The sequence below is a fragment of the Coregonus lavaretus genome (assembly GCF_964263955.1).
Source record: "Coregonus lavaretus genome assembly, chromosome: 23".
Classification (NCBI taxonomy): Eukaryota; Metazoa; Chordata; class Actinopteri; order Salmoniformes; family Salmonidae; genus Coregonus; species Coregonus lavaretus.
In genome coordinates this window covers 38,449,301-38,505,949 of record NC_140010.1, presented here as the reverse complement: position 1 = coordinate 38,505,949, position 56,649 = coordinate 38,449,301, and the positions used below count along the sequence as shown (strand labels likewise).

Sequence of the window (56,649 nt, the reverse complement as noted above, 5' to 3'; positions counted from 1 at the left end):
AACTGTGGTGTTTCTAAGAATATCATAATGCGCATGTAGCTACATACTAAGTGTATAACCTATGTCTGCAAAATTATTTAAATACAAAAATATTGATATGCCTGTTCTGTCTTCAAAGTGTGATTTAAGATTAAGCATTTTCTGTAATACTATCTATAACTACTGTACAATAAATAGGTCGTTTTAGGTACACTACAGCAAGTGAAGTTGGGAAGTATGTAGCCTAGGCTTATTTGTTGGCTGTCTGGCTCCATCCAAAGCAGTTCTTCCCGCCAAATTGGCCGACATCATGTTGCTTGACAACAGCTTTGAAACATTACATCACCTTGCTCCCTTGTTCCCTTGTAAAGAATGTGTTCAAGTGTGTGTGTAGCTCCAATGCAATATTTTATAATGGAAAGCATGCATTTTTTGTATGAAATATTGCCACATACTGTTGTCAAGTTGTGTAGCAACTGTTGCTGCGAAAACAATACCTCAAACTGCAGACAGCAGATCTAATAGTGAGTTTTTCTAAATTTGTTTACAGCCATGTTTTATGTATCCATCAGATCTTCAGATATTAGGTCATCCTACCTGTGTGTGCTTGTAAAAATGTTTTCACAGAAACAAGAGGCAAAGCCAGTGAGTGACAACCTGCGTGAATGGGAGGCTAAAGTGGAGGGACTGAAGGATACCTTGTGGGAAGGTGTGATATGGCCATGGAGTGTTCAGAGCATCCCCAAAAAGTATATTGTTGATGATGATGATGATGATTATATGGTGTCTACATTTAGGACTTGTTGTCTGAACTACCAAAATACATTTAGTTTTAGAATCTTTCTGTTCTATAAGGTGTTGTAATTTAGTGAGGCTTACAATTCTGTCCCCCCAACTGTTAAGTTCAACACCATCCCATTCCACACCAATGGTGAGTTGCCAGCAATATTTATTGCCATAATAGTGTCATAAAAAGGAAATGGTTTCCCTGTTTGTTTTGGTTGAAATGGACAAGGACACAGGTAGGCCATGTATCCCCTGCCTGGACAGCGAGTGGAACCCCGGCATCGCAATTAGCAGCATTCTACTCAGCATCCAGGTAATACAGTACTGCACATTTTTAAATACAATAAAGTCACCAGATAGCTAGGGTTGGAAATTTGCAGGATAATATTCATTTCCTTACAGTGTTTTTGTCTGCATATTTAATCAATAAAACTGCAGTTAGTTACATTTTGCTAGTGCAATTCCACTAGTGTTTCTCTTGCAAATCACTTCTGGTGCCTTGAGAAAAGTCAGCCTCCGCAGATTTGTCTGTCCCTAATAACATGTAGAAGTTTTTACTAACAGCAGTAAGTATATAAAAAGCACTTCTATTTACAGTGTTCATAGAACTATAGTATCCACTCTGATGTGGCGCAGTGGTCTAAAGCACTGCATCGCAGTGCTAGCTGTGCCACTAGAGATCCTGGTTCGAATCCAGGCTCTGTCGTAGCCGGCCGCGACCGGGAGACCCATGGGGCGGCGCACAATTGGTCCAGGGTAGGGGAGGGAATGGCCGGCAGGGATGTAGCTCAGTTGGTAGAGCATGGCGTTTGCAACGCCAGGGTTGTGGGTTTGATTCCCACGTGGGGCCAATTATTTAAAATAATGTATGCACTCACTAACTGTAAGTCGCTCTGGATAAGAGCGTATGCTAAATGACTAAAATGTAATGTAAATGATGTTGGTCTCCTCTCCTATGTCCCCTCCAAACCATGCTGTCCAACCCAGTCCTGGCTGGAGCGGTGAACCCAGAGGCTGCTGACATGCTCTGATCCAGCCCCTCTGCATAGTGCTGGACTGTCAGGGCCAGCTGGGAGCTGGAGAGTGAGTTAGCACCACAGTATCAGGATTACAAATGAAAAATATTGGGCTACGTTCCAGCGAAGCTAATGCTATCATTAGTATCATCTTTAATAATACCTTAAGACACAAACTGGCGGCAACATGTTTTATTTATTTTATAAATGCTTATTTATTGGTTAGAGAGAAACATTGGGGCTTAAACCCCAGAACTGCTCCCATCAGAAAGCTGACCCACTGGGCACAGACATCAATTCAACATCTATTCTACGTTGGTTCAATGTAATTTAATTGAAACATAGGGAAGAGCGGGAAGCCACTAAAAGTATTGTAGTTATAAGCAGGGGTTGGAAGCAAAATTATTTCCAATCGTTTCAGTCTGAACAGAACCATTACTTTTTTGGTTCCGTTCCACCGTTCCGACCAGAGTTTTCAAGAGCTAGACCAGAGCTAGCTAGCTAGCTAGCTAACAACCTTGTGTGTGCAGAGCGGCACAAAAATAAAAACACGTCTTACCTTTTTGTTGTTAATAAATCCAACGTGAAATGTGATAACTATAGTCTCCTTAACTAGCATTGAAAAAGTTAATCCATTCTTCTCTTATTAAAATTCTCTCTCCCTAATTTCTGAATCATGCTTGTCAGTAGCTACAGTAGACTATGCTCCGGAGGGAGGGGGAGGGCAGGTAGCCTACACACACATACTGGCAAAGGTTTTCTGCTGGCAAGCAGGCAGATATTGGAATAAGTATCTGAGTGACAAAGTGAGGGCTTTGCATAGGCACTTTGTTGCGTTTTTGCCATAACATAAAATAACGTTATTAACCCGTTCCCATGCTTTTAAAATAATTGTGGTACAGGCTTACTCCTACGCTTTGCAAATTGCGGTATTCCCAGGTAGTGAATCTGAAGTAGTAGACTCCTCACACTGGTGCTTCTAAGAGACCTGTAATTTGGTTGTAAGCTGTGCCAATGTTGGTGATGACTCTGTTGTAGTAGATCAGTTGGGTTTCAGTAATGAATGGTCCTACAATTCCTGAATCAATCAAACCAACAGAGAAGGCCACCTTTGGTCTGTCTGTTCTCCCTCTTCAGCTCCTCTACCTCCCTCTCACTGGCTGTCACTCTGGCCTCCATTGGCTGACAGTTCAGCTGCGTTCTCTGTCTTCAGCTCCTTCACTTCCTTCTTGGTGAATCGAAGCTCAAATCGTTGGTCCTCTGCCTGGTCCTCACTGTCCTTCAGTCTGGCCTCCATGTCCCTCAGCTTAGTCTTGGTGAAACTCAGCTCCATCTTCTGTTTCACTACCATGTCTCTCATCTCCTTCAGATCTCAGGGGTAGGGGGGATCTGGCCACACATCTGTTTGTGGGTCGTCTCTGCAGCTTCAGTCTCTTGGATCACGATCAAACTCTCTCTGACCCCTCCATGCTCTCCCTGAGCCCAATCCCCAGACAGACAGAGCAGCAACACCAACTCCAGCTCATTCTGAAATTAGGCCTCAGTCGCCTTTTCTTTATACACACTCACAATGTCGTGAGCCAATGCATGAGAATTTAACATATGTTTCTGATGTGTAACACTGGGTGTTTCATTTTGCACCATGGGGTAGGCTACTTGAGATTCCATTTGGGACAGAGTTTATTTGAATGCTCCCAAGTTGAGAATGCTATAGCAACAATTAGCTGAGGAGATATAAACAACACATTCTTTATTTGGGGGGTTATTGGGGTGAAAATTATGTTGGTTGCTTCACTGTCAGTCCTCAAAGAAGACATTTAAATATATTTCAAAGTATTTACCACTGGTAAGGGCACGGTGCCGCTGGTCTATTCTATTCTAAGATAACTAAGGCCATCTCATATCTATATATATCTATATGCCATCTCATACTGAATGGTGTCAATGCTCTGTTGCTGATGATAGTCTGAGATATGGCTTTTTCTTTGCAACTCTGCGTAGAAGGTCAGCATCCCGCAGTCGCCTCTTCACTGCTGATGTTGAGACTGTTGTTTTGCGGGTACTATTTAATGAAGCTGCCAGTTGAGGACCTGTGAGGCGCCTGTTTCTCAAACTAGACACTCTAATGTATTTGTCCTCTTGCTCAGTTGTGCACCGGGGCCTTCCACTCCTCTTTCTATTCTGGTTAGAGCCAGTTTGCGCTGTTCTGTGAAGGGAGTAGTACACAGCATTGTACAAGATCTTCAGTTTCTTGGCAATTTCTCGCATGGAATAGCCTTCATTTCTCAGAACAAGAATAGACTGACGAGTTTCAGAAAAAAGTTATTTGTTTCTGGCCATTTTGAGCCTGTAATCGAACCCACAATTGCTGGAAACAGCGCCGGAGAAGATGGCTGCCGTTTTACAGCCCTCTAACCAATTGTACCATTATGTGTGTTTTTACGCATTATTTGTAATTTATTTTGTACATAATGTTTCTGCCATCGTCTCTTATAACCAAAAAGAGCTTCTGGATATCAGGACAGCGATTACTCACCTCGTATTGGACGAAGATTTTTCTTCAATGAGGCGGCCGCGAAGGATATCCTACAGACACCCGACAAGGCCCAAATCCCAGTCATTCGCATGAGGAAGAGACGGAGATATCGTGGATGTAGGTCGGGGTGCCTTGTAAGGATCCGACGGCGAGCGAGTAAACTGCCTCTTCCATCAATCCTATTAGCCAATCTTCAATCATTGGAGAACAAATTGGATGACCTAAGATTATGGTTATCCTACCAACGGGACATTAAAAACGGTAATATATTATGTTTCACCGAGTCGTGGCTGAACGACGACATGGATAACATACAGCTAGCGGGCTATACGCTACATCGGCAGGATAGAACCGCTGACTCCGGTAAGACAAGGGGTGGCGGTCTGTGTATATTTGTAAACAACAGCTGGTGCACAAAATCAAATACTAAGGAAGTCTTGAGGTTTTGCTCGCCTGAGGTAGAGTATCTTATGATAAAATGTAGACCACACTATTTACCAAGAGAGTTTTCATCTATATTTTTCATAGCTGTCTATTTACCACCACAAACCAATGCTGGCATTAAGATTGCACTGAATGAGCTGTATAAGGCCATAAATCAACAGGAAAACGCTCATCCAGATGCAGCGCTCCTAGTGGCCGGGGACTTTAATGCAGGGAAACTTAAATCCGTTCTACCTAATTTCTACCAGCATGTTAAATGTGCAACCAGAGGAAAACAAACTCTAGACCACCTTTACTCCACACACAGAGACGCATACAAAGCTCTCCCTCGCCCTCCATTTGGCAAATCTGACCATAACTCTATCCTCCTGATTCCTGCTTATAAGCAAAAACTAAAGCAGGAAGCACCAGTGACTCGGTTAATAAAAAAGTGGTCAGATGACACAGATGCTAAACTACAGGACTGTTTTGCTAGCACAGACTGGAACATGTTCCGGGATTCTTCAGATAGCATTGAGGAGTACACCACATCAGTCACTGGCTTCATCAATAAGTGCATCGATGATGTCGTCCCCACAGTGACCGTACGTACATACCCCAACCAGAAGCCATGGATTACAGGAAACATCCGCACTGAGCTAAAGGGTAGAGCTGCCACTTTCAAGGAGCGGGACTCTAACCCGGACGCTTATAAGAAATCCCGCTATGCCCTCCGACGAACCATCAAACAGGCAAAGAGTCAATACAGGACTAAGATTGAATCGTACTACACTGGCTCTGACGCTCGTCGGATGTGGCAGGGCTTGAAAACTATTACAGACTACAAAGGGAAGCACAGCCGCAAGCTGCCCAGTGACACAAGACTTACAGACGAGCTAAACCACTTCTATACTCGCTTCGAGTTAAGCAACACTGAAGCATGCATGAGAGCACCAGCTGTTCCGGATGACTATGTGATCACGCTCTCCGTAGCCGATGTGAGTAAGACTTTTAAGCAGGTCAACATTCACAAGGCCGCAGGGCCAGACGGATTACCAGGACGTGTACTCCGAGCATGTGCTGACCAACTGGCAAGTGTCTTCACTGACATTTTCAACATGTCCCTGACTGAGTCTGTAATACCAACATGTTTCAAGCAGACCACCATAGTCCCCGTGCCCAAGGACTCTAAGATAACCTGCCTAAATGACTACCGACCCGTAGCACTGACGTCTGTAGCCATGAAGTGCTTTGAAAGGCTGGTCATGGCTCACATCAACAGCATTATCCCAGAAACCCTAGACCCACTCCAATTTGCATACCACCCCAACAGATCCACAGATTATGCAATCTCTATTGCACTCCACACTGCCCTTTCCCACCTGGACAAGAGGAACACCTACGTGAGAATGCTATTCATTGAATACAGCTCAGCATTCAACACCATAGTGCCCTCAAAGCTCATCACTAAGCTAAGGATCCTGGGACTAAACACCTCCCTCTGCAACTGGATCCTGGACTTCCTGACGGGCCGCCCCCAAGTGGTAAGGGTAGGTAACAACACATCTGCCACACTGATCCTCAACACGGGGGCCCCTCAGGGGTGCGTGCTCAGTCCCCTCCTGTACTCCCTGTTCACCCATGACTGCATGGCCAGGCACGACTCCAACACCATCATTAGGTTTGCCGACGACACAACAGTGGTAGGCCTGATCACCGACAACGATGAGACAGCCTATAGGTAGGAGGTCAGAGACCTGGCCGTGTGGTGCCAGGACAACAACCTCTCCCTCAACGTGACCAAGACAAAGGAGATGATTGTGGACAACAGGAAAAAAAATAGGACTGAGCACGCCCCCATTCTCATCGACGGGGCTGTAGTGGAACAGGTTGAGAGCTTCAAGTTCCTTGGTGTCCACATCACCAACGAACTATCATGGTCCAAACACACCAAGACAGTCGTGAAGAGGGCACGACAAAGCCTATTCCCCCTCAGGAGACTGAAAAGATTTGGCATGTGTCCTCAGATCCTCAAAAAATTATACAGCTGCACCATCGAGAGCATCCTGACTGGTTGCATCACCGCCTGGTATGGCAACTGCTTGGCCTCCGACCGCAAGGCACTACAGAGGGTAGTGCGTACGGCCCAGTACATCACTGGGGCCAAGCTTCCTGCCATCCAGGACCTCTATACCAGGCGGTGTCAGAGGAAAGCCCTCAAAATTGTCAAAGACTCCAGCCACCCTAGTCATAGACTGTTCTCTCTGCTACCGCACGGCAAGCGGTACCGGAGTGCCAAGTCTAGGTCCAAAAGACTTCTCAACAGCTTCTACCCCCAAGCCATGACTCCTGAACAGCTAATCATGGCTACCCGGACTATTTGCACTGCCCCCCCCACCCCATCCTTTTACGCTGCTGCTACTCTGTTAATTATTTATGCATAGTCACTTTAACTCTGCCCACATGTACATATTACTTCAACTACCTCAACTAGCCGGTGCCCCCGCACAATGACTCTGCACCGGTACCCCCCTGTATATATAGCCTCCCTACTGTTATTGTATTTTACTTCTGCTCTCTTTTTCTCAACACTTTTTTTGTTGTTGTTTTATTTTTACTTTTTTGTTAAAAATAAATGCACTGTTGGTTAAGGGCTGTAAGTAAGCATTTCACTGTAATGTCTGCACCTGTTGTATTCGGCGCATGTGGCCAATAAAATTTAATTTGATTTGATGTTCCAGATACTCAACTAGTCTCAAGAAGGCCAGTTTTATTGCTTCTTTAATCAGCACAACAGTTTTCAGCTGTGCTAACATAATTGCAAAAGGGTTTTCTAATGATCAATTAGCCTTTTAAAATGATAAACTTGGATTAGCAAACACAACGTGCCATTGGAACACAGGACGATGGTTGCTAATAATGGGCCTCTGTACGCCTATGTAGATATTCCATAAAAAATCTGCCGTTTCCAGCTACAATAGCCATTTACAACATTAACAATGTCTACACTGTATTTCTGATCAATTTGATGTTATTTTAATGGACAAATTTGTTTTTTTTTCTTTAGAAAACAAGGACATTTTTAAGTGACCCCAAACTTTTGAACGGTAGTGTATACGTATATATATATAAAGCAAATTGAGGTGAGAGCATTGGAAATGCTTTTGGTGGTTGACCTGCTTCTGTTTTGTGGGTGGCACTGTGTGGATTACTTTATCCTATCCCAGGTGTTCCTTAAAGAGGTGGGGTTTCAAATGTCTCCGGAAGGTGGTGAGTGACTCCGCTGTCCTGGCGTCGTGAGGGAGCTTGTTCCACCATTGGGGTGCCAGAGCAGCGAACAGTTTTGACTGGGCTGAGCGGGAACTGTGCTTCAGCAGAGGTAGGGGAGCCAGCAGGCCAGAGGTGGATGAACGCAATGCCCTCGTTTGGGTGTAGGGACTGATCAGAGCCTGAAGGTACGGAGGTGCCGTTCCCCTCACAGCTCCGTAGGCAAGCACCATGGTCTTGTAGCAGATGCGAGCTTCAACTGGAAGCCAGTGTAGTGTGCGGAGGAGTGGGGTGACGTGAGAGAACTTGGGAAGGTTGAACACCAGACGGGCTGCTGCATTCTGGATGAGTGGTAGGGGTTTAATGGCACAGGCAGGGAGCCCAGCCAACAGCGAGTTGCAGTAATCAAGACGGGAGATGACAAGTGCCTGGATTAGGACCTGTGCCGCTTCCTGTGTAAGGCAGGGTCGTACTCTCCGAATGTTGTAGAGCATGAACCTACAGGATCGGGTCACCGCCTTGATGTTAGCGGAGAACGACAGGGTGTTGTCCAGGGTCACGCCAAGGCTCTTCGCACTCTGGGAGGAGGACCCAACGGAGTTGTCAACCGTGATGGCGAGATCATGGAACGGGCAGTCCTTCCCCGGGAGGAAGAGCAGCTCCGTCTTGCCAAGGTTCAGCTTGAGGTGGTGATCCGTCATCCATACTGATATGTCTGCCAGACATGCAGAGATGCGATTCGCCACCTGGTTATCAGAAGGGGGAAAGGAGAAGATTAGTTGTGTGTCGTCTGTGTAGCAATGATAGGAGAGGCCATGTGAGGATATGACAGAGCCAAGTGACTTGGTGTATAGCGAGAATAGGAGAGGGCCTAGAACTGAGCCCTGGGGGACACCAGTGGTGAGAGCACGTGGTGCGGAGACAGCTTCTCGCCACGCCACTTGGTAGGAGCGACCGGTCAGGTAGGACGCAATCCAAGAGTGAGCCGCGCCGGAGATGCCCAGCTCGGAGAGGGTGGAGAGGAGGATCTGATGGTTCACAGTATCAAAGGCAGCAGACAGGTCTAGAAGGACAAGAGCAGAGGAGAGAGAGTTAGCTTTAGCAGTGCGGAGAGCCTCCGTGAACAGAGAAGAGCAGTCTCAGTTGAATGACCAGTCTTGAAACCTGACTGGTTTGGATCAAGAAGGTCATTCTGAGAGAGATAGCAAGAGAGTTGGCTAAAGACGGCACGCTCAATAGTTTTGGAGAGAAAAGAAAGAAGGGATACTGGTCTGTAGTTGTTGACATCAGAGGGATCGAGTGTTGGTTTTTTGAGAAGGGGTGCAACTCTCGCTCTCTTGAAGAAGGAAGGGACATAGCCAGCGGTCAAGGATGAGTTGATCAGCGAGGTGAGGTAAGGGAGAAGGTCACCGGAGATGGTCTGGAGAAGAGAGGAGGGGATAGGGTCAAGCGGGCAGGTTGTTGGGCGGCCGGCCGTCACAAGTCGCAAGATTTTTATCTGGAGAGAGAGGGGAGAAAGAAGTCAAAGCATAGGGTAGGGCAGTGTGAGTAGGTCCAGCAGTGTCATTTGACTTAACAAACGAGGATTGGATGTCGTCAACCTTCTTTTCAAAATGGTTGACGAAGTCATCCACAGAGAGGGAGAAGGGGGGGGGTGGGGGGGGGTATGAGGATTCAGCAGGGAGGAGAAGGTGGCAAAGAGCTTCCTAGGGTTAGAGGCAGATGCTTGGAATTTAGAGTGGTAGAAAGTGGCCTTAGCAGCAGAAACAGATGAAGAAAATGTAGAGAGGAGGGAGTGAAAAAATGCCAGGTCCGCAGGGAGTCTAGTTTTCCTCCATTTCCGCTCGGCTGCCCGGAGCCCTGTTCTGTGAGCTCGCAATGAGTCATCAAGCCACGGAGCTGGAGGGGAGGACCGAGCCGGCCGGGAGGATAGGGGACATAGAGAGTCAAAGGATGCAGAAAGGGAGGAGAGGAGGGTTGAGGAGGCGGAATCAGGAGATTGGAGGGAGAAGGATTGAGCAGAGGGAAGAGATGATAGGATGGAAGAGGAGAGAGTAGCGGGAGAGAGAGAGCGAAGGTTGCGACGGCGCATTACCATCTGAGTAGGGGCAGAGTGAGTAGTGTTGGAGGAGAGCGAGAGAGAAAAGGATACAAAGTAGTGGTCGGAGACATGGAGGGGAGTTGCAGTGAGATTAGTAGAAGAACAGCATCTAGTAAAGATGAGGTCAAGCGTATTGCCTGCCTTGTGAGTAGGGGGGGATGGTGAGAGGGTGAGGTCAAAAGAGGAGAGGAGTGGAAAGAAGGAGGCAGAGAGAAATGAGTCAAAGGTAGACGTAGGGAGGTTGAAGTCCCCCAGAACTGTGAGGGGTGAGCCATCCTCAGGAAAGGAACTTATCAAGGCGTCAATCTCATTGATGAACTCTCCAAGGGAACCTGGAGGGCGATAGATGACAAGGATATTAAGCTTAAATGGGCTAGTGACTGTGACAGCATGGAATTCAAATGAGGAGATAGACAGATGGGTCAGGGGAAAAATAGAGGTATGTCCATTTGGGAGAGATGAGGATTCCTGTGCCACCACCCCGCTGACCAGATGCTCTCGGGGTATGCGAGAACACATGGTCAGACGAGGAGAGAGCAGTAGGAGTAGCAGTGTTTTCAGTGGTAATCCATGTTTCCGTCTGCGCCAAGAAGTCGAGGGACTGGAGGGTAGCATAGGCTGAGATGAACTCTGCCTTGTTGGCAGCAGAACGGCAGTTCCAGAGGCTGCCTGAGACCTGAAACTCCACGTGGGTGGTGCGTGCAGGGACCACCAGGTTAGAGAGGCAGCAGCCACGCGGTGTGAGGCGTTTGTATAGCCTGTGCGGAGAGGAGAGAACAGGGATAGACAGAGGTATAGTTGACAGGCTGCAGAAAATGGCTACAATAATGCAAAGGAGATCGGAATGAAATGAACTAAACATCTGGGGAAGGAGAGAGCGGGGCCTCCCTCACCACAACACCCAAATATAACTCTCCCAACTTCCACCTCAGAAACTATAATTGTTGTAAACTACAGTGGTTCAATGTTTTCTAGGAATAGACTAACTTAGTTTATTCAGCTAGCTAACTAGGTACAGTATTCTTCCGTGAAAATCGTCCAGGGCACCTAGTCATAAGACGCCACAGCCAGCTAGCATGCCGGACTCCAACAACACGGTTTAGCACCAATACTCGGCCACAACAAACCACCAGTGTGTCAACACGCCAAGCAGATCGTTTGTGTCCGTGTCTAACGTTGTGGGTTAGTCCCGACAGCTTGAGCGAGTCCGTCGTCAACTTATTCAGCCAGTTAGTTAGCTAGAATAGTTAGCATACTAGCTAGCCATTGCTTTCAGACAAAGAAGAAACCCCTCCTTTCACGGCACGAACACACAGAGAGAGCCAAACTAACGTTAACTAGTCACCCATGTCCCGAATTCCTTGAACGACTCTAGCTACCAATATGTAAAAATAAAACACAAATGTAGGTTATGACTTACCCCTAGCAGCTACTGTTAGCTAGCCAAGTGCAAAGCTAGCCACTGAATTGACTCAGCCAGTTCGCGTCTGTTCGCTAGGTCGTTCCAGCTATTGTTTACTAGTTGCTATCCAGGTAGCAACAAGCTAGCTAAATTTCAAGCACAGTAGCCACTTACTACCTAACGTTAACGGTTCAGACAATGAGGTTAGAAAACAGCTGAATGGTAGGCAATTATTGTATGTAATTATTGTAGGCAGCCAGCTGGCGTAATTACAGGCACTCTCAGGCGTGAAACAACTATACCGTTGCTAATAGTTGCCAGTAGCTACCCGCTAGGTAGTGGGTTAGCCAGCTAGCTTCGTGCTTCACCGGGCTCAGCCGAATACAATACTAACCTACAATAATTACATACAACAACCCACGATAACTACCTACAATACCTAACTACAATCTAAATACATAGTTTAAGCCTTACTCGACAAAGCCCAAACTATGTATAAAGCCAAGCTTACCCGACGACCTCACCCGACAACCTCCTCCTTCCTCTCTTCCTTCCTTAGAAGGAATGGTACTTTTTATTGGTAAATTTACAAACATATATTATGATAAATAGATTTGAAACTTGTATCTCATTATGGTAAGTGGTGAAATAAGTATAGCCAGTTATAATTGTCTTGGCTTAGAGAGAAGGAATATCATATCTATTGTTTCCAGGAAACTCATTCAACAATTCTAGATGAAGTTGTGTGGAAACAAATGTGCACAACTCAGATCCGGCGCTATAGAGACGGGTACATTTACCAGCGTGCCTGAAGAGGAGAGAATTTGCCTACTGTGTGATCTTGGAGAAATCTAAAACGAAATCCATTTAGTGTTTTATTGCCCTCTGTATGACGATCTGAGACATGTTCTTTTTTGTAAAAAAATATTGTGATAACTATGAAGTATTCTGGTTTCGGAACGAGCAGAGGCTTGAATTTTGTTTCAGACAGGGCATTTGAGATTGCTCAATTTGTTCACAATGCCTGGAGGAGAAGGAGAAATGTACTGTTTGTGTAGTGTGGCTAGATGGTAGCTGTACTGGCCATGATTATTGTATTCGTATCATTTGTAAAATGTTATTTTGTTCTGGAGTGTCTTGTAAGCCCATGTGGGCTGGGCACCGGTAAGTGTATGACACTTAAATAAATAATATCAATCAATCAATAGTGACAGTTCCTCTAGTGAGTGCCGGCCCTCCTCCGCCTCTCCCAGAAAACCAAGCTGATGACTGCCAGAGACCCAGCGGTGCCCATGAGAGCAACCCCCATTCTTAGAACACTGGTAAGCCTACACAAAAAAATAGGGGTTCACCAAGGATTCTTCTAAGATCCTCAAAGTTCTTCGAAGACCATAGGGTTCTTGGCACTGAAAAGTGCCCACAAAAGGTTCTTCCAAGAACCCCATAGGAGGTGGGGTTCATCGAGGAACCTCCTTAGTTGGTGGGGGCTCTTGCAGGAACCTAACTGCTCAACTGAAACATTTGGATTTGGATCTGAAAGGACAGCAGGTGCAGGCACTTAACTGAAAAATGTAAAGATCTCCTCAATTTAAGGTAAGGTTTGTCCCTTGTATGATCTAAATTGATATTGTTTAATGATGATACCATCTGTCTTTTCATATTTGTGCAAATCTTTCTAAAACAGAAAATGGACAAAATTCTATGGATATCAATCAACAAAGAGGTAAGAATATGTTGAAGGCTAGCTGTATTGGGTGCAGTTGACTTAACTGCTCACTTTTGTGTCTGTGTCTGCAGGTATACAGACGAGGAGGCATACAAAGGTATGTCAATTGGTATTGGTATGTTATGCAGATCACATGTACCATCCTCCTCCCTTACCTCTTCAATTAAAATCCCATAGGTCTCTACATTATGGACAAGGTACAGTGAGGGAAAAAAGTATTTGATCCCCTGCTGATTTTGTACGTTTGCCCACTGACAAAGACATTATCAGTCTTTAATTTTAATGGTAGGTTTATTTGAACAGAGAGAGACAGAATAACAACAACAAAATCCAGAAAAACGCATGTCAAAAATGTTATAAATTGATTTGCATTTTAATGAGAGAAATAAGTATTTGACCCCTTTGCAAAACATGACTTAGTACTTGGTGGCAAAACCCTTGTTGGCAATCACAGAGGTCAGACGTTTCTTGTAGTTGGCCAACAGGTTTGCACACATCTCAGGAGGGATTTTGTTCCACTCCTCTTTGCAGATCTTCTCCAAGTCATTAAGATTTTGAGGCTGACGTTTGGCAACTCGAACCTTCAGCTCCCTCCACAGATTTTCCATGGTCTAGGCAACTCCAGGACCTTAATGTGCTTCTTCCTTTGTTGCCTTGGCCGTGTGTTTCGGGTCATTGTCATGCTGGAATACCCATCCACTACCCATTTTCAATGCCCTGGCTGAGGGAAGGAGGTTCTCACCCAAGATTTGACGGTACATGGCCCCGTCCAACGTCCCTTTGATGTGGTGAAGTTGTCCTGTCCCCTTAGCAGAAAAACACCCCAAAGCATAATGTTTCCACCTCCATGTTTGACGGTGGGGATGGGGTGTTCTTGGGGTCATAGGCAGCATTCCTCCTCCTCCAAACACGGCGAGTTTAGTTGACGCCAAAGAGCTCCATTTTGGTCTCATCTGACCACAACACTTTCACCCAGTTCTCCTCTGAATCATTCAGATGTTCATTGGCAAACTTCAGACAGGCATGTATACGTGCTTTCTTGAGCAGGGGGACCTTGCGGGCGCTGCAGGATTTCAGTCCTTCACGGCGTAGTGTGTTACCAATTGATTTCTTGGTGACTATGGTCCCAACTGCCTTGAGATCATTGACAAGATCCTCCCGTGTAGTTCTGGGCTGATTCCTCACCGTTCTCATGATCAATGCAACTCCACGAGGTGAGATCTTGCATGGAGCCCCAGGCCGAGGGAGATTGACAGTTATTTTGTGTTTCTTCCATTTGCGAATAATCATTGTCACCTTCTCACCAAGCTGCTTGGCGATGGTCTTGTAGCCCATTCCAGCCTTGTGTAGGTCTACAATCTTGTCCCTGACATCCTTGGAGAGCTCTTTGGTGGAGAGTTTGGAATCTGATTGATTGATTGCTTCTGTGGACAGGTGTCTTTTATACAGTTAACAAACTGAGATTAGGAGCACTCCCTTTAAGAGTGTGCTCCTAATCTCAGCTCGTTACCTGCATAAAATACACCTGGGAGCCAGAAATCTTTCTGATTGAGAGGGGATCAAATAATTATTTCCTTAATTCAAATGCAAATCAATTTATAACATTTTTGACATGCGTTTTTCTGGATTTTTTATTTTTTATTCTGTCTCTCACTGTTCAAATAAACCTACCATTAAAATTATAGACTGATCATTTCTTTGTCAGTGGGCAAATGTACAAAATCAGCAGGAGATCAAATACTTTTTTCCCTCACTGTATGTGTATGAAAACCATTATCAAAACAGTTTTTTTCAATCACATTTACCACAAAGACCAAGGTAGGAATACTGTTGTGTGCATGTTTTGTTAATCATCTGTATAATTACAATTTTTTTTATTCACAGACTTCACCCTCCCTACACCTCTGGAAACCTGTTCGATCACCATGCACTGCAAAATCATTCTGAATATGGAGACATCAACACATTAACATCAACACGCCAGAGGATATACCCAATGGACTTGGGGCTCTGCTGGGAGTTTACCTCATATTTTGATTTTTTAAAATTCTGCTTTACCACTAAAATCATAATAAACACTGACAACTAATGTATTGTGTTATTGTTGTTATTGTTATGCATATTATTATAAAAGGTTCCTCAAAAGGTTATTTGACGATCCAGTAAAACGGGTTCTTCGAAGAACTGTGATGGAAAATCGTATAATGTGATGAGACAGCCTTGAAAATATTAATCTTGTCTTTCGTGTCATAAATAATCATTGGTTCCTGCCTGTGCTTGGTAAATATATGGGGGGGGGGGGGGGGGGGGGGGGGCAGAACGCCCAGAATATGTTCTTTAAATTAAGATATGAGACGTGCCAGACACATTCAGAAACCAACCCTCTGTAACGTGTCTGTAAGCAGTATATAAGAGATCTATCGGGACTGCCCCGACGGAGCTCACTTCAGACCGGTACTTTATGTGTAGAATTTCTACAACAGAACTTATAGGGGTTCCCCCACAGTTTCAATTTGAAGAACCCCTAAAGGATACTCCAGGAACCTTTTATTTTTAGAGTGTATGAGTGATGAGAAGGATAGCCCCGACAGCGTGGAGTCCGAGTTCCAATGTGTAATATAAATAGGCTACCAGCTAAATACTGTACATAGCTACAGTGGGGGAAAAAAGTATTTAGTCAACCACCAATTGTGCAAGTTCTCCCACTTAAAAAGATGAGAGAGGCCTGTAATATTCATCATAGGTACACGGCAACTATGACAAACAAATTGAGAAAAAAAAATCCAGAAAATCACATTGTAGGATTTTTAATGAATTTATTTGCAAATTGTGGTGGAAAATAAGTATTTGTTCACCTACAAACAAGCAAGATTTCTGGCTCTCACAGACCTGTAACTTCTTCTTTAAGAGGCTCCTCTGTCCTCCACTCGTTACCTGTATTAATGGCACCTGTTTGAACTTGTTATCAGTATAAAAGACACCTGTCAACAACCTCTAACAGTCACACTCCAAACTCCACTATGGCCAAGACCAAAGAGCTGTCAAAGGACACCAGAAACAAAATTGTAGACCTGCACCAGGCTGGGAAGACTGAATCTGCAATAGGTAAGCAGCTTGGTTTGAAGAAATCAACTGTGGGAGCAATTATTAGGAAATGGAAGACATACAAGACCACTGATAATCTCCCTCGATCTGGGGCTCCACGCAAGATCTCACCCCGTGGGGTCAAAATGATCACAAGAACGGTGGGCAAAAATCCCAGAACCACACGGGGGGACCTAGTGAATGACCTGCAGAGAGCTGGGACCAAAGTAACAAAGCCTACCATCAGTAACACACTACGCCGCCAGGGACTCAAATCCTGCAGTGCCAGACGTGTCCCCCTGCTTAAGCCAGTACATGTCCAGGCCCGTCTGAAGTTTGCTAGAGTGCATTTGGATGATCCAGAAGAGGATTGGGAGAATGTCATATGGTCAGATGAAACCAAAATATAACTTTTTGGTAAAAACTCAACTCGTCGTGTTTGGAGGACAAAGAATGCTGAGTTGCATCCAAAGAACACCATACCTACTGTGAAGCATGGGGGTGGAAACATCATGCTTTGGGGCTGTTTTTCTGCAAAGGGACCAGGATGACTGATCCGTGTAAAGGAAAGAATGAATGGGGCCATGTATCGTGAGATTTTGAGTGAAAACCTCCTTCCATCAGCAAGGACATTGAAGATGAAACGTGGCTGGGTCTTTCAGCATGACAATGATCCCAAACACACCGCCCGGGCAACGAAGGAGTGGCTTCGTAAGAAGCATTTCAAGGTCCTGGAGTGGCCTAGCCAGTCTCCAGATCTCAACCCCATAGAAAATCTTTGGAGGGAGTTGAAAGTCCGTGTTGCCCAGCGACAGCCCCAAAACATCACTGCTCTAGAGGAGATCTGCATGGAGGAATGGGCCAAAATACCAGCAACAGTGTGTGAAATACTTGTGAAGACTAACAGAAAACATTTGACCTGTGTCATTGCCAACAAAGGGTATATAACAAAGTATTGAGAAACGTTTGTTATTGACCAAATACTTATTTTCCACCATAATTTGCAAATAAATTCATTAAAAATCCTACAATGTGATTTGCTGGATTTTTTCCCCTCATTTTGTCTGTCATAGTTGACGTGTACATATGATGAAAATTACAGGCCTCTCTCATCTTTTTAAGTGGGAGAACTTGCACAATTGGTGGCTGCCTGCTTGGCCTCTGACCGCAAGGCACTACAGAGGGTAGTGCGTACGGCCCAGTACATCACTGGGGCAAAGCTCCCTGCCATTCAGGACCTCTATACCAGGCGGTGTCAGAGGAAGGCCCTCAAAATTGTCAAAGACTCCAGCCACCCTAGTCATAGACTGTTCTCTCTGTTACCGCACGGCAAGCGGTACCGGAGTGCCAAGTCTAGGTCCAAAAGACTTCTCAACAGCTTCTACCCCCAAGCCATAAGACTCCTGAACAGCTAATCATGGCTACCCGGACTATTTGCACTGCCCCCCCCACCCCATCCTTTTTACGCTGCTGCTACTCTGTTAAGTATTTATGCATAGTCACTTTAACTCTACCCACATGTACATATTACCTCAACTACCTCAACTAGCCGGTGCCCCCGCACATTGACTCTGCAACGGTACCCCCCTGTATATATAGCCTCCCTACTGCACTTTATTTTACTGTATATATAGCCTCCCTACTGTCACTTTATTTTACTTCTGCTCTTTTTTTCTCAACACTTTTTTTGTTGTTGTTTTATTCTTACTTTGTTTGTTTAAAATAAATGCACTGTTGGTTAAGGGCTGTAAGTAAGCATTTCACTGTAATGTCTGCACCTGTTGTATTCGGCGCATGTGACCAATAAAATTTGATTTGATTTGGTTTGATTTGACTAAATACTTTTTTTCCCCCACTGTATAGATAGGCTAGTAGGCTAGACTGCACTGTCTGCATAATGAAACAATCCCTCGTAAGCTATTGTTTTGACTGTGGACTGATCTATTATTTTGCATTAATAGACAGGTTTTACAGCACAAACTATCTATCCAAGCTGCAAGAGAGCGCGAGGACGGCTAAGGTAGGCTATTGGCCTACAGGACAGTTGTATACTGTATTCCCCAAAAATATATCGGTTACTGATAAGTATGCTGTTGCATTGAAAATTCATTTTACAATCTGCAATGTTTGAATTTCACACATTAATTACTGAACAAGTAAATACATGATTGACACATGTAATGGGGAATTGATAAAAAATAAACAATCAAAAGGGCAAACAATTCATAGAATGAAACAATGAATGCGCAAGAATTGGCGGGAGAGAGCTGAGTGCATTCTGGAGAGCTGAGTGCATGCATTCTGGAGAGAGACAAGCCATATCTTCGCCACACACCCCTCCCCTTCTTCTTGTTGCAACATTTTAAATTATACTAAAGACACATTATCTTCACACATATTTTAGATGCTTTTCACTGACAGCCGCAACTCAATCAGCTAGACACATTGCAACATGCGCTGCCCAAATTGCGGGCTTCCCAAATAGGCATTGGCCTACACACTTGTGATTTGAAACCATCCACAGCCATTTTTTAAAAGAAGCTAATGATCCTCTGTGGCTAAGTCATGCTCTCTGGTGAAGTATTTTTAATGTTTTTATTTAGACATGAGTAATTATATAATTTGGGCAAAACATCAATTTACTTTAGGGGAAGCCAGCATCCTAACAGTGCACTGTGCACCCGCCAACTTTCATTTCCAATTCGCAAGAGATTTAAACCAGAGATCTGTATATATAATGACGAGATGCTCATGTTTCCGCCCTAATAAATGCGAGTCGTTGTCCCAAAGGTGGGAAGGCAGGCGACAAATTAGGTCTGCATATTATGCCAATAAAAATGCATTGGGCTTATTCTGGACAGATTTAGGTAAGAGTGAGCCTTCTCGCGAGTGAAACTCTCACCGGAGAAAGCATCCGAGTAAGCGAAACAGCGCCACCCTGCCTTACTACATGTAGCCCATGGATCTGATGCTGTCTGGACAGAAATTGTATGACATGCCATATTACTTTGGTCCAGACAGCATCATATACATGTTCTACACATACAGTATTGAGACAGATGGGCGCTGTTTCGCTTGCTCGGATGCTTTATCTGAGATTGATGCGTCTTTCTGTCGGCGTGCGTCTCGGTCAAATAAATTATCAATATTTCAATATTTTATTTGGTCGGGCATAACGCCAGCCCTACCTGGTTACATTGAACAACACAGTAGCTTTTCATCCTTTTCTGTATAACAAAAAATAAACAACGAAGTTGGCTCTTTTACAATGGGGGTCAATGGGAAAGAATGTTTGTTTTCCCCAATTTGTTGGTCGTGGTCGAGGGGAATTCCTTTGTATGACGTGAATATCGATTCAGAGTATTGGCAGGATGATGCAATAGTAACCGTGCCATTCCAAACATATAAACCTGGAAAATGAATACAAAACACAGTGGAATATAAAGTGGATAATCCCAATTTGGAGGATGACGCGCTTCTTTTGAGGCCAAAATGAAGACAATCGGCCCAAAATTGTAGGAGATATTCTCGCAGTTTAGAATCCTTAGTATATTATTAAATAATATTTAAAGTGAATGCCTTAAAGATTCATGCCAGGATTCTATCTAATCAACGGTAACCCGCGTTAGCCGACAAAATGCATTTCTTTTCATTGCTTTTGTTTAGAAGGTGTCGGAGGTATAACTACGTTAGAGCTGTCAAATCCACAAGTGCCTCCTGCGTTACCTATCGCCATTGGATGCACCTAGTCATGAGTAGAAATCCCATGCAATGTGTGATGTAATCTACACCTCAATTAGGCTCACAGATTTGACAGGTCTAACGCAGTAAATGTTACTACAAGCTTCACTCCGTTGATCTACGTACACCTTTGTTAACATGAAATCATCGACGGTCCCACTCCCATTCACAAGGAGGCGATAGTAAAGTTAATATTTTTGTATTTTCATTTTGTGAAGGCAAGGAAGAATCGCCTTCCCTTGCTAGTAGTAGCTAGCTGGCAGCATGGCTAGCTGGCTAAAAACATTTCAAGCTAGCTTGTCTTTTTAGCTTCCCACATCTCCAAGTGAAATAATCCGTTTTATAATGAAAAAATATGCCCTGGCAAATATGTGTATACTTACTGGTGTAACCTAAAACATGATCCCAGATTAATATGCTGCTTGTGTATTCATTCCCATATCAGCTAAAAATAGAACATCATGTTTTGGTAATGGAGAAAAAAGCACATGGTTAGCTAGTTGACTACAGTAGATTCTACCATTTCAAAATAGTCTGTAATCACTAGTTATTACTTCTAAATTAAATGCCTTTTTGGGTGGATTCTTGTTGTTTGGTTTACTGTTTGAACAGTCACTGAGATTATATTTTGACATCAATGCAAAATGGGCTACTTTGATGAATAGCCTCTATAGCCTACAGATTAGATCAAGGAACCAAGCGACAACACCACCACCACGGCTGTGGAAGGAATGATACAGTGTGTCTCAATTTTCAGGTAGTAAAAAGTATGTCAAATGATGGAGCGTTTTACAAGGCCACCCCTTCGGTGATGAAAAACACGACACTGCGTCTGCATTGAGCTTGTAGTAAACTTCACACCCAATAATGTATATATACACTAGATGACTGGCAGGGGGCGCTCCCACACCATTGTAAAAACATGTTTGGAAGCAATATAATGCCTTAATGTCTGCATTTGTTTTTGCCACGTTTATTCTATTACAGACAACTTAATGCATACTTTTAAAATATATTATGTGAGCTAAACATAACAAATGTAAAACTTTATGAAAACATTTTCCTTAAAGTATATATATAAAAAATTTGCTAATGTTAATGTCCCCACTACAACAACAAAAGTACTTCAATACATGTAATTTTGTCCTTGAAACATTTAATTGAAATACTGTAGGATTCCATTCATTCCTATGAAGGACTGCTCCTTCTGGGGAGTGCCAATATAGCTGACCGGTGGCTTCAAAGCCTCTCATTGGCAAATACATATCATCAGCAATCCAGGGTTTGTAAACATAATTGGTTATACCTCTAACACCGCCTAAACAAAAGTTATGAAAAGCTATCTGTCGGCTAACGCGCGTTACCGCCTCAATGTCTTTCATTCTTACACAATGAACTAACTCAGTTATCCAAAAGGGTACTATTACTTACAATGTGCATCAATAGAAACAAATACTGTACTATAGAAAATATAGAATATGACAGCAACATGCATTTGAAGGTCAGAATACGTTTGAGTTACTGTATATGTACAGTATGTGGAAAAGTATATCAATCAAGCCCACATCCGGGTGATTTGTTTCTGTATTGTAAAAAAAAGATATTGCTTGTTATCTCTGTCGACAAAAGTGAGCTTTTGTCCTTCTGTGCTTTCTGTATGTCTTTGTCTGTCTGTGATGGTTGACATCTGTCTGTCTGTCTGTCTGTGCTAGTTTACGTCTATTTCTATAGTTTACGTAGTAGTCGATGTCAGTCTGTCTGTCAGTCTGTCTGTGCAAACATACGTCTGTCTATTTCTGTTAACTGACATTTGTCTGTCCGTCTGTCTGTTTTTGCTGGCTGACATCACTCCATCCATCTGCTCATCTGTCTGCCTGCCTGTCAGTCTGCCAGTCTATCCATCCATTTGGATAAAAGCGTCTGCTAAATGGCATATACACTGAGTATACAAAACATTAAGAACACTTGCTCTTTCCATGACATAGACTGACCAGGTGAAAGCTATGATCCCTTATTGATGTCACTTGTTAAATCCACTTCAATCAGTGTAGATGAAGGGGAGGAGACAGGTTAAGCCTTGAGACATGGATTGAGTATGTGTGCCATTCAGAGGGTGAATGTGCAAGACAAAAAATGTACAGTGAGGGAAAAAAGTATTTGATCCCCTGCTGATTTTGTACGTTTGCCCACTGACAAAGAAATGATCAGTCTATAATTTTAATGGTAGGTTTATTTGAACAGTGAGAGACAGAATAACAAAAAAAAAATCCAGAAAAATAAATAAATGTATTTGCATTTTAATGAGGGAAATAAGTATTTGACCCCTCTGCAAAACATGACTTAGTACTTGGTGGCAAAACCCTTGTTGGCAATCAGAGGTCAGACGTTTCTTGTAGTTGGCCACCAGATTTGCACACATCTCAGGAGGGATTTTGTCCCACTCCTCTTTGCAGATCTTCTCCAAGTCAATAAGGTTTCGAGGCTGATGTTTGGCAACTCGAACCTTCAGCTCCCTCCACAGATTTTCTATGGGATTAAGGTCTGGAGACTGGCTAGGCCACTCCACCTTAATGTGCTTCTTCTTGAGCCACTCCTTTGTTGCCTTGTCCGTGTGTTTTGGGTCATCGTCATGCTGTAATACCCATCCACGACCCATTTTAAATGCCCTGGCTGAGGGAAGGAGGTTCTCACCCAAGATTTGACGATACATGGCCCCGTCCATCGTCCCTTTGATGCAGTGAAGTTGTCCTGTCCCCTTAGCAGAAAAACACCCCCAAAGCATAATGTTTCCACCTCCATGTTTGACGGTGGGGATGGTGTTCTTGGGGTCATAGGCAGCATTCCTCCTCCTCCAAACACGGCGAGTTGAGTTGATGCCAAAGAGCTCCAATTTGGTCTCATCTGACCACAAAACTTTCACCCAGTTCTCCTCTGAATCATTCAGATGTTCATTGGCAAACTTCAGACGGGCATGTATATGTGCTTTCTTGAGCAGGGGGACCTTGCGGGCGCTGCAGGATTTCAGTCCTTCACGGCGTAGTGTGTTACCAATTGTTTTCTTGGTGACTATGGTCCCAGCTGCCTTGAGATCATTGACAGTTATTTTGTGTTTCTTCCATTTGCGAATAATCGCACCAACTGTTGTCACCTTCTCACCAAGCTGCTTGGCGATGGTCTTGTAGCCCATTCCAGCCTTGTGTAGGTCTACAATCTTGTCCCTGACATCCTTGTAGAGCTCTTTGGTTTTGGCCATTGTGGAGAGTTTGGAATCTGATTGATTGATTGCTTCTGTGGACAAGTGTCTTTTATACAGGTAACAAACTGAGATTAGGAGCACTCCCTTTAAAAGTGTGCTCCTAATCTCAGCTCGTTACCTGTATAAAAGACACATGGGAGCCAGAAATCTTTCTGATTGAGAGGGGGTCAAATACTTATTTCCCTCATTAAAATGCAAATCAATTTATAACATTTTTGACATGCATTTTTCTGGATTTTTTTGTTGTTATTCTGTCTCTCAGTGGATTCTTTGTCAGTGGACAAACATACAAAATCAGCAGGGGATCAAATACTTTTTTCCCCTCACTGTAAGTGCCTTTGAACGGTGTATGGTAGTAGGTGCCAGGCGCACCGGTTTGTGTCAAGAACTGCAACGCTGCTGGGTTTTTCACGCTCAACAGTTTCCCGTGTGTATCAAGAATGATCCGCCACCCAAAGGACTTCCAGACAACTTGACAACTGTGGGAAGCATTGGAGTCAACATGGGCCAGCATCCCTGTGGAACGCTTTCGACACCTTGTAGGGTCCATGCCCCAACGAATTGAGGCTGTTCTAAGGGCAAAACTCAATATTAGGAAGGTGTTCCTAATGTTTGGTATACTCAGTGTATATTATATTATTGTAATATGAATTATTATATATCCATCCATGTGTGAGCTCTATCAGTTCAGACAGCCAATCTATCTCTGTGCCTCTCGTCCAGCAGCGTCTCCAGCTCTGTGATCAGGCCTTTGAACTGGATCCTGTTCTCCGGGGCATTCTCCCAACACCTCCTCATCAGAGAGTATACCTGCACACACACACACACGCATGGAGACAGACAGCATTACAAACATAAAAGAAGAAATGGAGAGAGATAGAGAGTGAAGGGAGAGAGAGCAAAGATCAGAGAAAATGTGACCCATTTTTTGAAATAATATAACGTTAGTCATGGAGAACTGCAAAAGTGTTGCTACTGCTCTCAACAACATTGCTGCCCTGAATTTAGCAGGCGCTATCGACAAAGATCAGTGGGAAAAAGTTGTGATGGACTACTTTATGCACACGGTCAGTGTGAACCGGAGTGACTTGACACAATGGGCCAAACAAGCTATACAAACAAAACAAAAAAGACACAGGACGTCTTACTTAGTTAAAGGGGTTCCGGTCTGCCGTGAAGCGTTCCTCCATGTATATGGATAAGAGTCTAGCTACATTTTCAGATATTATACGTTTCTAATTTTGGCAGAAGTCATTTTCATTGCAAGTTAAAGAGTACAGTTAGCTAGCGAACGTATGATCTGTGTAGTAATCTTATTCATATCTCAGAAATGCAATTGCATTGCTAGTTATCGCTTAATGTTAGCTAGCTAGCTAACATTGAACCTAGTTGGTTAGCTTTAACTACCTGCAGATTCATACTACAGCATTTCATGCATGGTGGCTAGCTATGACAATCCATTTGTATTGCTAGTATTGTATGGGTTGGGATTATGGTTAATTGTTTAGCTAGTTAGCTACATGTCTAAACAAAAGACTCCACTTCGCCAGATGATTACATGACCCATCAAGTTAACCAGGTGTGGCTGGGTGTGATTACGGCCATCTATTCTATTTCATGAACATGTGTACATGTCTAGACAATAGTGACCCATCCACTTAGCTAGATGTGGCTGGGGGGGTGGTTATAGCATTTCTTTCACAACGCAACATGGAAAGTGTTGGTCCCATGTTTTATAAACTGAAATAAAAGATCCCAAAAATGTTCCATACGCACAAAAAGGTTATTTCTCTAAATTTTTTAGCACAAATTTGTTTACATCCTTGTTAGTGAGCATTTCTCCTTTGCCAAGATAATCCATACACGTGACAGGTGTGGCATATCAAGAAGCTGATTAAACAGCATGATCATTACACAGGTGCACCTTGTGCTGTGGACAATAAAAGGCCACTTTGTCACACAACACAATGCCACTGACGTCTCAAGTTTAGAGGGAGCGTGAAATTGGCAAACTGACTGCAGGAATGTCAACCACAGTTGTTGCCAGAGAATTGAATGTTCATTTCTCGACCATAAGCCGCCTCCAACGTCATTTTAGAGAATTTGGCAATATGTCCAACCGACCTTACAACCGCAGACCACGTGTATGGCGTTGTGTGGCCGAGCGTTTGCTGATGTCAACGTTGTGAACAGAGTGCCCCATGGTGGGGTTATGGTATGGGTAGGCATAAGCTACAGACAACGAACACAATTGCATTTTATCGATGGCAATTTGAATGCACAGAGATACCGTGACGAGATCCTGAGGCCCATTGTCATGCCATTCATTCGCTGCCATCACCTCATGTTTCAGCATGATAATGCACAGCCCCATGTCGCAAGGATCTGTAAACAATTCCTGGAAGATGAAAATGTGCCAGTTCTTCCATGGCCTGCATACTCACCAGACATGTCACCCATTGAGCATGTTTGGGATGCTCTGGATCGACATGTACGACAGTGTGTTCCAGTTCCTGCCAATATCCAGCCATTGAAGAGGAGTGGGACAACATTCCACAGGCCACAATCAACAGCCTGATCAACTCTATGTGAAGGAGATGTTGGGCTGTATGAGGCAAATGGTGTTCACACCAGATACTGACTGGTTTTCTGATCCACGCCCCTACATTTTTTTTAAAGGTATCTGTGACCAACATGCATATACAGTGGGGAGAACAAGTATTTGATACACTGCCGATTTTGCAGGTTTTCCTACTTACAAAGCATGTAGAGGTCTGTAATTTTTATCATAGGTACACTTCAACTGTGAGAGACGGAATCTAAAACAAAAATCCAGAAAATCACATTGCATGATTTTTAAGTAAATAATTTGCATTTTATTGCATGACATAAGTATTTGATACATCAGAAAAGCAGAACTTAATATTTGGTACAGAAACCTTTGTTTGCAATTACAGTGATCATACGTTTCCTGTAGGTCTTGACCAGGTTTGCACACACTGCAGCAGGGATTTTGGCCCACTCCTCCATACAGACCTTCTCCAGATCCTTCAGGTTTCGGGGCTGTCGCTGGGCAATACGGACTTTTAGCTCCCTCCAAAGATTTTCTATTGGGTTCAGGTCTGGAGACTGGCTAGGCCACTCCAGGACCTTGAGATGCTTCTTACGGAGCCACTCCTTAGTTGCCCTGGCTGTGTGTTTCAGGTCGTTGTCATGCTGGAAGACCCAGCCACGACCCATCTGCAATGCTCTTACTGAGGGAAGGAGGTTGTTGGCCAAGATCTCGCGATACATGGCCCCATCCATCCTCCCCTCAATTCGGTGCAGTCGTCCTGTCCCCTTTGCAGAAAAGCATCCCCAAAGAATGATGTTTCCACCTCCATGCTTCACGGTTGGGATGGTGTTCTTGGGGTTGTACTCATCCTTCTTCTTCCTCCAAACACGGCGAGTGGAGTTTAGACCAAAAAGCTCAATTGTTGTCTCATCAGACCACATGACCTTCTCCCATTCCTCCTCTGGATCATCCAGATGGTCATTGGCAAACTTCAGACGGGCCTGGACATGCGCTGGCTTGAGCAGGGGGACCTTGCGTGCGCTGCAGGATTTTAATCCATGACGGCGTAGTGTGTTACTAATGGTTTTCTTTGAGACTGTGGTCCCAGCTCTCTTCAGGTCATTGACCAGGTCCTGCCGTGTAGTTCTGGGCTGATCCCTCACCTTCCTCATGATCATTGATGCCCCACGAGGTGAGATCTTGCATGGAGCCCAAGTCCGAGGGTGATTGACAGTCATCTTGAACTTCTTCCATTTTCTAATAATTGCGCCAACAGTTGTTGCCTTCTCACCAAGCTGCTTGCCTATTGTCCTGTAGCCCATCCCAGCCTTGTGCAGGTCTACAATTTTATCCCTGAAGTCCTTACACAGCTCTCTGGTCTTGGCCATTGTGGAGAGGTTGGAGTCTGTTTGATTGAGTGTGTGGACAGGTGTCTTTTATACAGGTAACGAGTTCAAACAGGTGCAATTAATACAGGTAATGAGTGGAGAACTGGAGGGCTTCTTAAAGAAAAACGAACAGGTCTGTGAGAGCCGGAATTCTTACTGGTTGGTAGGTGATCAAATACTTATGTCATGCAATAAAATGCCAATGAATTACTTAAAAATCATACAATGTGATTTTCTGGATTTTTGTTTTAGATTCCGTCTCTCACAGTTGAAGTGTACCTATGATAAAAATTACAGACCTCTACATGCTTTGTAAGTAGGAAAACCTGCAAAATCGTCAGTGTATGTTTTTTTTTTTACCCCATATGTAACTCTGTGTTGTTTTTATTGCACTACTTTGCTTTATCTTGGCCAGGTCGCAGTTGTAAATGAGAACCTGTTCTCAACTGGCTTACCTGGTTAAATAAAGGTGAAATAAAAAAAATAAAAAAAAGTATCAAATACTTGTTCTCCCCACTGTATGTATTCCCAGTCATGTCAAATCCATAGATTAGGGCCTAATGAATTTATTTCAATTGACTGATTTCCTTATATGAACTGTAACTCACTAAAATCTTTGAAATTTTTGCATGTTAAGTTTATATTTTTGTTCACTATAATAATGATAAAATATTTATAAAATATTTTTATCTCAACACTTTCTATTTTTGATATTGCTACTATGGAATATTTGCATGTAAGCTTTTCACTGTACCATTCACCCCTTCTGTATCCTGTGCATGTGACAAATAAACATAGATTTTATTTGATATAGTGTGTGCTTACCAGAGACGGTAATGTGAAGAACAACATGACCTGCACCAAAGTCAGATTAGGATATATGCCAAGGACTAGATAAAGCATATTTTTCCATGCCGTTTTTCCCTTATTGAAGGCTACTACACCACTTTTAGTCTTGAAATCTTTGGTTGTTTACTACACTACCTTACTCTGTTTAGCACATGGCCTCCATGTGAATCCTTAAAGAGTTAGGTGGGGCTAAGGCTTCAGTTGGGTGTGAACTATGCTGAATAGGTGTAGACAAAGAAGAGCTCTCCAGTAGGTGTGCCAAAACATTCAAGGGCCATATTCTCAAAAGTTTATCAACTCTCAAAGCAGAATTACTTTCCCATTGTTCCTCAACTACAGTGTATGATATACCATTTTGTAGTCTATACTTTTATCCAATGTAAAAAAAAAAACCGAATAGAGGTGGTCGGTCACAAATCATTACATTTTTTTTTTCGGCAATCAGCTAAAGATATAATAAAAGGTTGAAACATTGACCTAAGGGTCAAAACGTTATGATACACTTGGGAAAACATGTTCATCCCAGTGTATGCAGTTGTCCTTTTTTTGTTAATGAACATTGTAGGGTGTTCACCCTTTTTTCAAATCAAATCGTATTTGTCACATGCGGCGAATACAACGGGTGTAGACCTTACCATGAAATGCTTACAAGCCCTTAACAAAAAAAATCTGCATTGTTGGTTAAGTAAGAAAATATTTGCTAAAATATAAAATAAAATAAAGGAAGAAAAAAAGTAACACAAAATAACAATAATGAGGCTATATACAGGGGCTACCAGTACCATGTCAATGTGTGGGGGTACAGGTTAGTCGAGGTAATATGTACATGTAGGTAGAGGTAAAGTGACTATGCATACATAATAAACAGCGAGTGGCAGTAGCGTAAAAAAGGGGTCTATGCAAATAGTCCGGGTAGCCATTTGATTAACTGTTTAGCAGTTTAATGGCTTAGGGGTAGAAGTTGTTAAGGAGCCTTTTGGACCTAGACTTGGTGCTCTGGTACTGCTTGCCGTGCGGTAGCAGACAGAACAGTCTATGACTAGGGTGGCTGGAGTCTTTGCCAATTTTTAGGGCCTTCCTCTGACACCGCCTGGTATAGAGATCCTTGATGGCAGGAAGCTTGGCCCCAGTGATGTACTGGGCCGTATGCACTACCCTCTGTAGCGCCTTGCGGTCGGATGCCGAGCAGTTGCCATACCAAGCGGTGATGCAACGAGTCAGGATGCTCTCGATGGTGCAGCTGTATAACGTTTTGAGGATCTGAGGACCCATGCCAAATCTTTTCAGTCTCCTGAGGGGGAATAGGCTCTGTTGTGCCCTCTTCACGACTGTTGTTGTGTTTGGACCATGATAGTTTGTTAGTAATGTGGACGCCAAGGAACTTGAAGCTCTCGACCCACTCCACTACAGCCCCGTGGATGAGAATAGGGATGTGCTCGCCCCCCCCTTTCCTGTAGTCCATGATCAGCTCTTTTGTCTTGCTCACGTTGAGGGAGATGTTGTCCTGTGCCAGGTCTCTGACCTCCTCCCTCTAGGCTGTTTCATCGTTGTCGGTGATCAGGCCTACCACCGTTGTGTCGTCTGCCAACTTAATGATGGTGTTGGAGTTGTGGGTGAACAGGGAGTACAGGACGGGACTAAGCACGCACCCCTGAGAGGCCCCTGTGTTGAGGATCAGCGTGGCATACGGGTTGTTGCCTACCCTTACCACCTGGGGGCGGCCCGTCAGGAAGTCCAGGATCCAGTTGCAGAGGGAGGTGTTTAGTCCCAGGGTCCTTAGCTTAATGATGAGCTTTCAGGGAACTATGGTGTTGGACGCTGAGCTGTAGTCATCGAACAGCATTCTCACGTAGGTGTTCCTTTTGTCCAGGTGGAAAAGGGCAGTGTGGAGTGCAATGGAGATTGCGTCATCTGTGGATATGCTGGGGCGGTATGCGAATTGTAGTGGGTCTAGGGTTTCTGGGATGATGGTGTTGATGTGAGTCAACACCATCATCCCACTTCATGGCTACAGACGTGAGTGCTACAGAGTGGTAGTCATTTAGGCAGGTTACCTTTGCATTCTTGAGCACAGAGACTATGGTGGTCTTCTTGAAACGTAGGTTTTACAGACTCGGTCAGGGAGAGGTTGAAAATGTCAGTGAAGACACATGCCAGTTGGTCAGCGCATTCTCTGAGTATGAGGTAACAACACAAGGGTAGGTAACAACACATCTGCCACACTGATCCTCAACACGGGGGCCCCTCAGGGGTGCGTGCTCAGTCCCCTCCTGTACTCTCTGTTCACCCATGACTGCATGGCCAGGCACGACTCCAACACCATCATTAAGTTTGCCGACGACACAACAGTGGTAGGCCTGATCACCGACAACGATGAGACAGCCTATAGGGAGGAGGTCAGAGATCTGGCCGTGTGGTGCCAGGACAACAACCTCTCCCTCAACGTGACCAAGACAAAGGAGATGATTGTGGACTACAGGAAAAAAAAAGAGGACTGAGCACGCCCCCATTCTCATCGACGGGGCTGTAGTGGAACAGGTTGAGAGCTTCAAGTTCCTTGGTGTCCACATCACCAACGAACTATCATGGTCCAAACACACCAAGACAGTCGTGAAGAGGGCACGACAAAGCCTATTCCCCCTCAGGAGACTAAAAAGATTTGGCATGGGTCCTCAGATCCTCAAAAAATTCTACAGCTGCACCATCGAGAGCATCCTGACTGGTTGCATCACCGCCTGGTATGGCAACTGCTTGGCCTCTGACCGCAAGGCACTACAGAGGGTAGTGCGTACGGCCCAGTACATCACAGGGGCAAAGCTCCCTGCCATCCAGGACCTCTATACCAGGCGGTGTCAGAGGAAGGCCCTCAAAATTGTCAAAGACTCCAGTCACCCTAGTCATAGACTGTTCTCTCTGCTACCGCACGGCAAGCGGTACCGGAGTGCCAAGTCTAGGTCCAAAAGACTTCTCAACAGCTTCTACCCCCAAGCCATAAGACTCCTGAACAGCTAATCATGGCTACCCGGACTATTTGCACTGCCCCCCCACCCCATACTTTTTACGCTGCTGCTACTCTGTTAAGTATTTATGCATAGTCACTTTAACTCTACCCACATGTACATATTACCTCAACTACCTCAACTAGCCGGTGCCCCCGCACATTGACTATGCAACGGTACCCCCCTGTATATATAGCCTCCCTACTGTCACTTTATTCTATTGTATATATAGCCTCCCTACTGTCACTTTATTTTTACTTCTGCTCTTTTTTTTCTCAACACTTTTTTTGTTGTTGTTTTATTCTTACTTTTTTTGTTTAAAATAAATGCACTGTTGGTTAAGGGCTGTAAGTAAGCATTTCACTGTAATGTCTGCACCTGTTGTATTCGGCGCATGTGACCAATAAAATTTGATTTGATTTGATTTGATTTGATTTGAGTCCTGGTAATCCATCTGGCCCCGCGGCCTTGTGAATATTGACCTGCTTAAAGGTCTTACTGACATCTGCTACGGAGAGCGTGATCACACAGTCGTCCGGAACAGCTGGTGTTCTCATGCAAGCTTCAGTGTTGCTTGCCACGAAGCGAGCATAGAAGGCATTTAGCTCGTTTGGTAGGGTCGCGTCACTGGGCAGCTCGCGGCTGGGTTTCCCTTTGTAATCCGTAATAGTTTGCAAGTCCTGCCACATCCGACGAGCATCAGAGCCGGTGTAGTAGGATTCAATCTTAGTCCTGTATTGAGGCTTTGCCTGTTTGATGGTTCGTCGGAGGGCATTGCAGGATTTCTTATAAGCGTCCGGATTAGTGTCCCACTCCTTAAAAGCGGCAGCTCTAGTCTTTAGCTCAGTGCAGATGTTGCCTGTAATCCATGGCTTCTGGTTGGGAAATGTACGTATGGTCACTGTGGAGACGACACGTACATATCCCAACCAGAACGTACGTACATATCCCAACCAGAAGCCATTCATTGTGTATTTCTGAGTCTTTCCCTTTAAATCGCCATAGAAACGGCCCCTCTCAACGTAGATTGATCGCAGTTATAGGCAATGAAAGCCAGGGATCTGGAGGTGAAAATGACGACGGTATCACGTTGATTTTGATTGGTCCAACCAGCGGAAACACCTCCAAATAGTACCACCTCACAACACCAAATATGGAAGAGATACAACAAAGAGCGGCACAGTCTAAACTAGCAACGGTTACAGCAAATTAACGTTCCTATTTAATCAACAATGTCAAGTATAAGTATATTAAGGTTATAATATTGTAGAGAACAATCTAATGATTAATTCTATGTAATTTATAATGACATAGGGCAAAGAAAACAACGTTTTGACATTCATTTCATAGCACCCTCTTGAATTGCCCCATTTCCTCTACATTCTACAGCAGTGAGTGAACGCCCTAAACATTGACTTTGATACCCCAGCACCTGCTCGGAACCATCGGATGTGCAGGATGTTCTATTCCCACTCATTCCTATTGAGGATAATTTTAGTATAGAATAACACTACTGAATGTGTATTTAGAAAGTGTACTATTAGCTTTGGTGTGGAGCAAAGTTGCCCCTAGACGCTGATCTTGGGTCAGTTTAGCATTTTCCCCACTAATGGTTAAGCTTAGGATTGGGGAGGGGAAGCTGATCCTAGATCTGTACCTAGGGGAATCTTCACCCCGGAGCCTTAGCTTTAAGATGAAAGATAAGGAAAGACTACAGCCTTGGTGAGCAGATGACACCACGTCCCGGAGTTCTCTTACCGTTTCTGGGCAGCGAGGTGGACAGGGCAGCCTCCTGCCGGCCATCAGCACTTTCACCAATAGGGTGAGAGTCATCATACCCTGGGTTGGACGAAGCATCTCCAAAAATACCTGTGAACAACCATGTCACATGATCTAAACCAAAACAGATGGGAAACTGGTCCTACGCTCCAATTCTGGCCGTACCTACAGCCCAGTCTTTACTCTCAAACTATACACTCATGCACGTCTTCCCATGCATTTAAAAACATTGGATTGGTGCAAGCTTGGGGAAGGAGTTTCCTCCATATTTCTTACTCTACTCATTTTCTTTAAAATCCATGATGTGCACACTTAGGGAGAAAGGTCAGAGTATTGAACTGCAGAATAATTTGATCCCATAACAGACAAGTGCTAGCTTGATCAACTAAGACAATAATTATGTACATCTCATCAGATACTGTACATGTTAAATGTTTTCTCAAATCAATAAAGTTTAACGAATTTGTATGAAACTATTTTCATTGTGAAGTGAGGTAAACACAGAAAGTTCTTTACCTCGTCAGGACTGCTGCTTGTCTCGCAGTAGGTCATCAGCTCATAGAGGGTCACTCCGAAGGACCACACGTCAGACGCAGGGTAAAACCTACTGTCCACCAGGCACTCAGGAGCATACCTACAAGGCAACACATACTGTAACAAAATGTTTTGCAAAAAAAACCTAGAGATAAGCATTTCAAGTTTTATGTAGTCCCTCCCTTTTTTCAGTTTGATTTCTTCCGTTTGGTGCCTATTATCAATGAACACTACAAAGGTAAATACAGTGAGGGAAAAAAGTATTTGATCCCCTGCTGATTTTGTACATTTGATCATTTCTTTGTCAGTGGGCAGTCTATAATTTTAATGGTAGGTTTATTTAAACAGTGAGAGACAGAATAACAACAAAAAAATCCAGAAAAACACATGTCAAAAATGTTATTAATTGATTTGCATTTTAATGAGGGAAATAAGTATTTGACCCTTCTGCAAAACATGACTTAGTGCTTGGTGGCAAAACCCTTGTTGGCAATCACAGAGGTCAGACGTTTCTTGTAGTTGGCCACCAGGTTTACACACATCTCAGGAGGGATTTTGTCCCACTCCTCTTTGCAGATCTTCTCCAAGTCATTAAGGTTTCGAGCCTGACGTTTGGCAACTCGAACCTTCAGCTCCCTCCACAGATTTTCTATGGGATTAAGGTCTGGAGACTGGCTAGGCCACTCCAGGACCTTAATGTGCCTCTTCTTGAGCCACTCCTTTGTTGCCTTGGCCGTGTGTTTTGGGTCATTGTCATGCTGGAATACCCATCCACGACCCATTTTCAATGCCCTGGCTGAGGGAAGGAGGTACTCACCCACGATTTGACGGTACATGGCCCCGTCCATCGTCCCTTTGATGCGGTGAAGTTGTCCTGTCCCCTTAGCAGAAAAACACCCCCAAAGCATAATGTTTCCACCTCCATGTTTGACGGTGGGGATGGTGTTCTTGGGGTCATAGGCAGCATTCCTCCTCCTCCAAACACGGCGAGTTGAGTTGATGCCAAAGAGCTCCATTTTGGTCTCATCTGACCACAACACTTTCACCCAGTTCTCCTCTGAATCATTCAGATGTTCATTGGCAAACTTCAGACGGGCATGTATATGTGCTTTCTTGAGCAGGGGGACCTTGTGGGAGCTGCAGGATTTCAGTCCTTCACGGCGTAGTGTGTTACCAATTGTTTTCTTGGTGACTATGGTCCCAGCTGCCTTGAGATCATTGACAAGGTCCTCCCGTGTAGTTCTGGGCTGATTCCTCACCGTTCTCATGATCATTGCAACTCCACGAGGTGAGATCTTGCATGGAGCCCTAGGCCGAGGGAGATTGACAGTTCTTTTGTGTTTCTTCCATTTGCGAATAATCGCACCAACTGTTGTCACCTTCTCACCAAGCTGCTTGGCGATGGTCTTGTAGCCCATTCCAGCCTTGTGTAGGTCTACAATCTTGTCCCTGACATCCTTGGAGAGGTCTTTGGTCTTGGCCATGGTGGAGAGTTTGGAATCTGATTGATTGATTGCTTCTGTGGACAGGTGTCTTTTATACAGGTAACAAACTGAGATTAGGAGCACTCCCTTTAAGAGTGTGCTCCTAATCTCAGCTTGTTACCTGTATAAAAGTCACCTGGGAGCCAGAAATATTTCTGATTGAGAGGGGGTCAAATACTTATTTCCCTCATTAAAATGAAAAATTTTGACATGCGTTTTTCTGTTTTTTTTTGTTGTTATTCTGTCTCTCACTGTTCAAATAAACCTACCATTAAAATTATAGACTGATCATTTCTTTGTCAGTGGGCAAACGTACAAAATCAGCAGGGGATCAAATACTTTTTTCCCCTCACTGTATGTCAGCTAAAGTCAATACAATGAGCTCCAACCTGTCAAGATCATAGGAGATTTTAATCGGATACATCACAGATAGCAACGATAGACTGGCTCCAGGCTTTTAAATGGCATGTGACCTTATCTCCTTAACTTTGATTTGGGAGTGAACCATCAAGTTAAGTTCTAGGACCTGGTCTTGTCATTCTATTTCTAAGTTGCTCACCAGAACACAGGGCTGGCGGTGTCCTCTTTGACAGTGTAGTAACTCTTGTCCTCCTTCATGCTCTTGGTGAGGCCAAAGTCTCCAATCTTCACTGTGCTCTCGTTCTCCACCAGAACGTTCCTGGCCGCCAAATCCCGGTGGATGAACCGCTGGGATCCCAAGTAGTCCATTCCCTGAGACACACACACACACACATTTTCACTATGGGGGTTTTCACTTGTTTCTATAGTTTGTATACTTTTATAGCTATTTACCTTGTGGTTTCTATGAGTCATTGAAACATTCAACACAACATTTCATTTAGTACTAGCCACAGTTACCAACTGTGTTCATTTCTTTGTAAGTAGCAGAAAGTTAATTTAAATAAGGACTGCAATGCTTTAGAATGTCCAACTCTCTCCATAATCAGAAACCGCAGCACATACAGCGCAGCGCCTTCGTAAAAGTATTCAGAACCCTAGACTTTTCCACATTTTGTTAGGTTACAGACTTATTCTAAAATTGATTCTACACACAAAACCCCATAACGACAAAGCAAATACAGATTTTTAGAAATATTTGCTAATTTAAAAAAAGAAACGGAAATATTACATTTACATAAGTATTCAGACCCTTTACTCAGTACTTTGTTGAAGCACCTTTGGCAGCGATTACAGCCTTCTTGGGTATGACGCTACAAGCTTGGCACACCTGTATTTGGGGAGTTTCTCACATTCTTCTCTGCAGATCCTCTCAAGCTTTGTCAGGTTGGATGGGGAGCGTTGCTGAACTCAAGGACATTCAGAGACTTGTCCCGAAGCGACTACTGCGTTGTCTTGGCTGTGTGCTTAGGGTTGTTGTCCTGTTGGAAGGTGAACCTTCGCCCCAGTCTGAGGTCCTGAGAGCTCTGGAGCAGGTTTTCATCAAGGATCTCTCTGTACTTTGCTCCGTTCATCTTTCCCTCGATCCTGACTAGTCTCCCAGTCCCTGCTGCTGAAAAACATCCCCCCAGCATGATGCTGCCACCACCATGCTTCACCGTAGGGATGGTGCCAGGTTTCCTCCAGATGTGACGCTTGGTATTCAGGCCAAAGAGTTCAATCTTGGTTTCATCAGACCAGAGAATCTTGTTTCTCATGGTCTGAGAGTCTTTAGGTGCCTTTTCGCAAACTCCAAGCAGGCTGTCATGTGCCTTTTACTGTCATGTGCCTTTACGTCTGGCCACTCTACCATAAAGGCCTGATTGGTGGAGTGCTGCATAGATGGTTGTCCTTCTGGAAGGTTCTCCCATCTCCATAGAGGAATTCTAGAGCGCTGTCAGAGTGACCATCGGGTTCTTGGTCACCTCCCTGACCAAAGCCCTTCTCCCCCGATTGCTCAGTTTGGCCAGGAGGCCAGCTCTAGGAAGAATCTTGGTGGTTCCAAACTTCTTCCATTTAAGAATGATGGAGGCCACTGTGTTCTTGGGGACCTTCAATGCTGCAGAAATGTTTTGGTACCCTTCCCCAGATCTGTGCCTCGACACAATCCTGTCTCGGAGCTCTACAGACAATTGCTTCGACCTCATGGCTTGGTTTTTGCTCTGACATGCACTGTCAACTCTGGGACCTTCTAAAGACAGGTGAGTGCCTTTCCAAATCATGTGCAATCAATTGAATTTACCACAGGTGGACTCCAATGACGTTGTAGAAACATTTCAAGGATGATCAATGGAAACAGGATGCACCTGAGCTCAATTTCGAGTCTCATAGCAAAGGGTATGAATACTCATGTAAATAAGGTATTGCTGTTTTTTATTTTTTATAAATTTCCATTTTAGAATAAGGCTGTAACGTAACAAAATGTGGAAAAAGTCAAGGGGTCTGAATACTTTCTGAAGGCACTGTACATAAATACCTATAGTGTATTAGTTAAAACAATGAAATTCAATTTTTGGGGGCATTAATAAAGCTCCATACTACTATACCTGGCAGATCTGAAGGGCGTAGTGGAGGAGCCTCTTGAGGTCAGTCTGGTGTTTCCTCCTGGGAAGATAGTCCTTCAGACTCCCCGCTGGAAGGTACTCCATAATCAGCTTAATGGTCTTCCCACCTAGACAGAGAAACACGATTTTCACAAGTGTGTGGTGTGTGACAACAAGCATGTGTGTGTATTGTATATATACATACAGTATACGTTTGTGTGTGTATGTAGGAATGCATGCATTGCCCTCCTCACCCTCCTCGCTACACACTCCTTTGTATTTGACGATGTTGTGGTGGTAGAGCTCTCTCATGGTATCTATCTCTCTCCTCAGGTGGCAGGCCAGCTGGCCTTTGCTCTCTGGCTTCAGAAACTTGACCGCCACCAGCTCCCCTCGGCCATCCCCACGGGGGTCATACTGACACAGTTCCACTTTCCCAAAGTTACCCTGCACAGTAGACACACACACACACACACGAGAACAATTATAGAATAATGTCACGTTCGTTTAAGGACGGGCCAGACCAAGGCGCAGCGTGAAATGCATACATGTTTATTTCAACGATAAACACACGAACAAACCAACGTGAAGTCCTCAGGCTAAACACAAAACAAGCCTACACACGGAACAAGATCCCACAACTAATGAGTGCCAACAAGCTACTTAAGTATGATCTCCAATCAGAGACAACGAGCGACAGCTGCCTCTGATTGGGAATCACACCCGGCCAAACATAGAAACACACAACATTGAATGAAAACATAGAAACACTAACATAGATATCCACACCCTGACTCAACAGACACTAGTCCCATAAGTCAGGGCGTGACAAATAAAGCACGCCACAGATATAGTGAACATATATTAACACAAACCACACAAGTACAGTTCATATCTGTACCACACACACACAATTACATACCTCAATCGTCACATTACATGGGAATTAGTAGGATTCAAACAACAAATCGGTCACCTCGCCACTTATATTTGGGGTTCTGATGGGGTAAGACAATGAAACTAAGCTCAATAAAGCATTTATAAGAGATATTCTTCAAGAATCAATGGCTATAATGGATGTACCAATCCCAGATTGCCCCTTTAATGTGGACAAGCACCCCAAAAGTAAACTATACATGTATTAAGTGTCCCTACCTGTCCCAGGTCTTTGATCTTCCTGAGGAACCTGGTATCAAACACAGTGGGGTCCACTTCCTGGATGGGCACCCTTCCAGGAGGCAGGACTGGGTATGGGGGAGGGGCCACACAGAGACAGGGTTATAATAGGGTTATACAAACACGTTCTCTATGTAAACACAGGCACACGCACACTTGTCTGCACGCACATACACATGCATGTGAGAGAGAGTGAGAGACAGAGAGAAAGTGACAGAGACAATGACAACAAGAGAAACAGAGACAGAAAAGGTGTGTCCTCTTACTCTGCTCGGCCACCCCGGTGAGGTCCCTGACGATGGCCCTGAAGAAGGGCCTCCTCTTGGGGTCGTAGGTCATGCACTTGGTGATGAGCTCAGCCAGCTGAGGGCAGTCTGGTGTCACAAGGGAACACTGGGCCGAGTAAAACATTTCCTTCTGCTCACAGAGAGAAAGAGAGGAGATGGATCAGAACCAAGACTTGGGCTCTGTTCCAATATTGATTCCAATACTTTGCTTCTAAGTGGCATGCTATGAATATTGTAAGATTACCACAGTCTACAAGTGTCAATAAACTTCACAGCAACAGATGTATTCAATGAAATAACTCAAGAGCTCCCCTCTGAAATAGATATCTCACCTGGGTAAATAAAGGATACTTTTTTTAAAGAAGAGTTAGGCTATGTATGCAGGACTCTTGGGGTGGTTGTGAGTGAGAGACTGTGTTGCTCACTGTATGTTAGTAGGTCTCTTGTCAGGAGAAGTATGGGTGTACCTCTATGAGTTTCTTGTCTTTGAGAGGAGCCTCTCCCTCGTAGCAGATCTCCCACAGCGTGGTGCCGAAACCCCACTTATCCACCGCAACACTCAGGGCCTGGCTGTTCCTCACACACTCTGGGGCGATCCACGGGATCCTCTCCACACACTCTGTAATACAACACAGCCTTGTCAGCTGGGGAAGAACAGACAGACACACAGACGCACACACCACACACACGCACGCTTGCACACACTCACACCCACCACACACACACCTTGTATGTTGAGTGCGGAGATGGGGACACCAGGGCCACTCAGTTTGATGAAGGGCCCAGTCTCTCCCTCCAGACCATCCCGCTCCACTAGGATGTTCTTAGCAGACACATAGCCATGGACCAGCTTCTTATCCTCCTGTAGGGGACAGAAACACAGGGAAGGGTCAGGTCTAGAGCCATATAGTTTGCCAAACTATTGCTACTGTATTCTCCAGGTTGGCACCAAGTTCCAACACTATTACATTCTACATTAGATTATAAAATGAAATGTTATTATAAATGGCACATTTTTATGCCTGATTTATCCTAGAGAGACAACCTGGACCATACTGGACCGGCTCTGGTATTGTCTTTTCACATTGTCCTTTCTAGCACGGTTCCAGTAACTATGGTGAATGCATAACCAGGCCACCCTTTTGGAAAAAGGCTGGTCACCAGCCTGTGTTTTTGCTGGTGACCAGCCTTCTGTGTTTTTTTTCTAGTGCCTTCGCTGTGTTTTTGCTGGTGACCAGCCTTTGCTGTGTTTTTGCTGGTGACCAGCCTTTGCTGTTTATTTGCTGGTGACCAGCCTTTGCTGTCTATTTGCTGGTGACCAGCCTTTGCTGTCTATTTGCTGGTGACCAGCCTTTGCTGTCTATTTGCTGGTGACCAGCCTTTGCTGTCTCTTTGCTGGTGACCAGCCTTTGCTGTCTATTTGCTGGTGACCAGCCTTTGCTGTCTATTTGCTGGTGACCAGCCTTTGCTGTCTATTTGCTGGTGACCAGCCTTTGCTGTCTATTTGCTGGTGACCAGCCTTTGCTGTCTATTTGCTGGTGACCAGCCTTTGCTGTCTATTTGCTGGTGACCAGCCTTTGCTGTCTATTTGCTGGTGACCAGCCTTTGCTGTCTATTTGCTGGTGACCAGCCTTTGCTGTCTATTTGCTGGTGACCAGCCTTTGCTGTCTATTTGCTGGTGACCAGCCTTTGCTGTCTATTTGCTGGTGACCAGCCTTTGCTGTCTATTTGCTGGTGACCAGCCTTTGCTGTCTATTTGCTGGTGACCAGCATTTGCTGTCTATTTGCTGGTGACCAGCATTCGCTGTGTTTTTGCTGGTGACCAGCATTCGCTGTGTTTTTGCTGGTGACCAGCATTCGCTGTGTTTTCGACACTGGTCAAGTCACATTATGCTGGCTTGCAAAGTGATGTTTAATTCCTATTGGAATCCAGCCAGAGTGGGGATATCCAACAAATGTAACTTTTATTCACCCACAATCTGCATTCAGAATGACTGCCAGAGTTAGAAAAATTAATAAATGAGATCCATCTAAACTGGAACAACCATTTCAGTAACGGGTGCAATAAGTTAACTAACAGATTGTATTAGTTTAGAAAAATGTATGTTATTTATCTTTGTGTAGCATAAGATTAATTAATTAATTAATTAATTAATTAATTAATTAATTAATTAATGAACATGCAAAAACACATATTGAAACAAACAATTCAAAAAATCTAACTGCAATAGAGCATGATGGGAAATATGATAATGATGGGTGTGGTTTTGCAGACCAGCTTGACCAGCATAGACCAGCATAAGCTGGTCATCAGCACACCAGCATCACCAGCATTAGCTGATCCCCAGAATCACCTACTTGACCAGCTAGTCAGCCAGCCTAACCAGCTAGACCATGCTGGTCAGACCAGCTTGACCAGCATGGACCAGCTTGACATTTAGGCTGGTCTATGCTGTTTTTTTTCATTAAGGCAGCCCAGTACAGCTCGATTTGGCCCTGTAGTGTGAATCAGGGTTGTTCGGCCAAAATCGCAATTGGGTGTCGTCTCATCATGTCTCACCAGGTAGCTGAGGGCGTCGGTCAGTTGTTTGGCCACCTGGTACTTCCAGGAGGTGCTGAGTTCAAGACGATGTCCCCGCATGAACACATCCAGAGGACCCAACTTCACATGCTCCTCCACAATGATATCTGAACAGGGACAACACCATACACACAGTTAAGAGGTCCAAAAATGTCTAGCCTATTTCAGATTAAAAAGTACAAGTAGGTTGCAACTTAATAAAAAAAATTACAAATACTTTTGCTGTCAGAGACATTTTCCACAACATATGGTATATGCAGACATTCTATGTCCTAACTTATAGGACTTCAGCGATGCACAAAGTAAACAGCAGTATCGTGACAACTTCCGCAACAACTAAGAGCGCGACGCGCAAAGCTAAACTTCTCCCTAGTTGTTGTCGTGCAGATATCACGTTGTAGCAATGTGAAGGGTAGCCATGCACATGCGCAGATACTCTGCGCGAGTACATCGTCTTGCGTGGCGCTGATCTGCATTAACTTAGGTTCTTCCTGCGGCTTGTGGCATATCGCTGAGTCTCAGTTTAAGAGTCAAAATAAGAGGAATGGTGGAAGGAAGGATGACTTACTGTCCTGGTTGCGAACACAGACGCCGTGCAGCAGAGCAACGTGTTGGTGGGACACCTGACGCATCATACTGACCGTCTCAAAGAAAGCCTGACGGAAAGAGCTCAGTGTCAAAGGTCAGAGTAAAAGGTCAAAGGGAGAAGGTCAGACATGGGTGGTGGAGGGAGGAGTAGTGTGTATGTATGGTAGCCCTTTCCTGCACTCTAATTACCTACTGGCCTCATGGGTGGAATATTATTCATATTTTTCATAAGGTCATAATTAATCAACATTCTTTCAAACAAAAATCAGGTGTTACTATGTCAAACGGTTTTGTTATATTTCAGTCTTCTGTGATGTATATAAAGTGTAATATTGGGATGCAAACTCAAAATCTAATACATTTCAACTCCATATCTGACTTGGTACAGGCGTCTTCTTTTTTGTAAGCCCATAACCATGTGCGTGAGGTGTATACTTTTGTTCCTATTTGTAAGTCGCTCTGGATAAGAGCGTCTGCTAAATGACGTAAATGTAATGTAATGTAAATGTTTCAAAGTAGATTTGTTTAAGACTACCAAGAATCACTGTGTGACTCTGATTTAGTCCACTGCAATAAAAGGTTAATGTGTATGCCAATCACATTAATTTCTAAAGCCACTTTTTGTTTATACAGCGTGTGTGTGTGTGTGTGTGTGTGTGTGTGTGTGTGTGTTCTCACCATAGTGATGTCTCTGTGTTGGGACCCTAGCACTTTCAGGACCACTTTCACCTCGTGGTGAGTTTGGGAACCCCACACATCCTTCTCTTCCTCACTCTTTATTTTCAGTTTGCCAGCATAGATGTTGGTTCTGGTGCCACAGCCCAAGTGCTCCTCCTATATAGACATATGGGAGACACAGACACGGTTACGGACAGAATAGCATTATTTGTAGATCAAAGGAATGAATTAAAAAGTAGTATTGTCAGCGTAGGGCATCCTGTGCACACAAACATACTGTAAACACATAGTGAAGGCTAACATGCAAACACACATGCACATACAAATCCACACAAGCAGACAGACACACACGCACGCAAATACACACACGCACACCTGCACTATGTCCTTGTTGAGGATCTTGTGGAAGACGACATGACTCTGTACGGGGTACGTCGGCTCCGCCGCTCTCTTTGTCACTAGTAGCAGGTTAGACATTTCTGAAACAAACAAAAAAACTGAAATAGGAAACAATATAGACACACACCAATCATCTCCCTCTGAAGTGAGAACAGGTGACAGAGCTGCCGAATTCAGGAAAACCACTGTTACTGAGCAACATTTCCTGTTTGATAGTGGTATAAAGAGAAGAGCACATCCTGGTCTGGTGTATTGTATGGCATAAGGTGCCAAACCTGATAAAGCATTAGGTGCCATGGTGATACACTTTAGAAAAAAGGGTTCCAAAGGGGTTATTCAGCTGTCCCCATAAACATTTTTGGTTCCAGATAGAACCCTTTTTGGTTACAGGTAGAACCCTTTTTGGTTACAGGTAGAACCCTTTTGGGATCCATATAGAACCCTCTATGGAAAGGGAACCAAAAGGGTTGTTCCTGGAACCAAAAAGGCTTCTTCTATGGGGACAGCCGAAGAACCCTTTTAGGTTCTAGATAGCACCTTTTTTTTCTAAGTGTGTAGTATTGGGGCAGGGTATCATACCATACCTCTGGGCTGGGGAGGGCAGGCCTTGCGGAGCTGGATGATGACTTTGTCTGTACTGAGGCTCTGGCCCCTCAGCTGTTCCATCAGCTCCCTGAGAGAGGGCTGCCTCAGGACTGTACCACTCAGGACGTAACCTTCCGGCCCCACCTCGATCTTAAAGCTACGGTACGGACGGTTATCGGTCAGGTCCACCTACAGCAGAAGAGCCAAGAGGAGGAGAAGGAGTACAGAGAGTAATCAAGCCAGTTGATTTACACCAGCCATTTTTACAGCAACAAATTGTCACAATTCAGTTCAGTCAAATAATGGTGACTAACAAGATAGCGCCACCAGGTTTTTAAAAGCGAGAAAGCCTCACAAAAATGTTCAAATGTATGATTGTCTTAAAATGATAGTGGCTGTATACATGTCTATATGACTGTGGGTGAGGCAGATGGTGGAAGTGGTAATGTACTTGGTTGCATTTGACAGTCAGGAGGATGTGGTCATAGTCGATACAGCTCCAGCGCAGCACGTACATGCCCTCCTCCCCGCCCTCCTGGCGCAGCTTGTGGGAGGTGTAGTCCATGCTGGAGGGGGAGGGGCCAAATTGGATCATGGGAAAAGGGGTGAATCAACTCAGTTCTACACTAGTATAGAAGTATTATTGTGTCAGTAGCTAGGTTTCCATCCAATTGGCGACAGATTTCCATGCGAATATTCCAAAATATGCAAATGTTCCAACAAGTGGTGTGTTTCCACCAAACTGACTTGTTGCGAATAACAATCAGTGCGTGATGAAGTAGTGCACAGAAAATGTACTTTTCCGCTCGTAAAACTCTAAAGTTGTTTCATTTTCAACTCGACCAATAGTTGTTCCGTTAAATAGCAAATGTGCCTACTCTGGTCTTGGCATGTGCGCTCTAGCCAACAGCTTGCAGAAGGCTGTGCAGGTAGGCTAGTCTACATGAGATTATTATGGATAAGAGCGAGAATATTTGTATTTGTTAAATGGCAGTCAAGCATCGATCATCATGTCACCAGAATAAGACCCTCGATATTGATTGGAAAGGCGCATCAAGCTCATCACCGGGCATTTTCACCACCCTGTGAAGTTCATCATAATTTATTTAATCTGTAGCTGAATAAACTGCATGGTTTCCCGCATCATAGCAGGAGGACCACACACCATATCATCGCGTGACTCCAAGTTCTCTTCGATATGATCCCACTATGTCAAACAAACAAATTATCTGTCAGCATTTATAAAATTGTACCGAAACGTCCTGTTTCCATCACAGCTGTCATTATTTTATTTTTTTATATGGTGTGACTTTACTCTCATAAAAACTGTGGATGGAAACGTGGTTAATGACACAAATACACTGCTAAAAAAAATAAAGGGAACACTTAAACAACACAATGTAACTCCAAGTCAATCACACTTCTGTGAAATCAAACTGTCCACTTAGGAAGCAACACTGATTGACAATAAATGTCACATGCTGTTGTGCAAATGGAATAGACAACAGGTGGAAATTATAGGCAATTAGCAAGACACCCCCAATAAAGAAGTGGTTCTGCAGGTGGTGACCACAGACCACTTCTCAGTTCCTATGCTTCCTGGCTGATGTTTTGGTCACTTTTGAATGCTGGCGGTGCTTTCACTCTAGTGGTAGCATGAGACGGAGTCTACAACCCACACAAGTGGCTCAGGTAGTGCAGCTCATCCAGGATGGCACATCAATGCGAGCTGTGGCAAGAAGGTTTGCTGTGTCTGTCAGCGTAGTGTCCAGAGCATGGAGGCGCTACCAGGAGACAGGCCAGTACATCAGGAGACGTGGAGGAGGCCGTAGGAGGGCAACAACCCAGCAGCAGGACCGCTACCTCCGCCTTTGTGCAAGGAGGAGCAGGCGGAGCACTGCCAGAGCCCTGCGAAATGACCTCCAGCAGGCCACAAATGTGCATGTGTCTGCTCAAACGGTCAGAAACAGACTCCATGAGGGTGGTATGAGGGCCCGACGTCCACAGGTGGGGGTTGTGCTTACAGCCCAACACCGTGCAGGACGTTTGGCATTTGCCAGAGAACACCAAGATTGGCAAATTCGCCACTGGCGCCCTGTGCTCTTCACAGATGAAAGCAGGTTCACACTGAGCACATGTGACAGACGTGACACAATCGGGAGACGCCGTGGAGAACGTTCTGCTGCCTGCAACATCCTCCAGCATGACCGGTTTGGCGGTGGGTCAGTCATGGTGTGGGGTGGCATTTCTTTGGGGGGCCGCACTGCCCTCCATGTGCTCGCCAGAGGTAGCCTGACTGCCATTAGGTACCGAGATGAGATCCTCAGACCCCTTGTGAGACCATATGCTGGTGCGGTTGGCCCTGGGTTCCTCCTAATGCAAGACAATGCTAGACCTCATGTGGCTGGAGTGTGTCAGCAGTTCCTGCAAGAGGAAGGCATTGATGGTATGGACTGGCCCGCCCGTTCCCCAGACCTGAATCCAATTGAGCACATCTGGGACAACATGTCTCGCTCCATCCACCAACGCCACGTTGCACCACAGACTGTCCAGGAGTTGGTGGATGCTTTAGTCCAGGTCTGGGAGAAGATCCCTCAGGAGACCAGCCGCCACCTCATCAGGAGCATGCCCAGGCGTTTTAGGGAGGTCATACAGGCACGTGGAAGCCACACACACTACTGAGCCTCATTTTGACTTGTTTTAAGGACATTACATCAAAGTTGGATCAGCCTGTAGTGTGGTTTTCCACTTTAATTTTGAGGGTGACTCCAAATCCAGACCTCCATGGGTTGATACATTTGATTTCCATTGATACTTTTTGTGTGATTTTGTTGTCAGCACATTCAACTATGTAAAGAAAAAAGTATTTAATAAGATTATTTCATTCATTCAGATCTAGGATGTGTTATTTTAGTGTTCCCTTAATTTTTTTGAGCAGTGTATCTGTATAATCGGACAAATTGACTGTATTACAAAAATGTTGTATTTTACTAATATTTACATTTTCTCTAACCAATGAATGGTGATGGGTTCTGACTTATAAACTAGAAATATCCTTAAATCATGCCACAGAGGGAGAGAGAAGAATGCAGGACATGTAAGTACTGGCAGAACATGTTATTGTTCAATCATCAAGTATCCTATGGAAATGAGGAGTGCCATAGTCTGGTTCCTACACCAGAAGTTAATGGTTATCTGTAGGAGGAATGTATATGGTGGAAGCAATCACATGGTTGCAGTCACTGCTAAGGGTGGATAGCTGTGTATCAGTGAGGCTTGAGGAATGAGGTCAGATCAGGTCACATTAAGGGAGAAGGAACAGTTTATTGCCTGCATCACTTAACTTCCTGCCTAGCAATAAACATGTAATGTTTAGAGGGAAGGAGGATACTTCACCCAAATTGGGGTATATATACTTGTGCTGGTGGAAACATGTCTTTGTCTTATGCAGCTGTGTGACCCAGTGGGTGAATAAACTTGGTTGAGCTTTACTAATCGTCAGTTCGGTTCGTTTATAACCTAACAATGGGAATATTTAAACTCACCTGATTGGACCATGACAGCCTTCCTGCAGGTTCCGCACCACAGAGGGAGGGGCCACGTCTGTACACAGGAAGTGATGTGCATCCACTGTCAGACGGAAGTATCCATCAATGAGGGTGGCAAAAGACAATGCCTCTGCATGGAAACCCAGTCTCAGTTCCTGTAGTGGAGATAGAGCGACAACAAACATGCATGTCCAATATGAAAGAGAAAATGGGTACAAGAGTATACACTGACGGAGCCTCATTCAAGATTGCTCCTTCAGATATTCAGCATTATCGAATGCTTAAGTTTCCTCTAAAGCTTAAACCTGCAATATGTAACTTTTTGGGAGACCCCATCAAATTCAATGCTTCTCGTTCTTAAGTTTAGTTTTTGCGTCTCTTACTTTCGGTTTTGTTCACCAGTTTCAAACAGCTGAAAATACAATATTTTGGTTATTAAAAATATATTTCACAGCGGTTTAGATGGTACAATGATTCTCTACATTGCTTGTTTTGTCACATTAACTGAAATTAGGCAAACTATTAGAATTTTTTCAACCAGGAAATGGCGCAGCAATTTCTGCATATTGCACCTTTAAAACAATGAAACTTTACCATCCTTTTGTTGTCCTGCTTGTGGACAGTGACTGTGGAGCCCTTGATGTTGATGTGTGTAATCTCATAGAAATCGGAGAAGGTTTTCCAGTCATTCGAAACGTCTTGAGCTGATTTGTTCTTCCAGTTGATGTCGGTTTTGTACTTTTTGGATTTTTTCTTCTCTTTGGCAGTCCATGTATTCTGAGAAATAGATTAACATTATAAAAATGTATCTCTTTATAAAACAACATAGCAGGTGATACTTAGATAATAATGATAGATACAATGTGTGCCATAATTTACACATTCTAAACTACAAAATAATATACTCACTGTCACATTCTGTTGCATCCTCCGCCACTTGATCCCTGTATTTCCAGACACAAGGACTTGGTACTGGGTGGGCTGACCCTGGTTACAGGAAGTGGGTGTTCCTTCGATCTCCCCTTCGCTGTCAGTCACACTGAGAACTTCTGGCTTGTATATCTTGTATTGATAATGAGACAGGACACCATTGTGTTAGCTTCAGGAACCTCTTTACACATAGAGTACCTTACAGACTTTTGGAGTACCACTTGGTTCTGTCTTTGGCCCAATGCCAATCTTTCGTTAATTAATAGCATGTCTGCAAACATGGTTACACAGAGCATTATGGGTACTGTAATACATCTAGCTACACACCTCACAGCCGAACCCACATGTCAGCGTCTCCAGCGTAGCCAAGTATTTGACCTTGATGTCATGGGTGTTGACGTTGTTGATCTGCACTGTCTTGTTGAACTCGTTAAGGAAGTGCTGGAACACCCGGGAGATGTGGAGTTGTATCAGGAAGTTCCGCTGCTTGATGATTTGGTTCACGCTCTCTGGGATGTATTTCTTATAGCTGGGTGGGATGGAAAGATATTTGGTTGAGTCAGGGGTGTGTGTGTGTGTGTGTGTGTGTGTGCTGAGAGTGTGTGTGTGCATGAGTGTGTATAAGAAAGATGGTAAACCGACAGTAACACCAGCTTAATTCTGAAATTCTTTGTGAGTGATGATTAGTTACCTGATCCGTCCTGCTAAATCTGGGTTGCCGATGTTCTTCTCCATGGCATGGTGTGTGATAGACAACACTGCCATCCCCAGGCACTCATTCTCAATACAGTGGGCCTCCTTTTCATTCTGAGGGTTAGGCACTGCGGCCCACCCCTTCAGGAAGTCATGCTGACCCTGGGAAAATCAAATGCACAAACACATGAATCAGGATATATGATTGTGTATGCTAGAACTCTACATTTGAGGATATAACTGTTTTAAACTGTATGAAACTATTTTGATGTACAAAATTATACCTGGGCAAACAGATAATTCAGTGAGGCAGCGTCAAGGAGTGCAGTACCCCCTGATTTGGTCTTCTGCCCATTGTCGTTCTTTCTCTTGAGGGTGTGTCTGCAAACACGTGGCACACTCTCATTCGCACCATGCCAGTTGGTGAAGTAGAACCTTTTTAAAGAGATGAGGGTATTTCAATGTCAGTATGAGTTGCTTATCATCATCATTCCAGTGATATTGCGATATCGCTAGTGTCTCACCAGGAGGAGGAAGAATATCTCCTTCTCCTCCTCTTCCTCCCATTCTCCTGCACACAGTCCTCCTCACCAGCTAGGGGGCACCACCCAACCTCCCAGACCCCTGCTGTGCCAGCCTGTGTAGCTCTGGGTAGAAGTTGACCTTAACTACAGATCTAGGATCAGCTCACTCTCTCCCAATGCTAACCTTTACTGTTAGGATGGAAAACACAAAACTGACCTAAGATCAGTGTCTACTAGGGACCACTTCATCCTACTCTGTGAGTCCGGGCCAAGGGTGACACAGGTTGCATTACGTTGGCATTACGTAGGGGTTGGGTTTGCATCCCAAATGACACCTTATTTAGGGAATAGGGTTTCATTTGAGATGCTGCCTGTGTCTCAGCCCCCTTATCAAACTTAAGGAGAACTCCATTCAGTACATAATACATATCAACTAGTCCAGTGGTCACCAACCTTTTCTGAGTCAAGATCACTTTTGCAGTCAAAAAGCAAGCTGAGATCTACCACTCAGATTCTTTTAAACTTTACTTAAAAAATTTAACATTAACCTAACAGTTCTGTAGGAATGAGGTTTGTGCAGTAGGCCTAATACATTATCACAGCATATTGGCTATATGCCTGGCCTGCCAATATTGTTCTCCTCAGACCTTATTATATTTCAAAACTCAAGCTTTGATAACAAATAGATCAGTTGGTGTAGCACCTGCGAGGCACAGCTGAGCATAAATGCTAATAATTTGCTTTTTTATTTTACTGGAGGTGTGGTACCTACATCAGATGGGTATGGTGCTTTCAGGTCAGAAAGTCGGAGCGCTAGGAAGATGCCAGAGTTACCGAGTTGGATGACCGTTCAAAACTATTTTCCCCAGTCGGATCTAGTTTTTTTCTGAGTTCCCAGTTGTCTTGAACGCTCAGAAGTCGGAGATTTCAGTTCTTTTGAACACAGTATTAGTCTCAATGGAGGGAGGGAGAGAGCAGCAGAGGGTCCGCCTCTCACGGTCACTGCTCTCTCCTTTCCTCAGGTGAGATTGACCAGAAAGAGGGGACACAATCTTTCAACTGATGGCGAAACTCAAGTCGCACCGCATCTGCCTCAGGCATAAATTCAGGTTGTTCCTATGACCAAAGAAAGTGAAATACTCCTCGACATTAAAATAGATACAACGAGCTGCTAATAATAATAAAAATGCAGGGCTATCGATATACTTGGCTACTCATTCATTGCAGCGTGAGTGGAAGTAGAGGGAATTGCGCGCTTTACGTTTTGTAATAGTGCTTAATAAAACTTAGACACTCATAAAAACAGCAGCTCTTTGCTGTATTCTTTGACAGTCTCTCTCTGGTCATGGTTTTAAAAGTTATGAAATCTCACGTAGGCTAGTCTGTGGCCGGGGTCGTGGAAGCTGTAGGTAGACACAGTGATTTGAGCTATCTGATTGGCCAGCACAGTAGGCACACTCAATTTAGCCACAGATCTCCCGGTCTGCCAGGTAGGCGGAGTTTGTCTTTTCAGACATATGAAATGGTTCAAACTGGGAATACTTTGCCTACCCGGTGAACAGGACTTCTGAATCAAGTGCATCTACCACCAACAGCGCAACAGGCCTTTATCGTTGGTGATCGACTAGGAATGCCTTGAAGATCGACCAGTTGGTGACCACTACCAGTATGGTTACATTTCAGATTATATACTGTAGTCAGTATTATTATAGTAAGACTTATTATTATTATTATATTCAGACTTTCAGTCAATCTGTCTGCAGCAGTCTATCAACAGCTTTGAAACATGTTATACAGGACTTGTAGCACACCAAAATATTTGAAGATAAATAATGTAACCTCTTCTACCACCACCTCGTCCCATCTCACATGTTTAAAATGCTTTCAAGCCAGAACTGAAAATGAGGCAATGGCTTTATCTCAATACTCTACAGTGGCCTCCTTTACTTGTCTCCTTTCCTTCTTTCCTTTTCTTCACCCGGCTTGATCCGACACTAGTAGGATAGGTTCTAGCCAGTGAGAGGAAGCCACTGTTGAGTATTGAGACTAGGCTTGGGCGGTATCCAGATTATCATACCTTCATGTGGTCCTCTGTAGCTCAATTGGTAGAGCATGGCACTTGTAACGCCAGGGTAGTGGGTTCGATCCCCGGGACCACCCATACGTAAAAATGTATGCGCACATGACTGTAAGTCCCTTTGGATAAAAGCGTCTGCTAAATGGCATATTATTATTATTATTATTATTATTATTATACCGACCTTGTGCCATACCGGGATATTCGGTAATACCGGCACTGAACACAAGGAGCGCTATTTTCAAACCCCACTCTGCCTCTAATCCGAAGGTTAGCAATGCTAACAAGTACATGTAAAAACCCATATAGAATGCTAACTAAATGCAAAAGTTATACAAGTAACAAAAAAATGCTACTCTCAGTTTGCTGCACGCACAAAACAAATATTAGACAGCAAGGCTCTTGTTCCGGGAAGGGATTTTCTGCTGTTACCAAGCAAAGCTTTATTTTGGAAGAAGTTAACCACTTAGCTAGATAGCTAACTAGCTACTAAATTAGCAAACCAAAGCATTTGCCACATTTTAGACAGTAAACTTAATAGTTATAAGATATCTCGCTGGCAAACATTTAGTTGTAAATTCCATACTGTAACTAGATCACCTGACTTGTGCTGAACAACAGTGAGTGACTCACAAGGCTCTGGTCTTTCGTCGTTGTGTGCTTGTGAACAAACACCACGTGACTGGAGACTACCGGTAAGCTTCATAATGAAACATTATGTGACCGGTGAAATGAAGAATGCGATCTTCTTTATCTCCTAACGTATAAGTTGACTTGAGGGATTTACTTAAAAAGTAGCAACAAATATTCACATTTATTTAAAAAACTTCAAAGAAATAGTATTAACTGTATTGAAAAACCATCCAGTGGCTATTTCCAAATAACCCATTATATGGTATATACGGTATACCGCCCAAGCCTAATTGGGACACTGTGTGTCCTACTGACCTAGGTGCAGCAGGGGTTGGGTTAAATGCGGAAGACACATTTTGGTTGAATGCATTGAGTTGTGCAACTGAATAGGTATCCCCTTTCCCTGTGGTACTGCTTGGCCAATTGATCTAATTTCCTGTTGGTAACACTAGGCTAGCTATCTCTCTCCAGGTGGTTGAATTCTATTGTGTATGATGTTATTATTTTCTGTGATATTATTGAGTTCTGCTGGAAGGTCAACATGAAGCTTATGAATGTCTGCTGCTATTCCCATTAACCCTGAGGAGCTAAGGGACAGACACTGTTCATCCAATTTGTAAGTCGCTCTGGATAAGAGCGTCTGCTAAATGACTTAAATGTAAATGTAAGTTTTTGTAAGAAAGTCATTTTTATCTCAAGTTTGTGAATTTGCAGACCAAAGTGCTGCTGCAATCTAAAATGGTTCCCTCTGCTTTGTTCCTTCAATATGTGACAAACTGAGGATTAACATATCCTAATGCTTACCTCATGCGATAGTGGAGCTTTAAGCGGGTGCTCTCCTCGATTTTGAAGGTGTGATTGGGAGGGTACCAGATGTTCATGCCCTCGTCATACAGGGCAAACAGATTGAAGCAAAGAGGTGAAATGCCTAAAAAGAGAGAGAGAGGTATGATTTCCCTCAACAAGAACCAGCCAGTTGCTACATGTCATAACATGTCATATTCATTATCCATGACACACATTAAAATGAGCCAGTCAGGATGGGGAAGGATTAGTTGGAATTTCAGTCTGCGTGAGAGATCTTAGTAAGAATTTAGGTGTGTGAGGTGTGTGTGTGTTTGTTTGTGTGAGCGAGTGAGCGAGCGAGCGAGCCAAAGAGTGAACAAAGAGGGGGGGACATAAACTATGATTATGTTACTGTATTAATATCCATATATTTCTTTGTATGTGCCAACACTGAGTCAGACTCACCACACTTCTTGGCTGCCTCTGTGCACAGCTCCTCAGCAGTGTAACAACCACTGAGAAACTCCAGCTGGTGAGAGTCTCCCTTGTAGAAGTGGACCTCGAGGCCCTGTGGTAATACAGGGATTGGCGTGAACTTGCCCTTCCTCCTCCTCCTCATCTTTACCAACAGTTGCCTGCACATGTCCATCGCCTTGTTTCAAGGAGTTCACTAAATAAGAGAAGATGAATGTTAAGAGGCTGAAAATAAAGCCATAGTAGGCTACTTTATGGCTTTAATAAGTGCATAATATGTAATAGTGACTTTGATGTCATTTTAGTTCATATATTTAAAACCAGATCCATCCAAAACTATAGGCTACATGAAAGTGAAAGTGAAAAGCTGAGTACAAAATCATACAAAACCATATACAATCTATAATTTATGCGAAAGAAATGTTTTTCATATTTAAATCCATGTGTATCTTCAAAGAGCAGAAGGTTCAACTCTGAGTATGTGAATTAAGGGCAATCTGAATATAATTACATTACTTAGAGTATACAGTAGACCAGTGCCAATAACCTATGATGAAACACCCCATAATGAAACTCACCTATGTCTGTGACTTTATGCCGTCAACGAATCCCTGGAAAAATAACTTTCTCTTTCATGAACGGCCCAATATCAATGTAGGCTACTTACATTCGTCTATTATGATGATTTTCTGAGCATTTATCATTGATAACGGTTTTAAATCCTGCACAATAAAGTTGACACGTCTCGGCGAGTCGGCGGTGAGTCTTCCAGGCAAGCGTCGTGTCAATTCCCGAAAATGATGTCGACAATCCACGCCCATGTAGTCGTCTATTGGTTATTTGGTCATTCAATCTAGCGGAAACAATAGCATGTTCATATGTTCTGAAGTGTTCAGCTGTACGGAAACCGTGCTGTACTGAACGACCAGTTGAAAAATAGGGAAAGGTTGGGTTGTGGGTTGGTGAAAGCTGTCAGCATGGCAACTGACTTAAATACGTCAGTCATTGCTTCAAGCCACACGCACCAAACCAAACGGGAGCAAGCATATCTCAAAGTCTGTTGAAGACGTAAAATAACGTTTTGGGAAAACGTGTCGTTCAGTACAAACCGTTCCGCAACGTAGCAAGCGTTCAACGAACTGAACGCACCACATAATTAACCATTGAAGTGTACTGGACTACAGACCCAGGACTATAGGCTAGTTCCCTCAAACCCAACTCTGGACCTCAAATCCAGTTTCACTGAATTCTTTCGTTGTTCCTCTCTAATCAGGGACCCGAGACACCAGGTGTGTGCCATTAATTATCAGGTAGATCAGAAAACCAGCATGCTCCGGACCTCGTAGGGTAAGAGTTGAGTACCCCTGGGCTAGTCTATTTCAGTTATAAATGACATACTCCAATTCAGGGGCAATTTTACAGCAAGGGCTATTTTGACTGTTTGACTCTAGGAATCACTACATTATCTCTTATTAGCCTAACATGCAATTATGAAAACATTCTGAAAGTCTCTATGACAATGTAGGACTAAATAAATGTATTGCATACCAGTTATTATTCTGTGCACTGGTCCATAACATACTCTAGTTGTGCTCATACAATTCTGAAATAGAAATACAGTAGAAATAGATTGGTTGGATGACATGCTTTGTTATGATTCTGAGTGGCCACAAAGCTAGCAACAAAGAAGCTGCCATGTGGGGCATCATACCTTTAGTTTAATCTTGTTCTTCATAACATGTCTTGTTTTGACTGATTTCATGTCAATGCTAAAATTCACTAGCTAACTAACCAACACTGTAACGATGTATTTGAGAGACAAGTGTTCATTGTGAAAATGTATTTTTAGTTTTCAATAAACATTTGGAGACGAAATATAGTTGTCAACCATCTAAACCTAACCTGTCTGAATTGCCACATTGTTGCGCCCGCGTTGGTATTGTTGTTAAATAACCAACCAACCCGTCTATAGAGAGAAATAGAAACAGCTCCTTTAAGAAAGTCAGCTGATGCAAAGAAAAAGTTTAAAGGAGGAAATAGGAAGTAGTCTCGAACGTCGACACAACAAACAAAGCTCAAAGAAGAGAAACTGAAATAAATGTTAAGACTATGGCGGGTATTAAAGGTAAAACAATATATATATACACTTGTTCTACAAAACTCTAACCTGTTTCCATAAACGTTTCTTCCCGCCACTGGCAAGTCAAGTGCAACATTGATTGTATCGAGTACACGTACGACCACTTGTTACTGTCACATATCACTTTTTCTTTGTTGTGATACATTGACGGTGCACAAATACATTTACATGTTAATTTGTCCAGTATTGAAATTAAACATAAAAGGATACAGTTTACTTGTGAATTTCCCTACAATGAAGATTCAAGTACGATTTATTGGGCTACTTGATAATTATGTGCTTAAAATTTCACAATAGAGGGGGATGTAAGCCAATCCACACTGAAAACTGTGGACAAACTCTTTCTTGAGAGACTACCTAAGATAATGTAACTTAATTGTGTCTGTAACATTTGTCTTTTTATTTACTTTCATGATGGCAGAACCTTATTATTAGTATAATACACTGTTATAAGTTGCATATGTTAGCCTACTTAACTCCCTGGCCCTGGATGGGACATTTGGCTCCTTAGAGTGGTAGACTATTGAGTAGAATCCATCCTGCTAAGTACCCTGTCTCTAAAAGTTATAACTGCCTCAACATCTCTGTTTTTGTCATCCTATAGCGCTGGTTGGGTTGTCCTTCTTTGGAGCCATTGGCTTGACATTCCTCCTGTTGAGCTGTGCACTGGATCAATATGGGTACGTATTTGCCCCCTACCTCTGAAATCTGTGAGACACTCTTGGTAAATGGGACAACATGTGGAAGTTAGCTATGTAACTAACTCCAATGCAATACCTATATAAGTGTCACGTTTTACCCCAAGGTGTTTAACCCTATTGGAGCAGTGGTTAGTTGTTTTGCGTGTGGGCTGGGTGATCCGGGTTAAAGACCCGCAAGAGGTGTTACACTGATGGTGATTGCTATATTATGTTCTGGATCTCTGACAAATAAACAAAATGAAAATGAGCACAACTGATTTGTTTTCACAGGGTGTACTGGCCTCTCTTCGTCCTTTTCTTCTACGTACTCTCTCCTATCCCCACCTTCATATCCAGAAGGCTCAGTGATGACAGTGATGTGGCCAGCAACGCATGCAGAGAGCTGGCATACTTCTTCACTACGGGAATTGTGGTATCTGCGTTTGGGCTTCCTATCATACTGGC

The 56,649-nt window shown here is 43.8% G+C and overlaps 2 protein-coding genes across 4 annotated transcripts in view; one reads left to right on the top strand and one right to left on the bottom strand.

Annotated features, from left to right (window-relative positions):
• Window positions 1–23,565: 23,565 nt before the first annotated feature.
• LOC311099007 (tyrosine-protein kinase JAK1-like) lies at window positions 23,566–54,295 on the bottom strand. Of its 3 annotated transcripts, none has more exons than XM_084139604.1 (25): window positions 53,943–54,295; window positions 53,356–53,560; window positions 52,909–53,032; window positions 49,155–49,305; window positions 48,869–49,032; window positions 48,505–48,706; window positions 48,157–48,309; window positions 47,842–48,024; window positions 47,245–47,402; window positions 44,103–44,265; window positions 43,699–43,888; window positions 43,091–43,194; window positions 42,716–42,871; window positions 42,018–42,105; window positions 41,429–41,556; window positions 39,595–39,730; window positions 39,336–39,487; window positions 38,848–38,998; window positions 38,561–38,649; window positions 37,660–37,852; window positions 37,409–37,533; window positions 35,464–35,636; window positions 33,403–33,520; window positions 32,866–32,976; window positions 23,566–24,127 (listed from the first exon to the last, which is right to left on the bottom strand). In XM_084139604.1, the coding sequence occupies exons 2-25, from the start codon at window positions 53,537–53,539 to the stop codon at window positions 24,005–24,007; spliced, it is 3,519 nt and encodes a 1,172-aa protein (XP_083995730.1). In that variant the 5' UTR covers window positions 53,540–53,560; window positions 53,943–54,295; the 3' UTR covers window positions 23,566–24,004. The 3 variants fall into 3 exon arrangements, with proteins under 3 accessions (XP_083995730.1, XP_083995732.1, XP_083995731.1); XM_084139606.1 differs by having other exon boundaries at window positions 44,151–44,265; XM_084139605.1 differs by having other exon boundaries at window positions 54,032–54,134.
• A 1,080-nt stretch (window positions 54,296–55,375) lies between these two features.
• The window catches only part of LOC311099006 (leptin receptor gene-related protein-like), a 3,624-nt gene continuing 2,350 nt past the window's right edge, over window positions 55,376–56,649 (top strand). The window contains exons 1-3 of the mRNA XM_084139603.1: window positions 55,376–55,489; window positions 56,109–56,184; window positions 56,476–56,649. The exon at window positions 56,476–56,649 is cut by the window's right edge and continues 13 nt beyond it. Of these exons, the coding sequence (XP_083995729.1) occupies window positions 55,474–55,489; window positions 56,109–56,184; window positions 56,476–56,649 (266 nt within the window). The 5' untranslated portion in view covers window positions 55,376–55,473. The remainder of the gene's footprint in view (window positions 55,490–56,108; window positions 56,185–56,475) is intronic.

Bases quoted from the DNA above. Each gene is read 5' to 3' on its own strand.
- LOC311099007 (XM_084139604.1), bottom strand. From the start codon at position 53,539: ATGGACATGTGCAGGCAACTGTTGGTAAAGATGAGGAGGAGGAGGAAG. The intron at 44,266-47,244 runs GTGAGTTTAAAT...CTCCCCCTCCAG, and splicing joins GGCTGTCATGGTCCAATCAG to CATGGACTACACCTCCCACA. The intron at 43,195-43,698 runs GTATGGTATGAT...TGTTTGTTTCAG, and splicing joins CTGCCCTCCCCAGCCCAGAG to AAATGTCTAACCTGCTACTA.